Consider the following 71,525-nt stretch of genomic DNA (forward strand, 5'->3'; position numbering starts at 1 on the left):
GCCTTAATACTCTGTGGATACATCTTGTGATATGGGCAGGGCTTAGGGCTTTCAAGGACGCCTTGCAGATCTCTCCCTACGTGCAGTTCCCTAGTGCAGCACTGCAGGTGGCTAAGGAACTGCCAGGAACTTTCAGATGGATTTGCTGGCAGCCAGAAATGAGAATTCAGGACTCTGAAGCTGTAGCCCCAAAGAGCAGTGAGGTGCTCGCAGGCACCACCTTTGTTTTAGCAATGGAGAGCGAGTGAGCGCGTCCTTCTCTGAAAGGAACCGCTGCCCTCTGTGCCTTCCTTCCGGCAGCTGAGGAGGACAGAGTCCCAAATGTGTTCTGTGGGCTGGCACCAGTCTGTGCTTCTTGTGCCTTTTCAGCACAGCTCTGCCCAAAGCTCCAGCCACAGCTCACACCAGAGGGGAAAGCCCTCGAGTGCAGCAGAGCCTGCAGGGGTTGTTGACATTTACCTCTCCTCCTGTGGCACTGTCGAGTGCTCTGTAAACATGCCCAAAAGTCCTAGAAAAAAAACAGAAGCAGAGAAAGGAGAAGCTGTTTAGATCTTGCAGTGAAAGCCAGCCCACACAGGAGATCTCTGCTGCAAGTGTCAAAACCTGCAGGATGCAGGAGGGCTCTGCCAGAAGGGAGATGATGCATTTTCCTCTCAAGTGCATGGGCACTGGGCCTGTTCCTGAAGCACTGGGGTCCAATTTCTAAAGGGAGTTTAGTCTTTCCTCTTGGGTTTCACTGTCTAAACAGTGTGGTTCCTATCCTGACCATAGAGTGTTTCCCTCTTCAAACCAGGGGAAAGAATTGTTCCTGGGAACTGTTATCTCACAGCTTTGATAGGGCATAGGTTGCTCTTTCAAGCAAGCAAGTTTCTTCTCTTTTCATTAGTGTGCCAGTATGATTTTGAGACACACAAAAAATGCTAAAGAAATTAACACAGAGCTGTCCCACACTTGAGAGACAAGGAGACCTTCCAGGTCCTGTTGCTTGATGCAGGCAAGACCTCGGTAGCAAGGCATCTCTGACAATGCCTTCTGAGCCCACTCACAAATTCTGAGCAGCATTGAGAGATGGGACAACCTATCCCCAGTGTGTGATAATCTTTGTAGCTGGCCTGCCTTCACGCTGGATAGACATTCCACCCCAAAAACACCTGGCCCACGGTTGTGCAGGAGTAACTGCTGTTGGACTCACCCGCTGCCAATATAATTCAGATGTGTGTATTTCATCAGGGGATTTTCAGTGGTGTTCACCATTCTCCCTGAGGGAAACAAAATGCAAGATGCTGACTTTAAAGCAGAGATCCCAGCTTCCAGGAGATACAAAAGGCAGCCCCAGCGCCTGGAGCTCTGAGCCCTTTGTGGTCGACTGGGTAACAACAACCACAACCAGGCAGACAGCCCTGCAGCACAGGTGGCCAGCACAGAGACTGATTTGTACAGTCTTTTGAAGAGTTCTCTTGACAGGAAACAAAGCACAGGGACATACAATCCCAGGAGAGGAGGACATCTACCCCACCTTTCAGCAGTTTGCCAAAGGAATGCCTTCCCATTTGTAAACCAGAGCAGCTCCAGCTGTAACCGATCCTGACGGGGCTTTCAGCATCAGGACCCTGACCTGTTTGTGAGCAGGCTGAGCTCAAAGATGCCCCTCTCCCAGCTAAGGAAGGCTCCAGCCTCTGCAGTCCCTCCAGCCCTCAGGGACAGGGCAGCGACCACAACAAGGCTGGCAAAGCCCCAGCATGAGCACTGACAGGCACTGATGGGAAGAAGCCAGAGTGAGCCTGAGCCCCAGACAAGCTGTTGCCCCCATTCAGGACACAACAGGATGGGCTTTGAGATCAGCCACACCGAGGCACACATCAGTGCCCTTTTTGTCCCAACAGGTGATGGCAGACACAGAATCCACTGGGCTCTGGTCTCAGCCCCACCAGGTCTCTTATCTGAGAGCACAGCACTGGCAGCTGTTACGGGCAAGAAGCAGATTCATTGGGTTGTGCTGCAGAATCACAAAGGCCTTGATGTGTTTTCCTAGAGACTGATCTGAGCAGGGCCTGGGCCAATGGGTAGGATTCTAACAGTCATGGGAAAGAGTGGGAATCAGGTATGGAAAAGTGCCATGCATCTGAGGGATATACCATGGCTGGGCTGGAGGCTCTCTCCTGAGAAATGCCTGCAGTACAGTTTATCTGGTCACGCCACTTGGATGTGTCTCCTGGACACATCTTGATAAGCATAAAACTAGAAGATTAAATAAAGTTTGTTATCAAAGTCTCTGTTTTTTCTTTGGCGGCACATGGAAAATACCTTGTGCTCTCTATTTGTCCTGTAACCTGATGTTCTTTCAAAGTAGTTCTTATTGACAAAAAGATAGCATTCTCATGAAAATAAACTGCAGGTGTAGTAGTGGTAACAGTAACAGTCATAAAATGACATCATTAAAACGTGGGGTAGAAGGCCTCCTTCGGGATGGAGAAAAACACAACAAAAAACCCCCACCAAAAATGAACAACAGAAAAGCAATCCCACCACACCCCCCCCCCCCAAAAAAAAATGCCCAACCAAAAAGACAAAACTCCAAAGTCAGTCCATTTCTGTGAAGTTTTTTTGCTGTGATGACTGGTTGCAAGTCAGGAGTCTGAGGAGAATTTAGGAAGCTAAAAATTCTGTTCAGTTTGGCCACTAGCACACAGGACTTGCCTAGATCATTTGCTAGGTCACAGCCTTCTGCTGATCCAAGAACAATCCCTGCTTCAGCCTTTAGCAGAGAGGGAAGCTCAGGCAAACCCAAGCCAGTCCCAGGTGCCCTCAGAGGCAGCAGGAACACCCAGAGCTCTCTCGCTGCCTCGGAGCACAGCACTGCCTCTGGGGAGTCCTAAATGGCCCTGTGACACCGAGCTCAGGAGGAGCATTTGGTACAGCTCTGCTGACACCTGCACACAACACACTGTCCCTCAGATAAGAAACACCCCAGACGTACCCAGCAGCTCCAGGTACTCCTCCTCAATCTCCTGTTCCCAGGATGTGCCCCAGCCTGAGTTCCCAGGTTTCACAGAAGGGCTTCCTCGAGGTGATGCTGCTGCAGCAGCAGGTTCAGAGCCCATGATGTGCTGGACCTGGAGTATTTCTGGTGGGCACTGTTCCTGTGCCTCACTCCAAACTTGGGGTTCTTCATTGCCACACATTCCCTGCAAGTCTTCGCAGGCTGCCCGGTGAGATGTCAACACTTGCACCTCAAGTCAAACAGAACAAAGCAGTCAGACACTACAGCTTGTCCCTGTCAGCCAGGAGTCATCGACTGTGAGGAAAGGCAAAGAACAGATTGACAGGGGATACAACAGCTTGTTTCAATCCTCCATCTGGGTCACCAAGTTCCACTGTAAAAACACCTCAAGAAAAAAGGAGAGCAGGAACAGGCCAGCAGGAATCAATTTGGATGACTGCTGGCCAGAAGGCCAAAGGACAAGTTTCACTGTCCAGGGCAGATGTTGAGATTCAGCACACCGGGAAATGTCCTTCAGAGTGACTGTGATACACACACTACAGCAGCATGGCACTCAGAGGCATGGCCCCACTCCCTGCTGCTCTGCACTGGAAAGGCAAGAAGGGCAGAAACCACCAGACTGGTGACTGCAGTGGCTGCATGCCTCTTTCACTCACTTGGTTTTGCAGAGACTGACGGAAGCGATTAAGTTTCTCTCTGATGATTTTCATTTCTTCCTCCAGCTGCCTATGCCTTGCCTTGATCATACTGTGAGCTGTCTGAAGCTCTGCATCCAGCTGTTCCTTCATGTTCTCTAATAAACAAAAGAGAGGACATTTCATGAGTGGAGTGGCTGCCACTCTTTCATTCACCTGGTTTTGATGATCGCCCCTCTGCTGATGGAGATTCTCCTCTTGAATTCTTCCCATGTCTTCCTTGTTCTTTCTCTTCACTGCCATGATGTCACTCTGAGCTTCGGGCAGCTCTGCTTGTGGCTCTGCCTTGATGTTCTGTACACACAAAAGCAGAGCAAGGGACTGAGAGCTGCCATCAGGCTCAGCTTTTTTCCTCTTGCAGCCTCAAAATCACATTTATTCAGCCCCTTCTTTCTGCTTCCCTCCCCACATCTGCCTCCATTACAAACCTCCTGTCCCAGGGCTGATCTCTGCAGATTGCAAGGCTCTGTGCTTCCATTGCCTGTGGGACTCCTGGCCTCCTCAGTCCCAAGAGCTCTGGTTTATGCCCCTCTCCCTGCCCTTCCCTCTGTGGCCTGGCCAGTCAGGCTTACCTGGCCATTCTCCTGTGGCTCTTCCACCTGCTGCCTGAGCTGCTCTTCCTGCCCTCGGGCTGGGAACAGCTCTCCCTGAGTCTGGCATGGCAGCTCAGATGAGGCAGTGTGCTCCTGCTCTTTCTCTAGAAGCACCTGCACGGAAAGCAAGAGAAGATGGGTTTCAACTTCCCATACGCCCTTTGTGGGCCAAGACTCACAGACTGCTGGGCTCACACGTTCCCAAAGCACTGTGCTGCTGCTCTCCTGGGTCGTTCTCTGCCCGAGGGGAGGCACAGATTCCAAAGTGACCCTGGCCCTACAATCAGGGGCCATCTGGGACTGAAGCTCCAGCAGCCTCTCAGGCAGCTGACAGGGAAGGGGTGGCATTTCTCAAGGGTCTGGTGAGGGCCTCCCTCTGCTTCCGCCGTGTCCTGTTTGTCTTTCAGTAGTGACTGACTCCCCGCCCTGTCCCACAGCTCCATCCTGGCTCTGCAGGGACTTCCTGGGTGAGCTCACTCCTTGTGAGAGACACTTCTGGAGTTCACCTTCTCTTCAGGCCTGCACCAGCATTCCTCCTTCCTGACATCCACACTCTTGTTAGAAAACCGGGTCATTCAGGAGATAAGGATGCATGCAAAGGTCTCTGATGGAAGTCAGAGAACCTCTATGGCCACCTCAGTATATGGAGGAGGACCAAGGTGTTTCTTCTCCCTCTTTTGTCAACGGAGAATTCTGACCAGCAGTAACAGAGTTTCTCATAAGGCCCCATTAACGAATGCACTTACACAGCCCTGGGGATGCCAGTGAAGGAAACCATGTGTCATGTATGGCATGGCATGTATGACCAGAGTCACCAGACCCCAGCTACAGCATGGGATAGTTCCATTCCCTTAAGACATGCAAAAATTTAAAGGACAAATGAAGGCTTCAGGTCAGAAAAGGCTGGAGTAGGAAAACATGAGGGGAAAAAACAACCATCTCTGGAGGGGGAAACATCTCTGCCTGCTCAGGATCAGTCAATGGAACTTGTCTCTAATTCTCTCCTGAAGGGATGCCTTTGCATCTTCCACTGCTTTGGAGCAGAGCCAGGAAGATTAAAATCGATAGATAGACAGATCTCACTTTTATCATCTCTCTTTACTGTGCTGTAGAATTTACATTCTTTGAATGGAGAGAGATATAATTCTCTCTCCTAGGTTTTTTTTAAGGGAAGGTAGTGAGAAACTCATAGAAGGAGAGAAAACAATTATTATCCCTACTTGCTGTTCTTGTTTTTGAGTACATGAAGAATGTGTTATAGTGATTGTTTACAGAAAGTGATTTGTTAATTGGATTTTAGAGATAGTTGTTTAGACTGATTAGATAATTAGATAAAAGGCTGTGTGGAGACAGTCACGAGTTTTTCTTTCGTATGGTTTTAGTATAATATCTCTTTAGTATAGTTTTAATATAGTACTATGTAATATAACATAGCTTAATAAAGCATTTGTTTAAACTTCTGAATCATAGAGTGAAAGCACATTTTTTGCCACGTGGGGGTCACCCTGAATCAATCCTGTCCTTTCTGTCGCTACACACATCAGCACTTGGCAGCAGTGCCCCAACCAGCAGCCATCCTGAACTTGCTCTCCTGTTGCTTCAGTAACCCACACTCTTGGGGAATCTGGAGCATGTCGGTCCTTAAGGAATGCAATCAGACCCAGAGCATTGCACTGGGAACGGCTCTCTTTGTGCATCTGTGCTCGGGCAAGTTCTTTGCTTGGACTCGCCCACACTGATGGTGCTGAAGTGGCTGGAATCAGAAATGCAGCCCAGCCCCTCCCAGCTCCTCTAATCTCTGAGCACCAGCTGGAATGCAAGGGCATTGATTTCCTACTCAGTTCCCAAACACAACACACACTGATTCCCTGGGCAGCCAAAAGACACGGGAGCCGTTTACGTGAAAAGGATGGGCAAGCCCTACTGGCTGGTCTGGCACCAGAACAGCTCGTTCTGCACCAACATCCCTGCCCCAAACGATGTGTTCTTGTGCAAAAATACTGCATTGTCCAGAACTGCCCCCTTGAAAACTGAAATTCTAGCAGACTTTCTGCCAGTGCTGTAAAAGGGTAGGAAAGACTGAGAAAAAAGCTCCCTTGCTCCCTGGAGAAGGAGAAATTGCACAAGGCTTCTCCTTCTAGCAAACAAACAAATCAACAAAATATGAAAGCGTTACCCACACCAGTGTCTAAAGCACTTGGATGCAGTGAAGGGATGTTTGGCAGGGAAACAGCCCTCGTGCTGAGCATTGGCTCTATGGATCCAAGGCAGGGATCAATGGCAGTCTGCCTGAAGGTCCCTCATGAGCCCCCATTGTCCAGGCTAAAGCTCCCTCAGCACCTCCTGCCTGGCCTTGTGCTGCACCCCTTGCCCAGCTCCCCTGTCCCTCTGTGCCCACGCTGCAGCCCCTCCATGACTTTCTGCTTCCCAGGGCCCACAGCTGCACACAGCACTCCAGCTGTGGCCGCAGCGCTGCCCAGCACAGGGCCACGCTCCCTGCCCTGCTCCTGCTGCCCCACTGCTGCTGGCACAGCCACCGTGCCCTTGGCCTTCTGGGCCCCCTGGCCCCATGCTGCCTCATCTCCAGCTGCTCACGGCCGCCAGCCCTGCGTCCTTTGGGCCCACGCAGCTCCCCGGCCACAAAGGTGCCCATTGCACTTCAGATACAGCAGGCACCGTTGCAAGATGGCCTTCCTGTTCTACCACCTCATGTTCCAAGTAGATATCATCAAGTTTGATAGGAATAGCATTCTAAGTCCCTCTCTTTAAATTAAAATGATCTAATTCAACTGTACAGGAAATTGCTCTTCATTAAAATTATCCTATCTGCTGTCTGCAAGCATCATTCTCTTTTCAAAACTAGGTTTTTAGTTCTTCAAACTCTGAGAAGGAAATTTAAAAATATCTATCTCTGCCTTTATTATTTTTGTTACAGGCATGAATATGGTTTTTCTTTCGGCCTTCCTAGCTGGCCCTCTACAGTCTACTGCTACTGGCCAAGCTCTCAGCTTGCTCTACAAGTCTTAAACACCAGGAACATGAAATGTTCCTTTCTCACTCACCTCGGGATCTTCAGCGCTGCTGAATACACGCTTCAGGTGTCCTGTAGTGGGAAGGGAAAATGAACCAGATGCTGTCAGAAAACTGCCTGGGCTGCTGAATCCCACAGAACAAGTCAACCCAAGCAGAGATGATTTCCCATTTCACAACATCCCTCCAGGAGACACATCTCTTTCACACAGCCAGCAAGAGACCAGGACAATATTCTTGGTTGTGCCTACACTGCAGCCAGTTTAGCCAGGAAATGAATACAAATATGATCAAGCAAATGCAAAGTGTTTTTAGCACTCAATGCTCCTGTTCTACCAAACACATAAGACAGCTTCTGAAATCTTCTCCTTCAGGTACTCTTTTTTTTTCACTCAGTGTCATGCACTGATTCTGATTAACTTGCAGGAAACCGTTGCCCAGAAAAGCTTCCCCAAAATCCCCCAGAGGTGGCGCAGTTCTATTGTGGAAAAGCACAGCAGCACTTCCTTTCAAAGGGAACAACTATTTTAGCATTTTGTAAAAGGTCAAGTTAGTCAAATCCTTTCATGACAAAATTTAAAAAGAAAGAAGCTTTCTCGGAATTCTGGGAACAACTGCAGAGTTTTTGGAAAGCCTTAAAGAAGGTCTGCCAGTCTACATTTTCAAAGGTGTCTTGCTTCTCCCAGCAACCTGAGGAAATGACAGACTCTGCTGCCACAGACTCTCCCGTGCAGGGAACGCAAGCCCTGCAGGTTCCCCTGCAAATGCTGCCCCTGTGGCTACAGACACCCCCTTTTTAGCTGAACCTCTTGACAGGAGCTTTACCAAAGCAGAGGCATCCTAATGCTCTTTCTGTTTCAAAATCAGAAACTCAGCCCCCAAGAAAGAGCAGGAAGACATACAAAAGCCAGGTTAGGATACACCCTAAGCTAAGCAGAAGGGAAGCCTCTACTTACGTGCAAAATTTGTGAAATAATAAATGGAATAAGTAATGCCATATGCAGCAAAAGCTGCAGTGGCCAGATGGTTAATTATTGGCATATCTGCAATTTTTCTAAACGGTAAAAAACAAGCCTCTTGTCAGTGGGCAGCTGCCTACTGACAGATGCTTTGACCAGGAAGGTTCTCCTGATCTGAGCAAGGCCTAGGGCTGCTCTGACACTCAGGCCTTCTGTGCACCAAGGCAACCTTCTGATGCCACTATGACGACGTGGCAACCATGCCCTGACATCACAAAGGGACAGCTCTGTGTTGGTCTTTATGCAAAGCAATAACCAACCTTCCCTACAGAAAACACAAAAGAGCCTGGGAAATTCTCATCTGTCACAAAGCACCGAAAATTCCCCTCATGGGCCAAACCCTGTTGTTCAGGGGATCCAAGAGGAACTCCAGGAGTGCCCCAAGCACCTACAGCCTGTACCCCAACTGAGCACTCGGATGGGACACAAGCAAAGGAAACCAGACCAAGATAATGGCCCACAGCTTTGCACGTGTGAGAAATGACTCTCACTTTTAAAATTTTAAAGGTTTAGTAAACCTTACCAAAGGACTGAATAAGGAAAAGTCGCATCATTGGGAGTCTCTGTGACTAGCAGCCATGTGCTCATCTGCAAAAAGGATGCTCTGCCTTTTATACCCTCAGCCCCTCCAAAAGTTTTTCCAGTCAACTCTTTCTCTGCTGCCCATTGGTGGAGATTACTTTCCTGCATCCCGACTGGAGGTCAGGTGTTGTTACACCCTGCCTGCTGGTCACAAGCCAGCCCTCCCCAAATGCCCTGACTACCCAGGCTGTTACAAGGGAGACGGGAAAGAGGACTATGGGAGGATATATTACAATATAATCACTACTCATTTGAACATCCACATAACATCTGCTTCTTAATTGTCAGAGCCAACCATTGCATTCCTCGTCCAGAACACACAGAACCAGGAGAGAAGCCACTGTTGGCATCACAGCTGAAATGCTTCCTAACAAATCTCCCCACATATTTGCACCTTTATTGGACATGCCCAGGGCTCCGGTGCGTGTACATCTCTGCCTCTCTTCCCCTTTGGCAGCAGTGGAACTGGCAGCATCTGCCCGCCAGCAGCAGCTGCTCCCAGCTGGGAACGCCACTGGCGGCGCTGATTTCCAGAGGCTTCTGTGTGCCAGGGGAAGCCAAGGCAGGAGCGGGTTGAACGGCGCTGGCGCTGCTGCTGCTCTGTGCCAGAGAGCCCCGGCTGGGCAGGGCACGGTGCCCACTGCGCTGCGGGCTCCTTCTCCTGCCACAGCTGGGCACACCTGGCAACAAGGCATGACAACCTGTGGGCAAGCCAAGGGGTTTCTGGGGCTGCACTGCTCTGCACACACCCAGCACACCTGCAGCACACAATTTTAACCCTCAAACAGGTAAACCAAAGGAAAACAACTGGAAAAGATTACATTTTCACCATTCTTACCTGCTCAACAGAAGTCTTCAAAATGAACGTTACCAAGCAGGGCCCAATTCCTGCTGCCAGCTCAGGGTTAGAAGAGAGGCAATCCTTGATCTCAGCACTGGGTGTGTGGGGAATCACTTCCCTAACACGTGCACACCCAGCAATCTCACTTACTAGTTTGTATCCATGGATCTAAGATATATTCAATACTTTGCTGAAACTCACAGGCTAAATATTCCCCCAAATGATTTCATTTATTGATTGATACTTATTGACTTCTTGATACTTAAATCACTTCTCCAAAGTTACTGACAAGAGAACAGGAGTGTCCTGTAGGTCCCTACTGGTCATTGCTCCAGGTTCAGGACGAGACCCATGCAGAAAATAAGCCAGGACAAAACTGGGCTTGCAAAGCAAATTCTTTCTATTTGTTGCAGTAGCAAATAATACATACCAAGCCCTGCATTCCTAAAAATCTGCTGAGCAGGAGAAGGAGGTGGAGCGTGGTGCTCGGCAGCAGGGGCAGGTGGGCAGTGCACTTTCAGGACATCCCCTGGAGCAAAACCACGTGCATCTCATCCTTCTCACCCTTCCAGCTCAGAACCAGGCCTGGGATCTCCTGCTCAGGAGTGGAATTTCCCAGTTACAGCATCGGCTCACCCATGGCTGGTGTGTGAGATGAGGCCATGAATCCAGGATTTAAAAGAACTGGAAGATTTAAAATTTTAGCAAGATTTAGATAGGGGAAAAGAGTATAGCAAGAAGAGTAGAAATAAGAAGGGATAATTAATTTTTATCAGATAAGGTAGTTAAGGCTAGGGTAATATGTCACTTGCCTGTCTTTACTATGTTTAAAGAAGCAGGATGGGATGCGGATTTCTTTGTGACAAAGAAGAGGAGCGTAGCCTGCACCTGGGCCCCGAAACTACAACTATAGCCAAGGGGTGTGAAAGCCTGCCAACACATCATAAGGAAAGAGGTCAAATTGAGGAAGACGTCTTGGCCTTCATCAGAAGGAGACCATTTCCTACTTTAAAACCCACCAACCCATTTGAAGTGAAAGACTGCAGAAATGTGAAGGAACTTTGGACTCAATTATAATACATTTTAATTCAAAGGAGGGTAGGCAGTGTTATCTAATCAATATGTGTTAGGTTTTTTGGGATTTATATGAATGTGTAAGATATTTTAGATGAGTAGAGATGAGAGAGAGAGCCAGTGGTTCTTCACGCATGTCTTTAGGAGACAACTCCTCGTGTGCCTGGCTGTAATTAACACACCACCTCCTACCTTTAACTGTGGGAATTCTATTCCACACCTCATTTGCTGACCGCGGCAGGAACGCTTCCCTGCTCCAGCAAGAACATCCGGGCTCTGGACGTCTCTGGGCGCTGCCAGGACATTCCTTTCCTGGAGGCACCTCCGCTCTCGGCTGCTCCTCGTGGGGGACAGACAAGACTGCTGGCACTGTGGAGAAAGGAACCTTTAACTCTGTATAAAGTAACCCGTAAGGCGTATGCAGGGGAAGGGCTGTTCACAAGTCACACAGAGATGTCCTGTGCACGACGTACGCCTGTGCAGTTTGGGCTTGGGTCTGGCTGATGGCAGAAAGGATTTGCTGTGTCAGTAAGGACCTGCTAGGAATTCTGGGGGTGAATTGAGCAAATCCTGTTTTATTGCTGCTGTTTTTCCTTTGTGTTGTAGTTGTGGTTGTGTTTTCAGTGTGTGAATGTTTGAGGAAGATGATGTGGGTGGATGCCGATGTGGTGTATGGTGTGTGTTGTGTTGAGAAGAGTGAGCTCTCTGTCCCCTCATAAAGAGATATTCCCTTCCCGGTGAGCCTGTGTGTGTGGACTTTCTAGTTGCAGGGATTGGTACTCCCTGTGACACCTGGTGCTTGGGTATACAGGGGGGTTGAGTGGTTTTTCTCCCACACTGTGGTCATTTGGGACTGCACGGTTGTGTTTGGGGAGATTTCAGGATTTTGTTTTCAACAAGTGCAGCAATTTATGCAGAAAACTACAGTGTGGTGATTTATTATGCTGAACTATGGCAGTTCCTTTCTACTGCCCCCCTCTCCGAGCATTTACAGTCTCCTGCCACGAGGAGGACACTCTCTTGCCTCCCCTGGACATCCTCTTTCCTTTCCTGGACACTCCCTTTCTCTCCTGGAGCTGTTCTCCATTAAAGCTGTGGGACTTTGGTCCCGGGAAGAGAGAGCGCCTCTCGTCTTTTGCTTTTGTCCTTGTCAGTGTCACTGGGCCCAGAGCTCGCCAAACTGATCCCCCACCAGATGAAAACTGACAAATGGTCCCATATACACAGCTCAAAAATTGGCCACATTTTTGATGGACTGGGGTGTTCGCCACATTTTGGAATTCCCTATTCCTACACAGGTCAGGCAATTGTTGAAAGGACGCACCACACTCTAAAACCATTCTACAACAAGAAAATGGGGAGTGGCCCAAGCAACACCCCAGATGAGGTTGAGCAAAGCTTTATATGTCTTTATGTTTTTAATAGCTCATTTGCAGGAACTAATCCTCCAATTTTTAGGCACTTTTCAAACAGCACACAGGAAAAATTGAAAGAAAATCCTTCAGTTTTGATCAGAAACCTTGAGTTAGGACAAACTGAAGGACCATTTCCACTAATCACTTGGGGCAAAGGGTATGCTTGTATTTGCACAGGTGCCGGACCTAAGTGGGTCCTGGTGAAGGATGTGAAACCGTCTCATACACAAGAGCACACCGACAATTCCACCAGCAGGGAAACGAGCACGCAGACGTGAGCCGCACGGAGAAGCTACGGTGCATGCCAGACGTTCCCCGTTCAACCTGGGAAAGCTACAATTCTGGAGTTTGATGTTGATTTTTGGACTGGGAAAATGGTTTGTATCATAGAGCTCTTTCAGCAAAAGCGTGGTGTCCATTGTGTTCCAAAGAATTCTAAGATATCCAAATTTGTAAAAATTGAAGGTTAGAGGGACAGTTTAGTGCCCTATAGTTGGCCAGTCCCTGAACAAGCGCTAAAAGATTTGCTTGAGAACTGAAATAGATGGGGAAGCTTTTGCCAAAAAACAGCTGAACAGGAACATGGAGCTTGATCATATGATATACTGGAACTTGTTGGTTTTGCTTGCTTGCTTTTGCATGCATACATGCCTGTAGATCAACCAAAAACGAAGGTTTGCCTTGCTTTAGCCAAGTCAGCAGGCTCAGACACCGTGTGTTTGACCCATTTCAGCCCAGACAAATCCTTTGCAACACATCTGGTTGGTGTGCCTGTGCCAGCCAAGGAGCAGCCAATACCCAATCGTGACAAATATTGGTGTGAGGCTGCCAACGAGACCAATCCCATAACCAGCTGACATCACTGGGCCCCTGATCTTCTTAAAGCACTTTCTGAACCTCAAGAATTGGAATTCTTGGTTCATTGGTGATGGAATTTTGTTCTGAGTTTCAGTACCAGGGAGATCCACAGTTGAATGTTACTCCCCATCATCCTGAGGACAGATACTCCAGTTTGTGGTGCAATTGCAGTACCCCAGTGCCCCCTAAGGGTGAAACTGCTGACGAGTAGATGACCTAGATGAGTCCCCACATCAATTAGCAACAGAATATTGGCTCATTTGTGGAGACAGAGCCTGGCAGGACATTCCCTCAAAAATTAAAGGTGGCCCATGTAGCATCAGACAACTCACTGTGATAGCACCTAACGTTAAAAAAGCCATCAAGAGAAAACACAGAGAAAAAAGATTTGCCCATCATTATAAAGAAAACTGTAATAGCAATTTCAGACCCTAGGGCCCTGCAAAATGAGGTACATTGAATTTATTTCTACATCAACTTGCCTTGGGTGAGGCATTGAAACCATGACACCGATTGGGGTGTTGGCTGAAGAAAGAAGACAGTGCTACTTCCATTGCAATTAGTGACATGAGGACTGATGTTAGTGCTGTCAGACATGCAACCTTACAGAACAGAGCAGCAATTGATTTCCTTAGCAGCCATTCCATGTGTTCAGTGTCACCCCCATGTTCAACACTGTCACTGTCAGCTTTGACAGCTTTTGGACTGTGTTTGAGAAGTCAATTTTTTCTGACTGTTGAAGGGCTTTGGGGCCCAGAGTTCTTGTTAGGAACAAGGGATTAAGTGTGTGAGCCATGGAGTTGTTGGACCAGGTGTTTTGTCTAAGTGGTGAGAAGGGTTTCTTCCTTTCTGTTTCTCTTTCAAGGGGAATATTAATGTTGCCCCTGAGTCCTCAGGAGGGGAGCCTGTGGACAGAGCTGCAGCAGAGGGAGCTTTGCCTGGCACCGAGAGCTGTGGGAACAATCCCCAGGAGCCCGAGGAGCCTGGTAAGGACAGAGCCCCCACTGGTTTAGAGAGGGGTGAGATGGCTGCTCTGAGCCTGCCTCTGGCAGGGAGGGAGATGAGAAGGCTTGAGTTCCTGTCTGCAGCCTTGGTGCTTCCTGGTGCCTTGAGTTCAAATCCTGCACTGGCACAGCCTGCCTGAGCCCTGCCCTCCACGCTTCTCCAGAGGCTCTGACACTGAGTCCTCTGAGGGAATCCACAAAATTAGAGAGTTTTGGGAAAGCTGCAAAAGGCAGGTCTCAGATACAGCAGAACTGTGATTAGAGCCAAGCAGCAGCCATCAGATAGGTCAGCAGAAAAATTATTTAAACTGCAGAAAAGCAAGGACAAATAGAACAATGGTCTGTGTATTAACGCTGGTCTAGAATAAATCTCCAAGCTACAGAAAAGGTTATCTAGCAAGATATTGGGAAGGTTGAAGCTTAATAATGGAGCTCAGTGCATTGTGTTTTAAGGCTTACTGGTAGGTATTGTCTTCAAAATAAACAAGCACTGTTTTAACCAAAGGTACCTGTGCTTATAGTGATTGGATAGAACTACTGTCAATATGCTTTTGCTTTGTGTGATTGGTCAAAAAACTTTTAAAGTAAGTTTTAACATTAAGTTCTTGGTCTGCTGCCTGGGATGTGAGCTGCTGGCATCTTCCCATTGTCATAACCACGTAATGAGAGTGATGCTGGAAAACAAACAGCTCGAGGCGCGTTCCTCAGCAGCCCCGGCCCGCTCGGGATTTCTACATAGCCCCTGCCAGCGTCAAATGGCACAGCTTGATTTGCAGGGCAGACAGTCTTAAACATCTGCAATATCCTATCAGAGTCCTAGTTTGGCTTCATTCAAAGAAAGGGGAGAGTGCACCTAACACTGACCACTTGTTAGGCAATATCTTCCACCTTGCCCTTGTACCCCTACAGAGAGGCTGTCTGCAAAATGCCCAGAACACCCTCCAAATCTGCAGCAAGGCCAGGAAAAGCAGGCAGAGAATCTTTCTGTTCTCAAGGTCCCCCTTCCTAGGCGACTTGACCCTTTCGACCTGACTCTCACTTGAGATCTACCCATGATAGAGCATTGCAGGAAAACACTTTAAAGGGTCATTAACCAGAACCTGCTTGGAAAGCAAGGGTAGAAACTCTTTCCCTCCCTGATGGGATGCGGGCTGGCAACTGCTGCTCTGAAGATGTGCAGCTGCTCCTGTCTGGAGAGGCCATGGAAGGGCTGTGATGGTCTACGGGAACCAGAGGAATGATGAGCTCAGGTTGGCATTTGAGCTTCATGGGAACAAGCAGAATGAAGAGCTCACAGTGGAGATGAAATTTGCCTGTGCCTGGCTCCTCCAGTGAAACCCCAAGAAGTCCAGATGAAGCAAACACCTTCTCCCAAGAAGCTAGGAAACCTCAGAGTCCTGAGCACCTGCACTTAGCCTGGAAAGGCTGGGAGGCAGCTCTAAATCCTCAGGTGAGGCAGCACTGAGGTCCTGGTATGAGAGCGCTGTGTAGCAGTGCTGTCCAGAGCCACTGCCAGGAAGTTCTGGGAGCTCCAGTCTATGAGATTCAGTTCTACAATTTGAAAGAGCAATGCAGGTCACACCATGCTTGGCTAGAGAGCCCTGCCCTTCACCCGTGCTGCTGCAGCAGGTGTGGGTGCACATGTGCACACACACACGTGCAGGTGAGGGGCAGCCTTCTGAGTGTCACTATGCCCAGCTGCTGGGGCCAGGTACCCTGCTCCAAGGCATCTACACTGTGCCCTAGACCACTCTCCCGCTAAGGCCACACAGGGACACTCCAGAAGGGGTCTGTGCTAGCCTGGGTACACCAAATAATACAGATAGCCCAGTTACACTGTCCTAGGAACAGCAATCCAGTGCAGAATGTTCTGGATGCCCAGCATTCAACCCTGTAGCCGACTTACAGTAGTCGTTGAACATCTCTGGTGCATCCAAGACCCGTTCTGGCTTTGAGGGAATATTTCTGCTATTCTTCCTGCTGGATCCAGGTGCCATTTTCTGACTGTAGAGCACTTTCAGCTTATTCTGACAGCCTGTGTGCAGGGGAACAGATTTGTTAACCTGAGTTAGTTTCCTCCCAGCTGCTCACCCAACTAGGAATCCCTTGGAGTGAAAATGAAGTCCTAAGAGAAACACTCACAAGCCTGCAGTGCACTAAAAATCACTGGCAGTATGAACTGCTGAACAGGGGTGAGCTACAATTTCCTCATTCATGGAAACAAATTTGACAAACTGGTTTTTGAATCCCAATATATTTAGTTGCAGTTTAAGCTAGAAAGTGCACAGAAGAGGGTTTGATGCTCTTACAGACTTCATGAAGGTTTGGAACCTGCAGTATAGGTGAACGTTCACTGACATCTTTTCATAAAAATCCTTTCTTTAGGATTTTTCCCCTTCTGAGAAGCTGTGGCCTCAGCAACAAAAGGTAAACAATGGTTATCTGCTGCTGGGGAATGCAACAGGTGGATGTGTGATTGGTCTCGGGTGGATGTTTGGATTTACTGACCACTCAAGGCAGAGCTAGGTCTCGCTCTCTGCTGAGACACAGCCCTTTGTTTATTCATTCTTTCTCTATTCTTAGCTTAGCTAGCTTCTGAGAACTTTCCTTCTATTTCTTTTAGTATAGTAATAATGTAATATATATCATAAAATTATAAATCCAGCCTTCTGAACATGAGGTCAAGATTCTCGTCTCTCTCGCCACCCTGAAGACCCTTGCAAGCCCTGTAACAGGTGACCAACTGGCAGTCATAGCAACTCTCCTAAATAAATTCACTGTAACTGGTATGCCCTCCCTCGACCTCAGGAACCTTAAGAAAGGAGACTCCAGCCTGTACAGCTCTCAGAAACCAGTTGATTTCTCCTGTGACCACACACAGAGCCTCTGTGTTGCTGTTCCCCAGACCTGATCTCCCCTGCTGATTCAGCTCACACAGAGCCTGTATCACACCTTCTGGAGCATTCTGTGGTTTTCCTCTGAGGTGGAGGATTTTTGCCTCTTCTACATCAAAACCATTCAGATTCACTGCCCAGGCTTTCTGTTGCTCCTACAGAGACAAATCACCCTCAGTGCAATGCATTTAAAACAATTCCCACACTGCAATTTAAACAGACACCTAAGTCCCCTTCTCTTAGAATCTGAAGATGTTTGCCTGTGCTGCAAGGGTCAGTCACACAGAGGCAGGTCAAAGCATTTTTCCTCAGACTGTCATACATCGTCCTGGCTCACATTTTCACACAATGGCAAATTCAGTGTCATTGCCAGTGGGAAAAGCCACAGCCACAAAGCGACCAAATGCTTCACAAACAGATTTCAGAAGACAGTGTAAAACATTCCAGAAGTGTTCCCTGTGGAGACATTGTCCTAGAATAGCTACCACCAGCAGTTTCACTTTGCATAGGCTCACAGCTTTGTGTTTGTGTTGCCTGCTACATTTTAAAGCCTCATTAGTCAAAAGCCAAATTTTGCTACCAGAAGCAGCATAGGCTTCGAGTGCATGGCAGTCTCTACAGCTTCAGTCTCATCCTAGGCTCCTGAAGCCCAGAGCTGCAAGTAGTGATGGCTGGGACTTGTCAGTCCCGTCTGCCCACTTGATAGAACCTCTTGTTCACTGCTCTGTAAAGGGGCAGGAAGGAGTAGCGGTTGTTGAAGCAATTGTAACTTAGCAACATGCTCACCTTCTTGGTAGGGGAATCCTCAGCAGGGTCATTCTCTTTGGTTAGGAGGAAATTTGCCATCTCCATCTGCATGGTGCTGCGTTTGGGAATGTAGCGATCCCCCCCGGCCTTTGTGGGGTAGCTTTGAATTTTGGCTCCAGATTTACCTGCATTCACATATGAAAAGATTGTCTTACAGCTATTTAAAAGCCTGCATTAGAGCTTTCACGGGAGCAAACCCAACACTCTTCCACATCACACCCACCAGACAAGTAGGACTCTGAGGTCTCACGCCACACAGTCACAACTAACTTATATTTTCCTCCCTGCCACCAAGTTGGTTAGGGACAGTGTGGTGCAACTCCTTGGGTCTAGTGCAACAATTCCAGAGTCCAGAGATAAGGGGAAGATACAAAAGCGCTCACAGGATGTAAAGCTGTCAGCTGACAGTCCTGCCCACACTCGTCCTAGCATACAGCTGTGCCAGCAAGGCTCAGCTGGGCGAACAGCAGCTCGCCAGCCCCAGTGCTCAGAGCTCTGCCCCTCATGCTGGCAAGGAGGTGGGTGGCTGTCAGGAGCACAGCCCACCTCCTCCTGCCTGAGCAGCAGCCGGTAGGGCAGCGTGGCAGGGAGCCCAGAGCCCCATGGCTACGGACAAGCAGCCTGGGCGGGGCTCCCGCACTCAACCTCTGCCGCCGGTGGCCGGCGCTCACCGGCTGTCGTGGACGGCGTCTTGCTGGAGCTGTGGGAGCGACTGCCCGGCTTCACGGGCCACACGCCGACGGGGCTGGGCCCGGGGCCGCTCTCCTTGGCCTTGCGCTGCCATGGCGCAGGCGGCGCGGTCGGGATCAGCGTGTCCAGCTTCAGCAGCCCGTGCAGGTCCGCCTCCAACAGGAACTGCGCCGTGGTCCTGCGGGCGGGCGGGGTTAGCCGTGCCCAGCGGCCGGGCTGAGCCTGCTCCGACAGCCCCGCCGGCCTCCCCCCACCGGACCGTGCAAGCGCTGCGGCCGCTCCTGCCCGCCAACGCACACCCCCACTCTCCCCAGCCGCTCCTCGGGACACTCCGTCAGCCGATACGCCCTCCCTCCCTCCGCTCCTCGGGGGTCCTTGATCAGCCGGCACCTCTTCCAGCCGCTCTTTGGGGCTCCCTCCGATAAGCGACATTCTCCCTTCCCCTGCCCGCCTCACCACAGCCTCCCCGCTCGGGACTGCGCCTGCAGGCCGCCTCTCCGGCCCTGTGACACGCTCACCTCCGCGGCGCCGCCGCCGCTCGGCCGCCCCGCAGCATTTCAAACGGCGGGCGGATGGGGCCCCGCTGGGCCGCTTCACACCCACCGGCCGCGCACTGCCCGGCGACGGCCGCGCGACGCAACGCGATTGGCTGAGCCGCGGGACGGGGCGGAGCGCTCCGCGCGTGAAGTGAGGGGGCGGGACCGGAGGCGGGACCAGGTCTTGCTAAGGCGGGGCGATCCGCGCCGGGGGCGCGGCGCCGCAGGAGGGACCAGGCGGGGGCTCGGGGGGAACAGGAGTTTATAGCGGGGTGGGGGCGGTCGTGGCTGCCCGCGGCTCCCAGCCGCTCATGAGCAGGTAGGACTGGTTGGCCATGTCGGTGCTGGACAGGCGGCCCCCAGAGTGCTCCGGCGGCGGGCCGGGCAGCACCTCCAGCAGGCAGGGCAGGACGGTCTCCTCTGGCGGCTGCTTTTCGAAGGCATGGCCTGGGGCGATATGGAGTGGACGGGGTAGGGGCTGCCATTTTAGCTGCCCCCGGGAGCAGCTGAGTCGCCCTGCCCACCCACTGGCCTGGCCGTGCTTGCTGCTTTCCTGGAGGAAGCTGCCCAGAGCACGGTGCAGCTCAGGAATGGGCGGCCGGAGTTTCGGCTTCATGTTGCTGGGTACGCAGGAAGGGGCATCGAATTTACCCTCAGACTTGAGGTGCCCTAATGCCCCATGCAAGGTGCCCAGGCTTGGTGCTGGACCCCCCCGCCTGCCCCCGGCACAGCCCTTACCTGTAGAGGGAGGGGAAGGTGCAACACAGCCCCAGGAGCGTTGCTGAGAAGAGCAGCGGCACCACCGTAACACTGGGGCTGAGCCAGCCTGCATCGGCGGAGGAATGCCGGAACTGTAGCCTTTCCCAGAGCCACCATCTCTGAGCCCCTCGCAGCCCCCTGCCCCGTGCCCCCCTCCCCATTTCCAGCACTGTCTGCCTCTTGCCCTCAGCCGTGAGGCTTCTGCGGCCGCAGCCTCCAGCCCTGCCCCTTACCCGCATCGGCCACGGCATCAACCACAACGGGTTTGGTCCCGGCGCTCCAGCTGCCCGGTACCACGGCCCGCTGGGCTGGGCCCGCACCTGCGCGGGGTAGCGGGAGCCTGGCTGCAGGTCCAGGACCTCTTTCCTCGCTGCTCGCGGAACCTGCAGGACCTGCGGGGCAGAGCCGAGCCGGAGGCATGGCTGCTGTGGGCTGGCACCAAGGGGCGGATCCCGCTTGGCCCGAGCCCGCGCCTGCCGTGTGTCAGCAGCGGAGGGGGGCAGCGCTGCTCGGGCTTCCCTGGGCAGGCCTTGCCTTCCAGTCATGGCTTTTCTCCATGGCATAGCGGACCTGGTAGTCCAGCTGCTCTGCAGGCAGCTCCAGGGGCGGCAGCCACTGCACGCTCAGCCGGCCCTGCGACACTGTTGCCTGCACAAGCTGTGGGGCATCTGTGAGCATTGCTGGTGTTGGGGATAGGCATTCGTCGCTCCTGTGAAACGGGACATGGGACACTGTGTCCCCTGTGAGCCAAGCAGGGGCTGCGGTGGCACTGGGACTCACCAGCCTGGTGCAGCCAAAAGGGCTCCTTGAAGTAGCTGAGTGTGGGCAGCATGTGGGTCCTGGTGACATTCACCAGGACAGAGATGGCACTGCCAGCCTTGGGCTGGAAAGTGCAGGCATAGGTGCCCTGTGCCCCTCTGCTTACCTCCTCGCACTGTTGCCATGCATCTTCCCTGTGGGAGGAGTGGGGAGCCAGTCAGTCTCACCAAAGCAAACCCACAGCCAGCATTCCTCCTGCTCTTCCCCAGGAAAGCTACTGCTGCTTGTAGTTGGAGGTGCAATGTGGTGAGGGGGTATGAGATTGGTGGTGGAAGGGCAGGACAGAGCAGGGCATGGGCAAGGGGCCCAGTGTGGGATATTGGGACACAGCAGGACCAGTGGTCTCTGGGATGTGCCTGCATGGGTGCCACCTGCCTGCCATGCCCCTTACCTTGTGCCAGCCCCGCTCGGAGGTGGCCGGTAGAGGAGCTGGTGGGAGCTGTGGGGCTCTGCAGGGTCCCAGCTCCACTCGCAGCGCTTGTGCCGCAGGTAAGGGGTTCTGCAGCACAGCCCGATGTCTCCTGGGCAGGGAGAGCCAGGACAGGGAGGGGGCTGCTTCCCCTTGGCCCCCCAAAACTTGGGAGTCACACCTTGCTACAACAGGACCCTCACCCCTGTAGCCCCAGGCGTGGGTGCCTCCCTGCTGTTGCTGCCAGCACCCTGCAGAGGGGATGGCTGCTCACCGGAGGAGTGGGGGGTCTCTGCAGCCAGAGCCTGTGACCAGGGCCCCCAGACGCCGTCCATGGAGGTACCGTCGGGCTTGCTGCACAGCTGGATGTGGTGCCTCACCCCTGGCTCCAGGCCCCGGAGCACCACCCAAGTGTTGGCCTGGACCAGCCTCTGCAGGAGAGGGGCCAAGCTGAGGAGCAACTGCAGGCTCCAAAGGCCCCTGCCCATCCCTGACACCTCCAAGGACCTGTCCCAGTGCTGCTCATTTCAGAGGGTGCTGCCTTGGGGGAGAGAAAAATCAATCTTCTGCCTTTCAGGGAGCTGAACGAGAAGGGACTCTTCACCATCCAACACCTGGCTGGGTCCCATTCAGAGGTCCTGCTTTGAAGCCTCCGTCAGGTTTGCTTGGCAGTTACCAGCGAGGTGAGAACATTGTTCTGAATTGTCCCCTATACTTCATACACGGTGTGTAGAGTAGGTATGTGCTTGTGCTGGAAAAGAAATGAAATTTAGCAAAATATTTAATTATAGTGAGTTGTGTGTGAACTGGTTTGTTTAAAAGTAGTTTTGTAGTCGCTGAAAAGTGTGTTGAGTTTTGTGTGTGTAACCTAGCAGGTAGTCTTAGGGATTTAATAAATAATTAAACTAGTGCGGGAAAGTAAGAATGCTAACGTGTCTGGAGGCAGCATACAATGCTCTTAGAATAAGATAAGCAGAGGATTAATGATCTTGTTTGTGAACCAAGGAATGTATCACAAGGGGTCTGTGACCAGGCAAGGGGAACGGGGAAACTGTTTCTTGGAGACTTTGTTATGAACCGCATGTATAAGAGGGAAGCACCCACACGTGAATTTGGGGGCTCGGATTTTGGGACGTGAGTCCCCCAGTTCCCCGGGCCCTTAATAAAGCACCCACAAAACTTATCCGAGTTTTGTGTCATCTATCAATCGGGCAACAGTTTTCTGGCGACCGCGGCAGGACTCCAAGGGCTGCTGGGGCGGTTTGCGTCCCGATCCACTCCAAGCCAGCACCGAGCACTTCTCGGGGAGTAATCGGTCGTACCCGACACCCCGCGCCTGTTGGACAATTGCCAAGGTAAGCCCGAAGGTGCTTTATATTGGAAAAAGGTGATAATTTGATTTGGATTTGGTGGTTGGTAAAAAAGCCTAGGCTCCGGCCATAAGACGTCTAAGGACGCAGGACCGGAACTCACCTCCTGTTTGTTTTAGGGAAGGACGGCGAGAAGGTATATTGGTTTAAGGTATATTGGTTTATTGGGATTAATAGTGGAATTAAAGGTTGTCATATGATGTCTTTTAAAACTTTTAAAACCTTAGTGCAAGCCAATGGTAAAATACCTGGAAATACACCATTAGGTTGTATATTGAAACGGTGGAAAAGTGAGGGGTATTATCAAGAATTGGATAAAAGCAAAATGATAGATTATTGTAATCATTGGTGGCCTGAATATGAGATTGGGGAAGTGGGATGGCCGGTGAATGGTACACTGGAATTGGGGATAATGGAATCTTTGATGCAATTTTTAAGGAGAAATGAGAAATGGGATGAAATACCATATTTGGATTTGTTTTTCGTTTTATATCGGAAAGAGGAATGGCAAAAGGAATGCGGTATTTTTGTTTTAGAAGTGAATGATGAAAGGGAGTGTGTGGGATGTAAAGAAAGAAAGGAGCGTAATTTGTATCCTTCAGTCAAGGAAGATTTGTCTTATTGTATAGCACCTCCGAGGGTTCCGGTTGCTCCTAATGTGCCCCCTGCTCCCTCTGCGGATATAGCTATAAAAACGGGATCTAGTGAGAGTGATAGTGATGGTGGTGATTTAGAAAAGAATGAGAGTGTTAAAGGAACTCCGTTAGCAGGGCGGACTCACAAGGGAAGGAAGGGGCAGAAGGGGCCACAGTTAATTGCGCCGTTAAGGGAAGCTGTGGGACCACAGGGAGAAAGGATACTTATAAAGGTGCCTTTCTGCCCCGGGGATTTGGTAATAGGGAAGCAATCAGCGGGGAGTTATCGGGAGGATCCTGAAAGGGTGGCAAGGGTGGTTAAAATGGTAATAAAGACTCAGAATCCGGACTGGAATGATTTACAGGTATTATTAGATACTATAATGGATTCCACGGAAAAGGAAATGGTTATTAGAGCCACTAGAGAAAAGGCTCGTGAGGAGATTCGGTTGAGACAACTAAATGAGACAGTTGATGAATTGGTACCAAGTGAGGAACCTAAGTGGGACCCAAACTCTACGGGAGGAATAAGGGCTGTAAAACGATATCAGGAATTGTTGGTGGAAGGAATTAGGACAGGAATACCTAAGACTATGAACTGGTCTAAGTTGTATTCGGTCAAGCAGGACAAGAATGAGTCTCCTCTGCCTTTTTAGAACGATTAAAAGACATGGCTCGGAAGTTTACTAATTTAGATGTAGAGGATCAATCAGGAAACCTTCAATTGGCCTTGTTGTTTATGGGGCAATCACAAGAGGATATTAGGAAAAAGTTACTAAAGCTGGAAGGAGAAGATACTAGAAGTTTGGATAAAATGCTGGAGGTAGCGTGGAAGGTATATAACAACAGGGAAAAAGAAACTGCAAAAAGACAACAAGCTAGTATTCTGGCTGTAATGCAACAGACAGGGGCAGGAGGAAGACCCATTAGGGGTCGAGGTCGGGGAGGAACTAATCGTGGACAGAGGGGGGTTGCCAAGAGGTCGGGGAGGATTTGGGTTTGCACCTAACATGGGGAGGTTGGATCCAAACCAGTGTGCGTTTTGCCGACAATTGGGACACTGGAAAAATGAATGCCCGGTTAGAGGAGGTATGGGCATGGGAAACATGGGATTAAGGACAGGTCCAATGGGGAATGCTCCTGTGGGAGGATTCACAGGAGGACCAGCAGAAGTCGCTCAAGCACTAGTTTTGGGAAACTATCAGAATCAAAGCTGACTAGAAAAGGATTTAAGGGTAGTTTTAGAAATAGATGGAAAGGATCAAGAATTTATGGTAGACACTGGAGCTACTTATTCTGTACTCAATAGACAATTGGGACCTTTGAGTGACACAACGGTACAGGTGGTGGGGGCAACAGGGAAGCTAGAGGAACAACCATTTTTACAACCTTTAAATCTTAGGTTTGGGGGGAAGGAATTAGATCACCAATTTTTGTATATGCCAAACTGCCCCACACCCCTTCTTGGCAGAGACCTGTTGTCCCGACTTAATGCGAAAATAATATTTGAAGGGGGAAGGGTGAAATTGGAAATACCTGAGGAACAAATAGCAGGCATTTTTGTAATCAAGGAAGTGGATGCCTCTCCTATTCCAGAAGAAATTGAGCAGGCTGTAGTACCCTGGGTATGGGAGTCAGGGGTCCCCGGAAAATCTAAAGCTGTGCAGCCAGTAAAGGTGGAGCTAAAGGAAGGGGCCCGACCAGTGAGGATAAAGCAATACCCCTTGAAGCTTGAGGCAAGGAGGGGAGTAGCCCCGTTAATTAAACAATTTTTGGCTCAAGGAATATTACAGGAATGTGAATCAGAGTATAATACTCCAATTTTTCCAGTAAAGAAACCTAATGGTAAGTACCGTTTGGTACAGGACTTAAGGGCTATTAATGAAATAGTGAAAGACATACATCCAGTTGTTGCTAGTCCTTATACCTTGTTAACATCTGTATTGGAGGAGTTTAAATGGTTCTCAGTGATTGACCTTAAAGATGCCTTCTTCTGCATCCCACTGGCAGTAGAGAGTAGGAAATATTTTGCCTTCGAGTGGGAGAGTCCTGATTTTGGGAGAAAGAAGCAGCTTATGTGGACGAGACTCCCACAGGGATTTAAATGCTCCCCTACTATTTTTGGAAACCAACTGGCCAAGGAGCTGGAGGAATGGAAGATAACCCAGGTAACAATATCCCCATCCTTGTATGTAGTCCTGCAGTACGTGGACGACATTTTTCTGGCTACTAAGGAAAGGGAAATGTGCGTGGAATTAACAATTAAATTACTCAACATGCTTGGCCAAGCAGGGTATCAGGTTTCTAAGGAAAAAGCTCAATTGGTCAAAAATAGCGTTATTTACCTCGGTTGTGAGATCACACAAGGGCAGAGACATTTGGGAGTAAACCGAATAGAGGCAATATGTGCTATTCCTTTGCCTCGTAACCATCAGGAATTGAGATCTTGTCTAGGAATGGTGGGATGGTGTCGACTGTGGATCATGAATTTCGGTCTCCTAGCCAAGCCACTATATGAGGCCTTGAAGCAGCATCGGTTGGAGTGGACGACACAGCAAAAGAAGGCCTTCCAGGAATTGAAGCAGGCACTAAAGGAGGCCCCAGCCCTAGGACTCCCTGACCTGACCAAGGAATTCCAGTTGTACGTGAATGAGAGGCAAAAACTGGCATTGGGGGTCCTCACCCAGAAGGTGGGATCCTGGAAGAGGCCAGTGGGATACTTCTCTAAACAACTGGATTCGCAGACCCGACCTAAAGGATGAACCATTGGAAGAACCTGAATGGGAACTATACACTGATGGATCCAGTTTTGTTGAGAATGGGACTCGCTATGCCGGGTATGCAGTGGTAACATTGGATCAGGTAATAGAGGCAAGGGCTTTGTTACCTGGAACTTCGGCCCAGAAGGCAGAGGTGATTGGACTCACCAGAGCCCTGTATTTGAGCAAGGACAAAAGGGTTAATATCTGGACAGATTCTAAATATGCCTTTGGTGTGGTTCATGGACATGGGGCATTATGGAAGGAAAGGGGGCTTTTGAATTCACAGGGAACCAACATCAAGCACCGGGAAGAAGTGCTACAGCTACTGGATGCGATACACAGTCCCAAAGCAGTTGCAATAATGCATGTTAGAGGACATCAGACTGCGGAAGGAGACGTTTACAGAGGAAATCGATTTGCTGATGTTACAGCACGCAAGTGACACGGGAAGTATGGACTCAAATGGCATTGGTACCGGTAAGAACAAATCCGGCTACCCCATACCTGAATCAGGAGCCCAAATATTCAATAGAAGATGGAAAACTAATAAACTTGCTAGGGGCACAGAAGAATCAACTTGGGTGGTACATTACACCAATGGGACAAATAGTGGTACCTACCCGCATAATGAAATTTATTTTGGAATCAGAACATAATAAATGTCATTGAGGGGCAGAGGTATTGGTAAAATTTTTGAAGAATGAGATAATCTCTAATCAGATGTTAACAATGGCAAAAAGAGTTAATGCAATGTGCCCGGTATGTTTGAAAAATAATCCAGTAGTTAGGAGACAAATACAAATGGGAAAGTTGCAAGTCGGGCCACAACCAGGAGATTACTGGCAAGTTGATTTTTCTGAATTGCCTAGGGCACAGGGATACAGATACTTGTTAGTGTACGTATGTACATTCTCAGGGTGGCCGGAAGCTTTTCCATGTAGAACTAATCAGGCTAAGGAGGTGGTAAAAACCTTGTTAAAAGAAATAATACCAAGATTTGGAGTACCTTTAGGATTGTCATCAGATAGGGGTCCGCATTTTATAGCCGGGGTAGTGCAGGAATTAGCACGAATGTTAGATATAACCTGGACTTTGCATACCCCCTGGAGACCTCAGTCTAGTGGGCAGGTGGAAAGGATGAATCAAACCCTGAAAGGACAAATCAAAAAGATTTGCCAGGAAGCTAAACTGCACTGGCCTCAAGCTTTGCCTTTGGCCCTACTCAGGATTCGAATTAAACCAAGGGAAAAGGTAGGCGTAAGTCCATATGAGATATTATATGGCAAACCATATCATGCAACTGTATTAAAAGGGGAGGTACATGTGAGTGGGGACCAGGCGATTGCAGAGTATGTTATGTCACTTAATAGAATTCTTTAAGAAATATGTTACAGTGAAATAGACCGCTCACGCTGGAGAATTCTGTCCACGACATCCAGCCTGGGGACCAGGTGTACGTCAAGAAGTGGATCACGGATCCGCTACGGGAATCATGGAGCGGACCCCACCAGGTGATGATGACGACCTACACGGCGGTGAAGGTCCAGGGGATGGATGCTTGGATCCATTACACCAGGGTAAAGAAGGCACCGTTCCAGTGGGAAACCCAGATAGTGTCTCCAACCCGGATGATCTTCCGCGCAAAGCCGCCTTCTTAATTATATTACTGCTAGTGATCATGAGACTATTACCCGTTCAAGGGTCTACTCTAGTACAGGTTGAAGAAACAAAGGTTACAGTCATGGAAGGGATGGATGTTCAATTAACTTGTGTTATCTTTGACAGCCAGAAAGTTGAGGCCGGTGAAGTTATTGCAATATGGCAACGGGGGGCTGAAAGAAGCCGAGGCAAGATAGGAGTCGGTTGGGATCAGGATAAACAACAAGGAAACACGGTACTGAATCTTACCAAGGTAACCACAAACGATACGGGAGAATATACATGTTTGGTCAAAATACGGGATAGTTTTGATTACAAAAGAGTGAGTATGAGGGTTTTGCCATGGACAGGGGATCGTGCTGAAAACATAAAGGTTAATCCAGTATCAATGGCAGTGGACATGTGAGATGGGCCACCTCTCAGAATAAATTGTTCCTTCCTAGTAAGATCAAGATATCAAAGGAACCTTTGGGTCAAATGGTAGAAGCAAAATAGGGAACTGACCTGGGACAGAATAGAGGACGGGACCAGTTGGTGGGAGAAGGAAGGCAAAGGTTGTGGGTGGTCGAGTGTCACTAATCCTAGAATAGGAAATGCATGGTGGAGGCATGACAGAATGATGTTATCCTTACAGAGACACGGTAGAAGGAGTAGACGAGAGGTTAATGATACAATAGAATGCAATACTGAGCAGGAAAACTTAGTGGTAGGATTAATCAGAGATTTTGGGATCATGCAGAATGTGACTAAAATAACAGCTTGCCTGCCCTTACCACAGGCTGCAGGTGAACCAATTCCCTGGGGAATAATACCAGTAACCAAAATGCCTGAAACATTCAAGAATGTTTCATGGTCCTGCCAGTCAGTTCCCAAACCAGTAGATGTATGGAGAGATTTGTGTATGACCATTCGGGCTATGACTAGAGAGGAATGTGAAAAGAATTCCAATCATTATGGTTGGATTCAAAATACCAGGAGGTGTTTAATTGCAACCCCAATAGATGAGCCATGCAATACAGTACGAATAAGAACGAAATCCCAACGAAATGAGATGAGTTGTCAGAATGTCACACAGAATTTTGACACCTGGAATAGTTGGAAGACATTATGGGGACCTAGTGTTTTGGAACACTATAATTACCTTGGGGAAGTACAATGGTGCATCCAATGGTCAGGACTAAAGAATCAGTCACATTATAGGGCCCTTCTCACGTCTACATCTTCCCCAGAGTTCAGACCGCAGAAAGAGGATTGGAATTGTACTGAGGTTTTTACATGTGATACACCGGAAGACCGAATTGGATTGGTACCGGTGAAAATGGCATTAAAGTGGGGATGCGAGTGTAGGGGGTATGATCACACGGTTAGCAGAGAGTCCATGGATGGACCTATAGATTGCAGATCTACTACTGTGCATAGCCCTGGAAATTTAGTCTGGGTGTTGGGACACGGACAGTGGACCACATATTTACCTCTAGATGGATCAGTAACACAAATCACCCTAGGGGTTCCCACATTGTGTCCATACTGGAAACAGAATAGATTGATCCAAAGGAAAGGACTCAGAAAGAGGGAAGAATCCCTAGAGGAGCAGTGGCATGAACCTGGCTCAGGAGTGCAATTTGGATGGATATTGGAGTCATTATTCCCTCCGGTAGCGACATATCGAAACAGGGAAATGCTCAACAATTTGTTAGGACAGACAGAAAGGTTGGCAGCAGCTACTAAGAAGGGATTTAAAGATCTAAATTTGCAATTGCAAGCTACATCAAGAATGACACTACAAAACAGAATGGCATTGGATTTGCTACTGTTAAAAGAGCATGGAGTTTGTGGTTACCTGAGTAGGAGAATAGATCATTGCTGTGTACACATTCCAAATGTTACACTTGAAGTTGAGAAAGATATTTCTCAACTGGCAGAACTGGAAACAAAACCCAAGGAAATTGAAAAGGAAGCACAGCATAATTGGATAGGAGCAGTATTTGATTCTTTGGGGCTTCACCTGTCTGGCTGGATTACGTCTGCTATAAAATATGTACTAATGTTTTTAGTATTTCTAGTGACTATATGGATTGTATATAGATGCCTCTTAGGTGTGATCGAAAAGGAAAAGAGGCGATCTCTCCGGTTGCTGAAGGCGATGACCCGCGGGCGGCAGAATGAGGAACACTCCCCACCTCGTTATGAAGATGTTACTGTTGATTGAGCATCCTTGCAGCAGGACTGAAGGATGCTCAAAAGGGGGGAAATGTTGGAAAAGAAATGAAATTTAGCAAAATATTAATTATAGTGAGTTGTGTGTGAACTGGTTTGTTAAAAAGTAGTTTTGTAGCCGTTGAAAAGTGTGTTGAGTTTTGTGTGTGTAACCTAGCAGGTAGTCTTAGGGATTAAACTAGTGCAGGAAAGTAAGAATGCTAACGTGTCTGGAGGCAGCATACAATGCTCTTAGAATAAGATAAGCAGAGGATTAATGATCTTGTTTGTGAACCAAAGAATGTATCACAAGGGGTCTGTGACCAGGCAAGGGGAACGGAGAAACTGTTTCTTGGAGACTTTGTTATGAATCGCATGTATAAGAGGGAAGCACCCACACGTGACTTTGGGGGCTCGGATTTTGGGACGTGAGACCCCAGATCCCCGGGCCCTTATTAAAGCACCCACAAAACTTATCCGAGTTTTGTGTCATCTATAAATCGGGCAACACTTTTTCATCTCCATGTGTGCTCAGGGTCTGCCTTCATTTCTGGTTTTAGACCTGAGATTTCTAATTTCTGTCAGCTATCTGTAGGATCTGTGGGCACATGCAGCTGTATTTACTGCCAGGTCGGGTATCTGACACTCATCTTTGAGTGCAAATGCAGAAACTGAAACGCTAATGATGTTATTTCCCAGAGTCCCAGTCTCTGCCCAAGCTGTAATTCAACACTGCAAATTATTCTGTAGACCTGAGCCTGTGTTTTCTGTTTCCTGGCTGAGTGCTTCAACTGCTGGTGTTGCTTTTTGGAACAGGAGCACCTGACTCTTTTATCTTTATGACTTGTGCCTTGATGATTTGAAAGCAGCCCTTGCTTTAATTTTCTAGTAAAAGGGCCTAAAATGAAAGCTGTGGACATTTTAGAAGTGTTAAGTAGAACACTGAGTGGAATTTTTATTTTAGGCCCACAGTGAGCAGGTCTGAGGCCAGAAATTGGTGCCAGAGTAAGTGCCTTTCTGTGCTTGTGCTCTCCAGCTCTTCCTGTACTTGTATGTTCCCCTGGACACAGTGGGATGTGTTGTCATTTCCTGGGACTTCTCCTGAAGGCAACTGGTTTTCTTTCCAAGATGATTCTTATGTTTCCCCTCATGGCTTCCCCAGGTGACCAACCTCCGTTCCAAGGTGTCCTGCTCTGCCATTGTCACTCTGGGAGAGCTCTCTGTGACCTTGAAGAAGGACATGGACTCTGAGGTGGATGAGGGTGCTTGGGTCCTTCTCCAGATGGTGTCCATCTCCCCAGAATTTGTTCAGAAAGCAACTAGTCAGACCCTGGGGATCCTGGTGGAGAATGTGACTCCTGCACGAGCAATGACTGCTCTCATGGGCATGGGAGTCAAGTAGGTTCTTCTTCTTTTAGTGATATTCTTCACCTTTGTGTGTGTGGCAGGGAGAAGGGATGAGACAGAGAATGGGAATGGTTGGAGGGAAGGGTCCTGTATCCTGCATCTTCTATGAACTCAGTGACTTGATTCTCCAACCAACCTCACTTCTGTCCTCTCGTCACCTATTTCTGCCCTCCTGCAGCCCATCAGTTCTCAGAATCACAGAAGTGTAGAATATGGGGAGCTGGAAGGGGCCCATCAGGACCATGGAGTCCAGCTCCTGGCCTTGCCCAGAACAGCCCAAGGGTCACACCAAGTGCCTGAGATTGCTGTCCAAATGCTCCTTCAGCCCTGTCAGGCTTGGTGCTGTGACCACTGCCCTGGGGAGCCTGTTCCAGTGCTCAACCACCCTCTGGGTGAAAAACCCTTTTTCCTGATATCCAAACTAAAGCTCCTCTGACTCAGCTTCCTGCTGCTTCCTGGACTTCTCCCAGTCTGTCAGATTTTCCTAGATGTGGTGACTGATGGGGAAGGGAAAGTGCCTGCAAAGGCCAAGGATAGAGCCTTGTGCTTTTGTGGGCAGAGGGGCAATTGCAATTGCAGCTGTGAGCAGTGTTTGGTATTTCACAGCAGGTGCAGCTCCTGCCAAAGGAGTCTTGTATGACTGTCCTGGCCTTAGAGCTCTACTTTCTATGCAAACTGATGTTTCATGTTAGCCTTGAGAAGATGAATCACTTTACAGGCACCTCCACAGGCTGACAGCCATGGCACAGTTGAAGCAAATGCTGCCTTGAATGTTGGTGCTGGGCCTGATAGTTCCCAAGAGACACTCTCTAGAACAGGACAGCCTGGCTAAACTGCCTGCCACCCTTTCCTCAGCTTTGCAATAGGGTAAAACATTCAGATGGATCCATTGCCAAGCCCCACAGAAGAAACAGGCTGCATTGCTGGATATTCTGCAACTTCACAGCCCACCACGTGTTTTCCCTGCATTTGTTATTTTCCAAAGGTCTGCAGATTTGGGGATAAATGGGTGGAAAGAGCTTCAGTCCTGCTGTAGCTCTGTGTACTGGGTGCCCTCTGATGGGTCAGCATCAATTGTCCTTAATTGCTAAATTATTCATATGTCATCTATTACTTTAATCTTTCTCCGAGTAAATACTGTGAAAGAAACTGAGTATCAGACAGTGCAGGGAGACTGAATTCCTCCCTCTTCCGTGCAGGCAGGCCTAGTGTGCAATGCTACCTTTGTGTTTAGCTGAGGACAGAGCCTTGTGCAGGTGTCTGAAGGTGCAGGGAGAGCCCAGGCTCCTTCCCCCAGCAAGGGCAGGGAGCAGCTCTGGCCAAGGCCGGCGCTGCCGCTGCTCCTTGTCCCTGTGCCCAGGGTTTGCTCTCTCCTCCCCAGCAGCCGCCCCGCCCCGGTGCGCGAGTGTGCGGCCCAACTCCTCCTGTCCCTGGTGGAGAGAATTGGAGTCACCCAGCTCGCAGGCACCCCCAGGGCTGAGAGGCTGCCACACGTGGCAGGGAAGCTTGCTCAGGACTGCCACAAGGACACAAGTAATGATCTTCATTTCACCTCCCAAAACAGGAAAACCGTTTTGTGTCTGGCTGTAAAGGTGAAACCACGCAAGAGTGGAAACTAAAGGGAATATGAAGTTACCTCACGGTGTGAATAAGGGTCATAGAATCATGGAATATGCTGAGTTGGAAGGGCCCATCAGGGTCATCGACTCCATCTCCTGGCCATGTGCAGTGACCCCAAGAGTCACTCCATGTGCTTGAGAGCATTGTCCAAACTCTTCTTGAGCTCTGTCAGCCTTGGCACTGTGACCACTGCTCTGGGCTGCCTGGGCAAATGGCTGTACTGGGAAACCTTGGGTTGGCCAGCAAAAAGGAGCATTGCCACCTTTTTCCTGTGGCTTGAAGGATTCTTTACTGAGATCAAAAGAGCTCAGATCAGCCAGTCCAACACTTTTGTTTGGCCTCAGGTGCACAACACAAAGCCAAAGTGTTGGCTAATGTTCATCACTGAAGGATACCAACATCCATTTTTCATTAATTTCAGACTTTCTAGAAATATTTCAGGGGTCTTTAGCCAAAATATTCAGTCTTTCTAAACCTGTTCTGCAGATTTCTAGAATGCTGTTATCTGTGGCTCAGTGAGTTCCAAACTTCTTCTTGAAGAAAACTGTGGTTTCCTACTGGCAAAATCGAAAAGGAATCTTACGATTTCAATGGGGACCAATAGAGGAATCTTTGGTGCATATCCCTGCCCTTGATGGCATGCTATGCCATTTGATGGCTTTGACTGTGGGAAAGATTTTTTTTCTTTTTTTGGTTGCTTTCTGAAGTGTCCATGCTATGTCCCTCATATCTTGCCCCCTAAGTTGTGTCTTCCTCCTTGACTTTTTCCCCTGCTTTTGCAACATCTGTGAGCTTAGTTTTGGCATGTTTTGGTCCTTTGCAATGCATCTGATTTCCTCACAGCCTATTTTTTGAAGACACTAAATTTCCCGTGTTTCTGCTTTTTGCAATTGCATTTCATTTGAACCTATCTCCTTTCCGGAGTGTTTGTTAGCCTTTCTTTTGGGATTCGCAAGATTCCGTTTCCCTTCCCGAAAGGAAATGAAATTTCCTTACGGGAATGGAAAAGGAATCTTGCGATTTCAATGGGAACCAATAGAGGAAATCTTTGGTGCATGTCGCTGCCCTTGATGGCATGCCATTCCATTTGATGGCTTTGACTTTGGGAAAGATTTTTTTCTGTTTTTGGTTTTTTTCTGAAGTGTCCGTGCCATGTCCCTCATATCTTGCCCCCTAAGTTGTGTCTTCCTTCTTGACTTTTTCCCCTGCTTTTGCAACATCTGTGAGCTTAGTTTTGTCATGTCGGCCCCTGCCAGGCGTCTGAGCAGGGACGAGGAGGCAATGAGGCCCCAGGCCTGCAAGGGTCACTTGTCCCATCGTGGCCTCAGGCCCAGGCCCAGCAGCCATGGCCAAAGTGCTGCCCATGTTGGCTCTGGCAGGGCTGTCTCGCAGCTGCTGCCCATCCCTGTGCCCTGTGCAGCCCCGGCTGTCCCACGGTGTCCCTGCCCTGCGCCTCTGTCCCTGCAGGCTGTCGGCATCCCCCGGCTGCCCCACCTGGCTGGGCCCTTCCTTTGCTGACAGCTCTGCCTCCTGCCTGCCCCTGCCTGCCCACACAGAGCCTTGGGCTGCTCCAGGCTCCTGCTGGGGACGTGCTGCACCACAGCCCTGCCCTGCCAGGGAAATTCCTTTCTGCTGCTGCCCGGGCTGGGCCTCCCCAGCTGCCCTTGTGCGGGGTGCGGAGGTTCAGGGATATCACACCACAACCAATATGATCCAGTGAGGCCAAATTTATTATCCCTAAAAAGACTATATTTATAATAAATCTCTACTGTCCACGTGTCTCTAGCTAATACATGATTGGTTAATCCTAGTTGTTTACACATCTAAAAGAGAATGCTGATTGGGTCACCTAATTTTTCACGCGTCTTGCTGTCGTCTTCTGGCCCACTCATGGTTCAATTTTTTCCTTCTTTCCCAAGCTTGCTGTCAAACTTGCTGAGTCCTGATGACTCTTCTTGTATTTTTCTCAAGGATATACCAACCCCATTTCTGAATATGTCCATTATCCATTGTTTGTGAATGTGTCCATTGTCCATTAGTACAAGCAGGTTGGATTGTGCATCGGCTGAATATGGCCCTTGTCTAGCAAGAACTCCTCAATCTGCAAAAAACTCTCAGCAGTTCCCCGGTTTTGTTTTTGCACAAGCCAGACTGATTTAAAAGCACGCTCAATTATTTTCTTCACAGCAAGGCACTACAAGCAGAATTGAAAATGAAGACAAAGTATCATTATGCCAAAGGGTACTAAATCCTTGAGCCAGCCTGTTATTCCCTAGGATTTTAGCCACTCATTAAAAGAATTCTCAACCACTGTGAGCTTTTTCATATTCTCCTTAAGCAATGACAATTTCTTGCCAATAGATCCAGAGTGGTCAGAGAGATTCATGCAACACATCCCTTCAAAATCTTCACGCTCATCTCCTTGTGCTAGCAACAAAAAATTTATAGCAGTCCTATCCTGTAACACAGCGTGGTGTATGCTACCTACATCAGTGGTAAGCTCGTTCCGGATTGCAGATGTAATGTTAATTTGTTTTCCTGTCCAACAAGCCAATCGTTTGAATGATGTAAGGGCCTGTGATGAAGCTAATCCTGGTGTAAAAAGTGATGCCAGGATAACCGAAGGCCAATTCCACAATTCTACATTATCCTTGCAGACTGAGCCTAATAGATGCTCACTACATTTTGGCCGTTGGAATTTGTGCCTGATGTCAAGCATCTGTTGAAATGCTAGGGGCAAACAGTGTCAATTTCCCAAACTAGCATGGTCCTCCTAATCCTTTCTGAGGAATTGCAGGCCAAGTTTTATCTCCACCAAAGAGAAACAAAAGTAGAAAAATGTTATTGCAGAAGCTATTGTAGAAGGGACTCTTCTCTCCAATGATGTAGAAGCTTTTCTTGTAGTAACTAATGCTGCAAGTAGAGTTTGAGAACCTTTTGATTGGAAGATTTTAGAAAAGATGAGAGCTGCATTTTCACAATTTGGTTGAAAATGCCAACTTGCACAGTCACTTCTGCAGTATATTTTTCCATCTAACGCATTAATTCCAGCTGATGTGCATACCCTAATAAGACTTAGAATGCCACCCTATCAGCAGGTGATGTTTCATAAAAGCTGGGAGGAAAAGTGTGCTCAAGAAGCTGCAAGAGCTAGAGTGCAGGGTGATCCTCTGTATGGTTTAACAGCACAACAGTTACTTGGCAAAGGGCCCGGGGCTACTGCCACTGCCCAGGCTAGGAGCATTGATCAAGTCTTACAGATGAGCCAACAACTAGCATGTAATGCATTTCTTGCACTTCCAGATAAGTTACACACTATGTCTTTTACACAGATTTGTCAAAGAAAGAATGAAGACTTTGATAAATTTGTAGACAAATTACATGAAGCTATCTATAATCATTCTGATTTCAATTCAGACACAAAGATACAATTGGATGGACTTTGGGATCATTTCTCCATTCCAAATGGCTTTACCCTCTTTCCCAGTCAAAAGAGCCTTCCATCTCTTCCAAAAATTGCCTGCTGAAACTCTTCTGCTCCCATCCAAATCAGTTCACTACTCCAGCATAACCCTTGAAGCACGGACAGATGACTCTTCAACTAATTATAGTAGAAAAGAAGGGTATTTATTGCAGCCCTGGTCACATGTGAACTAGTTTCCAGAGACATGTGCAAGGAGTTGCAGACTCCTGCTCTCTATTTCTACAGAAAAGGATTTACATTAGGTTTCTAAGGACCCAAAATACATAATTATTACCTGCCTGCTTCGCATTTTTATCAGCTGAATATCTATTACAGCTGCGCAATTGTATTCCCTTAAGTGGATTGGTGGGATTTTGAAATGAGGGAGTGGTTGTATGGGAGGAAGAAAGCAGTCTTCCTCATGGTGAACTCTCCTCCCATGGCCAGTTGGCAAGACCTTTTGACCTGCTGCTCATGGTCCAAGCCTCTCCTAACTGTTCAATTATTCTTAAGGCAAGGTCTTTCTATGGTCTCAGCTTCTTCACAATTGCTTCCTCTATCCCTGTCACTCCTAGCTTTATGTTCCTAATATATTTGGTACTCTTTAACTAAGGCACGTGATTTGTGCTTCCTGTATTACTAACTTAGCTTCTTACCTCATTTTAAAATCTTAACTAAAATATGCAATCTTCTACTATCCCAATTCTCTTCCCAGCTGGGCCCTCGACCCATCTGCACTTTTCAATTATCCTCATTACATTTTCAGCTAAGCCCTTGACTCACCTCAGGCACATCCCCGACTGCCTCTCTCCCAGCAGCTCAGAGCTGCATTGCACAGCGCTTGCTGTGCACCACAGAGCACAAAGCAGGCTGGCCTGCTGGGCCTGAATATTTCTGCCAAACACTCTGCATCTCACACCTTTGCTCTGGCTCAGTGCAGAACTGCAGGGTTGCAGGCGCTTCCTCCCAGAGCTGCGTGAGGCGCTGGCTCCTGCAGATGGGCCCTGCCAAGCTGTCCCTGCCTCACGCTGGCCTCGCTTGCCTGGCACAAGTGCCGGGCCTGAAGGAGCTGCCCTGTGCTCCAGCCTGCCGAGCAGCCCGGCTCCCTGCCCCGGTGCCCAGAGTGCTGCACACACTGCTGGCCTTTGCCAGGAGTTGCAGGGCAGCCGGCAGAAGAGGAGGAATCCTCAGGCAGCCCAGCGGCCCGCGGCTGCCCTTGGCCTTTCTCTGCTCCTGGGCACACTCCAGACGGCCATGGCCCCCAGGCCGGGTTGTGCCCAGCACGGCTGCGCTTCCCCTCGGCAGCAGCCAGCTGCCACCTGGGCTCTGAGAGCGGAGGATTCGCCCGCTCCCAGCAAGAGGCACCCAGGGCCCGGCTGCTGTCTCTTGCAGCTCCAAGGGCCTCCTTCCAGCCTGCCTCTGCCGGGGCTCAGGCTGCTCCAGCCTCTGCCGGGGCTCTGCTGGGGCTCCAGCCCGGGCAAGGCCGGGCCCGCTCTCACCTCACAGGCGCTGACAGCTCTGCGCCACAGGAGACCTTCCCGAGCACCCTCTCTGATCTTTCTGCTTTCTCACTTGAGCAAGGCTCTCCTCCAGCCAAAGAGATTATTGCATTTAGGGATACAAATGCAAGGGCAGGAACCCCATTGCTCTCCAGTCACAGCTGGAGGCCTGCATCTGCACAAGATGTTTGGGCTGCCTCATTCTTCCTTTGGTTTTGCCTTCAAATGCCATTGCCCTTTCTGCCTCAACTAGAAATACCACAGCTGTGCCATAACCAGCCAGTGGGTCATATTCCAAAGGCAGTGCGGTCTGGAGAGGATGAATGAAGAAGAGCCCTCCTCACTTATGAAACCATACAAAAAAAGCCATATGTGTGACTTAGTACCAATAAAAAACAATTGGTAATTCAGAAGGAAATGTTGAATTTTCTGTAGGGGTCAGAAGGAGGAGAATCTTCCAAGTGAGTTGATGTTTCAGAAACTTTATTAATTACAACTCTAATCTATAATTCTATGCTACAAGTCTCTTTAGCAACCCTACTCTACAATCCTACTCTAAATTGGTAACAGAGATAACATCTTGACATAATTGCTATGTTCTCATCTCCTAGGGTTAGGGTTAGGTTTAGCCTTAGGCTTAGTCTTAGTCTTAGGCTTAGGCTTAGACTTAGGTTAAGGTTTGGGTTTAGGTTTAGGCTTTGGCTTAGGCTTAGGTTTGGGGATAGGGAAAGGGTAAGGGAAAGGGTAAGGGATAGAGATAGGGATAGGGTTAGGGTTTGGGTTAACATTTAAGGTTAGGGTTAGGTTTTAGGTTTAGAGTTTAGGGTTAGGGTTATTCGTCTTCTTCACTGAGTTGATGACTTGTGCCAGGATGAATGGTGGCTTGGCTGAAGTTACAAATGGATGCTGTCCACCGGAAAAAAAAAACAAAAAAAAACAAAACAAAGAACAGTGAACCATTACTTTCCAAGCTCATTGCTTCAGGGACTCAATCAGGATACATCAAGTTCCTGGAAAGACCCAGAAAGAGGAGCAATGGGACCATCTGCTCCCCAGTCATCCCCAATGTGCAAGACCTTGCCATCACAGGCAAACCTGGCCCAGAATCCCACTCATCTGTTTATTGTGATGTCTTCATCATGCTGGGATTTTTGCCCTGCCAGCGCTCTAGAAATGGTGCTTTCTGTCCCTGGGTTTTCTTCCTTTCAGAAAACTCCAATGACTCACATAGGTCCGTGCCTTTGAAAGACAGGCACTGTGCTGATTCCCACAGGGACAGAAAGCAGTGTCTGCCTTTCCATGCCCTGCCCCTCGTGTGCTGGATGGCACCTTCCTTCCCAGCAGGGCCAGCCCAGTGGCACTGGGCCCTGCAGTTCCCTCTCTGCCACACAACCTGCCAGTAACCCTAGCACAGTTCCCGTCTGCTTGAGCGCGCCAGGCAGCAGATGGGGCTGGGACAAGTCCCTCCCAGCTGTCCCTGTTTGCATGGCAGAAACCTCTGAGGGTGGGCTGGGGGGCACCAACCAGGGCCCCTCAGAGGCTCACAGGGAGTCCCCCACAGCCCCTCCTGCCCACAGCCAAATCTCTGACCCCTAGGCTGGGACTGGCTTCCTTGGGTTCCTCCACCACCATTTCATGTCTCTGTACGCTGCATTGCTCTACTTCAATTCTTTTGCCATTAGATAAAGCTGAACACTCCACAAAATCACAAAAGAGGGCAACAGACACAGTCAGAGGACAGAGCACCTCTCCTCACAGGAAATGCAGAGGGAGCTGGAGTTATTCAGTTTTGTGAAGGACAGGCCCCGGGGAGACTTTATTGCCACTTTCCAAGACTTCACAGTGGCTTTGAAGAAAGTGGGGGACATCTTTTTTAACAGGGCCAGTTACAATAGGATATGGACAAATATTTTTAAACACTAAGGGCATCAAATCAGAGTAGGTCTAAGGAAGAACTTGTGTACTCGGAGCATGGTGCCACACTGGCACAGCTTGCCCCAAGAGCTTGTAGGTGCCCCATTCCTGCAACCATTCCGGCTCCGGTGGCAACGGGCTCTGAGCAACCTGATCTCTTTAAAGATGTCCCTGCTCATTGCAGGACACTTGCACCAGAGGACATTTACAGGGCCCTGCCAGCCCAGCCCAGTCTAGGATTCCTCACCATTTTCATTTGAAGAGCAGCAAGAGTGGAGGTGAGGAGGAAGGGGGCTCATCTGCTGCCTTGGGCTTGAGTGGAGGAGGAGCCCATCCCTCAGAGCCTGTTTCACCTGCAGCCCCTTCACATTTTACCTGCAGGAGCTCCTTGGCAGACCAGCGCTGCTCCTCGTCTGTCTGCAGGCAGCAGCTCAGGAAGTCACGCAGCAAAGCCGAGAGGAGCTTGGGCTGCCGCAGCTGTGGAGTCCCTACTGTGGCTATCAGGTATGTAGCCTGGAGAGAAAGGAGACACCAGGCTCCACCTCCCGCTTTCACATCTCTAAGGCTCTCCCAGATCCCTTTGTTTAACCTCTGTTCTTCAGTGGCAGTTTCTGCCCTGGCACAGACCCAGAGATGACTTTCCTTTACCAACCAAAAACCCAAACCCCGATGCAGCCACAGCTTTTCCACCATCCTGCAGATCTTGCCTTGGCAGCTGATTTCATTGCCTGACCTAGTTAGTGGGAACTACATCAGCAAAAGGACATTTGCTTCTCTGAGGATTCATGCCAGCTTGAGATGGTTTTTGGAAGAGGGACTTTGCTACACTAACTAATTTCAAGGGTTAGTACATGAAAGGCATCTCTGCAGTGCTTGTTGGTCTTTTAAGCGCATGTGCCCTAGAACAAAACTCATCAAGCTTTTTGTGCTGTTCTTGAAAACAATGGGAATTGGAAGAAAAGAAAGGAAATCCATCAGTTAATACCCAGGTAGGGAAACAAACATTTACAATCTCCTCTTCAACACAGACACATTAAGATGCCTGCACAAACGTATTGGGATGAAAATGCCTGCTTGGGCACACAGGAGCCACTTGCAGCTCTGTCTCTCAGCAGTCTGAAAATTTCAGCTTCCCATTTTTGCAGCCAAAGAAAAATTGTCTAGGTCAGAAGAAGGAGAGGTTCCATCCCTATGGACACCCTCTAGTCATTTGGCTGCTCAAGTCAATGCATTAATGCTAGGCCCATGCCAGAAAGTGCCAGGAAACAAACAGGAGGTTTTGGCAGGCTCTCCACATCACCAGGCTCTGGCTTGGTGACGTGCAGAATGTTGCTTGGGCTAGGAGAGAAACACGGTCACTGAGTGTTTCAGCAGCACTGCACAAGAAGCAGAAGAGACTCTGTGCATTACACCCTCATGCCCATGCTTTCCAGTGAGAAGAAACTGCACACAGGGTTAGGTTCCTCTCTAAAGACCACGGTTTTAGAAACTTTGTTGGGTTTGGGTTTCCTTCCTTCATTTCTGGAAAGATAACAACACTTTTAAGATGCTTTTCCCCTGTTATTAAGGCCATCTACACAGACAAAAGAACTGGAACCACTAACCCAAAGGAAAGTGTTGAGTGAGAATGGAGTTTGTTTGGAGTTTGTTTGCAGGTGGTAAGGCTTGAGTTCCCCCACTGATGCAAGCAAAAGTACAGCAGATGCTGATGTGTTGCAGGGACATTTGTAGGAGGGGACCTTGGTGGAAGTAGTTGCAGCAGATGGCAATGGGATTTTGTCCAGTGGCACACAGGACATGGGACAGGTGAGAAAGACAGTGAGATCAGTATTTGCTCCTTACCGTGCCAGAACTTTCGCCCAAGTAAGGAGGTTCTTGTTCTATCATTTCAATTCCCACAATTCCAAAAGACCATATGTCCACTTTGGGGCCATATGGTTGACCTGTCACCACTTCAGGCGCCATCCACCAAGGAGTCCCGGTTACCGAGCACCGTCTGCTCTGCTCAGGGCTGAGCTGAGTAGCGAGGCCAAAATCAGCTGAGGAGAAAACAAAATACTGGTTTTATCTGAATTCTGTGCAATTAGGAAAGCAAGCAAAAGAATTCCCCAGTAGAAGTTTGAAATTGCTCTGTTGAATCTCCTGGCATTGGCGACTTTAAAAATCCCCCCATGTTTTACACTGTCTCTAGCAGTGGCTTTTGTTCTTTGGAAACTTTAGACTCATAACTCCCTCCCTCTGGAAGGGACCCACACAGAGCAAGGCCACTCTTGACTGCTTGTGGCTCCTTCTACCTCTGTGCACGTTGCAACTGTGCCCTCAGCTCGCAGCAGGGGTCCCTGCACTGCCACCAGCACCATTTTTGGGGAGCTGGCAGTCACGCCAAGCAGCCCCACACCCACATCCCTGGAACGCTGCACCTGACCAAGAATATTCTGACCCAGTTTGACAGAACCGTCCGTTCTGAGAAGGATGTTGTCACTCTTCACGTCTCGATGGATCACATCGTTTGCATGAAGAAAATCCAGTCCTTGCAGGCACTGAGCGAGAAAACAGAAACAGAAGGGCAAAAATGAGTGGTGTGATTTCATCACACAAGAAAGGAAACAAAGAATCTAAAAGATTCCCTCTCCAGGGGAATGGGGAGTAATGGCACAACAGTCATGGCCACTGAGAGGAAGAGCTTGCTGCTCCAACACTTGGAGAGCAGGACCTTTCTGAGGAAAGGCACGTCAGCTTTTGAAAGAGCAACAGCACCTGCTGTTGTAGGCTGTCCCCTGCCAACCAGCCAGGATGACTCCTGCTGCAGCGCATGTGCTCAGAAGCAAAGAGCATTCTGGCTGCACTCCTATCCTTTTTAGCTGAGCACTGAGAGAAACGAGTCTCTCTCTTCTTTCTTTGCTCTTTGTTTCAAATCCTGCCACCAGCACCTATGCTTTTACAGGCAAGGAATGCAGTGAAGACAGACTCCAGGCAAACATTTAGAGAGGCAAGGAGGAGAACAGCAACTACAAATACAAGAGACAGAGCGAGAATACAACAGCAGGAGATAAGAGTACTGGCACTGAGTACAGGGAGTGCAGGGGCACTGGCAGGCCTTTCACTTGAGATGCTTTTACTTGCCCATAGCATAGCAGCGACACAGAAACAAAGCTCGGCACAGGAAACCTCTCCTGTTCTGAGCCCCTGTTTCCCAGACAATCCTGCCCAAGCCCTTGGAAACACAGCTGGGATTGCTGACCTCCCGACTGATGGCTGCCATCTCATCTTCAGACAGGCAGGTCTGGCTGACGATGTCGCTCAGGACACCTCCATCCATGTACTCTAAAACCAGCAAGAGTTCCTCGCCCAGAAGGTAGCTGAAAGAAGGAAACAAGGGGGTAGAGATGAACATGCATGGCTACGTTGATTTTTTGCTTCCAGGTTTATTATTTCCAGATGCCTTTGTGACAAGGACAGAATCAAAGGAATAGACATTCCCTCTTGGCTGTGCATTATTTGCAATCTGTGCAGTCTCATAGAGAAAGACACATCTGTGAAAAAGAAGATGTCTTAGATGGGCAGCAAATGAAAAGTGCAGTTTAGAAACAGCCCAGATAAAAAACATGCCAGGCATGGTGTTTCTGGAAATAAGCACCTAGCCTTCCTGGCATGCATAGCAATGGCAAAGAGGGGCAACAATCCAAGGGAAATCCACTTTAGGATGGTTCATCTGCACTTAAGAAACTTTAAAAAATCAATCCCAAATAAATGTGGAGGCAGTGAACTTTGAGGCTATTGAGTTAGGAAGATACAGCTGATCCAGGTTTTGAATAATTTTGGAGTAATTATCAAACTAGGTGTGCCAGGGAAGACTCATGCAGACAAGATGCACTCTCTTCTCATCCATTGGAGATGAGTAGAGAAATATGAATAAATAAAAATTAACAGCTTTACTTGCTGCCACTGACCAAAGTGGGTTTTTAACCTCTCATGTTTGCTTTATGTAAACACACATCCATGGGATAAGACCATGACCTCTCACCTGTCTAAATAATTCACAACATTGGGACTCCTATACGTCTTCATGATCGTTATTTCATTAAAGGTTAGCTCCTTCCTCCTCACTCCTTGAAGATTTATTTTTTTTATTGCCACCTAAAATGACATTGAAAATCAGGAACTTGAGGGGTTGGTGGCACGAGACCACAAGGCACGTGGAGCGAGTGATTTTGCAATGACACAGCTGAGCTGTGCCAAACTGCCTTGTGATTAGGCACTGCAGTAATCAGGAACTGACATTCCAACAGCCCATTTCTCTGCTCCCTTGGGAGCCAGTTACAGGACACGTGGGGCCACTGACATTTTGCCTTGACCACTTGGTAACAACGGTGTCTCAGTTATCACCCACAAACCTCTGACCGCACTCTCTGCTGCTTTGTTTGGGACTAAGAAGAAGGAATCCATGCCTTAATACTCTGTGGATACATCTTGTGATATGGGCAGGGCTTAGGGCTTTCAAGGACGCCTTGCAGATCTCTCCCTACGTGCAGTTCCCTAGTGCAGCACTGCAGGTGGCTAAGGAACTGCCAGGAACTTTCAGATGGATTTGCTGGCAGCCAGAAATGAGAATTCAGGACTCTGAAGCTGTAGCCCCAAAGAGCAGTGAGGTGCTCGCAGGCACCACCTTTGTTTTAGCAATGGAGAGCGAGTGAGCGCGTCCTTCTCTGAAAGGAACCGCTGCCCTCCGTGCCTTCCTTCCAGCAGCTGAGGAGGACAGAGTCCCAAATGTGTTCTGTGGGCTGGCACCAGTCTGTGCTTCTTGTGCCTTTTCAGCACAGCTCTGCCCAAAGCTCCAGCCACAGCTCACACCAGAGGGGAAAGCCCTCAAGTGCAGCAGAGCCTGCAGGGGCTGTTGACATTTACCTCTCCTCCTGTGGCACTGTCGAGTGCTCTGTAAACATGCCCAAAAGTCCTAGAAAAAAAACAGAAGCAGAGAAAGGAGAAGCTGTTTAGATCTTGCAGTGAAAGCCAGCCCACACAGGAGATCTCTGCTGCAAGTGTCAAAACCTGCAGGATGCAGGAGGGCTCTGCCAGAAGGGAGATGATGCATTTTCCTCTCAAGTGCATGGGCACTGGGCCTTTTCCTGAAGCACTGGGGTCCAATTTCTAAAGGGAGTTTAGTCTTTCCTCTTGGGTTTCACTGTCTAAACAGTGTGGTTCCTATCCTGACCACAGAGTGTTTCCCTCTTCAAACCAGGGGAAAGAATTGTTCCTGGCAACTGTGGGAACTGTTATCTCACAGCTTTGATAGGGCATAAGTTGCTTTTTCAGGCAAGCAAGTTACTTCTCTTTTCATTAGTGTGCCAGTATGATTTTGAGACACACAAAAAATGCTAAAGAAATTAACACAGAGCTGTCCCACACTTGAGAGACAAGGAGACCTTCCAGGTCCTGTTGCTTGATGCAGGCAAGACCTCGGTAGCAAGGCATCTCTGACAATGCCTTCTGAGCCCACTCACAAATTCTGAGCAGCATTGAGAGACGGGACGATCTATCCCCAGTGTGTGATCATCTTTGCAGCTGTCCTGACTTCACGCTGGATAGACATTCCACCCCAAACACACCTGGCCCACGGTTGTGCAGGAGTAACTGCTGTTGGACTCACCCGCTGCCAATATAATTCAGATGTGTGTATTTCATCAGGGGATTTTCAGTGGTGTTCACCATTCTCCCTGAGGGAAACAAAATGCAAGATGCTGACTTTAAAGCAGAGATCCCAGCTTCCAGGAGATACAAAAGGCAGCCCCAGCGCCTGGAGCTCTGAGCCCTTTGTGGTCAGCTGGGTAACAACAACCACAACCAGGCAGACAGCCCTGCAGCACAGGTGGCCAGCACAGAGACTGATTTGTACAGTCTTTTGAAGAGTTCTCTTGACAGGAAACAAAGCACAGGGACATACAATCCCAGGAGAGGAGGACATCTACCCCACCTTTCAGCAGTTTTCCAAAGGAATGCCTTCCCATTTGTAAACCAGAGCAGCTCCAGCTGTAACCGATCCTGACGGGGCTTTCAGCATCAGGACCCTGACCTGTTTGTGAGCAGGTGAGCTCAAAGATGCCCCTCTCCCAGCTAAGGAAGGCTCCAGCCTCTGCAGTCCCTCCAGCCCTCAGGGACAGGGCAGCGACCACAACAAGGCTGGCAAAGCCCCAGCATGAGCACTGACAGGCACTGATGGGAAGAAGCCAGAGTGAGCCTGAGCCCCAGACAAGCTGTTGCCCCCATTCAGGACACAACAGGATGGGCTTTGAGATCAGCCACACCGAGGCACAGATCAGTGCCCTTTTTGTCCCAACAGGTGATGGCAGACACAGAATCCACTGGGCTCTGGTCTCAGCCCCACCAGGTCTCTTATCTGAGAGCACAGCACTGGCAGCTGTTACGGGCAAGAAGCAGATTCATTGGGTTGTGCTGCAGAATCACAAAGGGCTTGATGTGTTTTCCTAGAGACTGATCTGAGCAGGGCCTGGGCCAATGGGTAGGATTCTAACAGTCATGGGAAAGAGTGGGAATCAGGTATGGAAAAGTGCCATGCATCTGAGGGATATACCATGGCTGGGCTGGAGGCTCTCTCCTGAGAAATGCCTGCAGTACAGTTTTATCTGATCACGCCACTTGGATGTGTCTCCTGGACACATCTTGATAAGCATAAAACTAGAAGATTAAAAAAAAGTTTGTTATCAAAGTCTCTGTTTTTTATTTGGTGGCACATGGAAAATACCTTGTGCTCTCTATTTGTCCTGTAACCTGATGTTCTTTCAAAGTAGTTCTTATTGACAAAAAGATAGCATTCTCTTCTTGACAAAAATATAGCATTCTCATGAAAATAAACTGCAGATGTAGTAGTGGTAACAGCAACAGTCATAAAAATGACATCAGTAAAACTGAGGGTAGAAGGGCGCCTTCAGGATGGAGAAAAACACAACAAAAAAGCCCCACCAAAAATGAACAACAGAAAAGCAATCCCACCACACCCCCCCAAAAAAAATGCCCAACTAAAAAGACAAAACTCCAAAGTCAGTCCATTTCTGTGAAGTTTTTTTGCTTTGATGACTGGTTGCAAGTCAGGAGTCTGAGGAGAATTTAGGAAGCTAAAAATTCTGTTCAGTTTGGCCACTAGCACACAGGACTTGCCTAGATCATTTGCTAGGTCACAGCCTTCTGCTGATCCAAGAACAATCCCTGCTTCAGCCTTTAGCAGAGAGGGAAGCTCAGGCAAACCCAAGCCAGTCCCAGGTGCCCTCAGAGGCAGCAGGAACACCCAGAGCTCTCTCGCTGCCTCGGAGCACAGCACTGCCTCTGGGGAGTCCTAAATGGCCCTGTGACACCGAGCTCAGGAGGAGCATTTGGTACAGCTCTGCTGACACCTGCACACAACACACTGTCCCTCAGATAAGAAACACCCCAGACGTACCCAGCAGCTCCAGGTACTCCTCCTCAATCTCCTGTTCCCAGGATGTGCCCCAGCCTGAGTTCCCAGGTTTCACAGAAGGGCTTCCTCGAGGTGATGCTGCTGCAGCAGCAGGTTCAGAGCCCATGATGTGCTGGACCTGGAGCATTTCTGGTGGGCACTGTTCCTGTGCCTCACTCCTAACTTGGGGTTCTTCATTGCCACACATTCCCTGCAAGTCTTCGCAGGCTGCCCGGTGAGATGTCAACACTTGCACCTCAAGTCAAACAGAACAAAGCAGTCAGACACTACAGCTTGTCCCTGTCAGCCAGGAGTCATCGACTGTGAGGAAAGGCAAAGAACAGATTGACAGGGGATACAACAGCTTGTTTCAATCCTCCATCTGGGTCACCAAGTTCCACTGTAAAAACACCTCAAGAAAAAAGGAGAGCAGGAACAGGCCAGCAGGAATCAATTTGGATGACTGCTGGCCAAAAGGCCAAAGGACAAGTTTCACTGTCCAGGGCAGATGTTGAGATTCAGCACACCGGGAAATGTCCTTCAGAGTGACTGTGATACACACACACTACAGCAGCATGGCACTCAGAGGCATGGCCCCACTCCCTGCTGCTCTGCACTGGAAAGGCAAGAAGGGCAGAAACCACCAGATTGGTGACTGCAGTGGCTGCATCCCTCTTTCACTCACTTGGTTTTGCAGAGACTGACGGAAGTGATTAAGTTTCTCTCTGATGATTTTCATTTCTTCCTCCAGCTGCCTATGCCTTGCCTTGATCATACTGTGAGCTGTCTGAAGCTCTGCATCCAGCTGTTCCTTCATGTTCTCTAATAAACAAAAGAGAGGACATTTCATGAGTGGAGTGGCTGCCACTCTTTCACTCACCTGGTTTTGATGATCGCCCCTCTGCTGATGGAGATTCTCCTCTTGAATTCTTCCCATGTTTTCCTTGTTCTTTCTCTTCACTGCCATGATGTCACTCTGAGCTTCGGGCAGCTCTGCTTGTGGCTCTGCCTTGATGTTCTGTACACACAAAAGCAGAGCAAGGGACTGAGAGCTGCCATCAGGCTCAGCTTTTTTCCTCTTGCAGCCTCAAAATCACATTTATTCAGCCCCTTCTTTCTGCTTCCCTCCCCACATCTGCCTCCATTGCAAACCTCCTGTCCCAGGGCTGATCTCTGCAGATTGCAAGGCTCTGTGCTTCCATTGCCTGTGGGACTCCTGGCCTCCTCAGTCCCAAGAGCTCTGGTTTATGCCCCTCTCCCTGCCCTTCCCTCTGTGGCCTGGCCAGTCAGGCTTACCTGGCCATTCTCCTGTGGCTCTTCCACCTGCTGCCTGAGCTGCTCTTCCTGCCCTCGGGCTGGGAACAGCTCTCCCTGAGTCTGGCATGGCAGCTCAGATGAGGCAGTGTGCTCCTGCTCTTTCTCTAGAAGCACCTGCACGGAAAGCAAGAGAAGATGGGTTTCAACTTCCCATACGCCCTTTGTGGGCCAAGACTCACAGACTGCTGGGCTCACACGTTCCCAAAGCACTGTGCTGCTGCTCTCCTGGGTCGTTCTCTGCCTGAGGGGAGGCACAGATTCCAAAGTGACCCTGGCCCTACAATCAGGGGCCATCTGGGACTGAAGCTCCAGCAGCCTCTCAGGCAGCTGACAGGGAAGGGGTGGCATTTCTCAAGGGTCTGGTGAGGGCCTCCCTCTGCTTCCGCCGTGTCCTGTTTGTCTTTCAGTAGTGACTGACTCCCCGCCCTGTGCCACAGCTCCATCCTGGCTCTGCAGGGACTTCCTGGGTGAGCTCACTCCTTGTGAGAGACACTTCTGGAGTTCACCTTCTCTTCAGGCCTGCACCAGCATTCCTCCTTCCTGACATCCACACTCTTGTTAGAAAACCGGGTCATTCAGGAGATAAGGATGCATGCAAAGGTCTCTGATGGAAGTCAGAGAACCTCTATGGCCACCTCAGTATATGGAGGAGGACCAAGGTGTTTCTTCTCCCTCTTTTGTCAACGGAGAATTCTGACCAGCAGTAACAGAGTTTCTCATAAGGCCCCGTTAACGAATGCACTTACACAGCCCTGGGGATGCCAGTGAAGGAAACCATGTGCCATGTATGGCATGGCATGTATGACCAGAGTCACCAGACCCCAGCTACAGCATGGGATAGTTCCATTCCCTTAAGACATGCAAAAATTTAAAGGACAAATGAAGGCTTCAGGTCAGAAAAGGCTGGAGTAGGAAAACATGAGGGGAAAAAACAACCATCTCTGGAGGGGGAAACATCTCTGCCTGCTCAGGATCAGTCAATGGAACTTGTCTCTAATTCTCTCCTGAAGGGATGCCTTTGCATCTTCCACTGCTTTGGAGCAGAGCCAGGAAGATTAAAATCGATAGATAGACAGATCTCACTTTTATCATCTCTCTTTACTGTGCTGTAGTATTTACATTCTTTGAATGGAGAGAGATATAATTCTCTCTCCTAGGTTTTTTTTAAGGGAAGGTAGTGAGAAACTCATAGAAGGAGAGAAAACAATTATTATCTCTACTTGCTGTTCTTGTTTTTTAGTACATGAAGAATGTGTTATAGTGATTGTTTACTGAAAGTGATTTGTTAATTGGATTTTAGTGATAGTTGTTTAGACTGATTAGATAATTAGATAAAAGGCTGTGTGGAGACAGTCACGAGTTTTTCTTTTGTATGCTTTTAGTATAATATCTCTTACTTATAGTTTTAATATAGTACTAGTGTAATATAACATTGCTTAATAAAGCATTTGTTTAAACTTCTAAATCATAGAGTGAAAGCACATTTTTCGCCACGTGGGGGTCACCCTGAATCAATCCTGTCCTTTCTGTCGCTACACACATCAGCACTCGGCAGCAGTGCCCCAACCAGCAGCCATCCTGAACTTGCTCTCCTGTTGCTTCAGTAACCCACACTCTTGGGGAATCTGGAGCATGTAGGTCCTTATGGAATGCAATCAGACCCAGAGCATTGCACTGGGAACGGCTCTCTTTGTGCATCTGTGCTCGGGCAAGTTCTTCGCTTGGACTTGCCCACACTGATGGTGCTGAAGTGGCTGGAATCAGAAATGCAGCCCAGCCCCTCCCAGCTCCTCTAATCTCTGAGCACCAGCTGGAATGCAAGGGCATTGATTTCCTACTCAGTTCCCAAACACAACACACACTGATTCCCTGGGCAGCCAAAAGACACGGGAGCCGTTTACGTGAAAAGGATGGGCAAGCCCTACTTGCTGGTCTGGCACCAGAACAGCTCGTTCTGCACCAACATCCCTGCCCCAAACGATGTGTTCTTGTGCAAAAATACTGCATTGTCCAGAACTGCCCCCTTGAAAACTGAAATTCTAGCAGACTTTCTGCCAGTGCTGTAAAAGGGTAGGAAAGACTGAGAGAAAAGCTCCCTTGCTCCCTGGAGAAGGAGAAATTGCACAAGGCTTCTCCTTCTAGCAAACAAACAAATCAACAAAATATGAAAGCGTTACCCACACCAGTGTCTAAAAGCACTTGGATGCAGTGAAGGGATGTTTGGCAGGGAAACAGCCCTCGTGCTGAGCATTGGCTCTATGGATCCAAGGCAGGGATCAATGGCAGTCTGCCTGAAGGTCCCTCATGAGCCCCCATTGTCCAGGCTAAAGCTCCCTCAGCACCTCCTGCCTGGCCTTGTGCTGCACCCCTTGCCCAGCTCCCCTGTCCCTCTGTGCCCACGCTGCAGCCCCTCCATGACTTTCTGCTTCCCAGGGCCCACAGCTGCACACAGCACTCCAGCTGTGGCCGCAGCGCTGCCCAGCACAGGGCCACGCTCCCTGCCCTGCTCCTGCTGCCCCACTGCTGCTGGCACAGCCACCGTGCCCTTGGCCTTCTGGGCCCCCTGGCCCCACGCTGCCTCATCTCCAGCTGCTCACGGCCGCCAGCCCTGCGTCCTTTGGGCCCACGCAGCTCCCCAGCCACAAAGGTGCCCATTGCACTTCAGATACAGCAGGCACCGTTGCAAGATGGCCTTCCTGTTCTACCACCTCATGTTCCAAGTAGATATCATCAAGTTTGATAGGAATAGCATTCTAAGTCCCTCTCTTTAAATTAAAATTATCTAATTCAACTGTACAGGAAATTGCTCTTCATTAAATTTTCCCTATCTGCTGTCGGCAAGCATCGTTCTCTTTTCAAAACTAGGTTTTTAGTTCTTCAAACTCTGAGAAGGAAATTTAAAAATATCTATCTCTGCCTTTATTATTTTTGTTACAGGCATGAATATGGTTTATCTTTCGGCCTTCCTAGCTGGCCCTCTTCAGTCTACTGCTACTGGCCAAGCTCTCAGCTTGCTCTACAAGTCTTAAACACCAGGAACATGAAATGTTCCTTTCTCACTCACCTCGGGATCTTCAGCGCTGCTGAATACACGCTTCAGGTGTCCTGTAGTGGGAAGGGAATATGAACCAGATGCTGTCAGAAAACTGCCTGGGCTGCTGAATCCCACAGAACAAGTCAACCCAAACAGAGATGATTTCCCATTTCACAACATCCCTCCAGGAGACACATCTCATTCACACAGCCAGCAAGAGATCAGGACAATATTCATGGTTGTGCCAACACTTTGGCCTGTTTAGCTAGTAAATGAACACAAATATGATCAAGAAAATGCAAATTGTTCTTCAACACTCAATGCTCCTGTTCTACCAAACACATAAAACAGCTTCTGAAATCCTCTCCTTCCGGTAGTCTTTTTTTTCCCCAATCAGTTACATGCACTAATTCTCATTAACTTGCAGGAAATAATTGCCCAGAAAAGCTTCCCAAAATTCCCCTCAGCTGTGACAGTTCTATTGTGGAAGAGCACAGCAGCACCTCTAGGGTTCAGGAGCAGACACTCACTGCTTTAGAGTTTGCATTTTCTTTCATAGGTAATAACTATTTTAGCACACAGTAAAATGTTATTAAATTAGACAGCCAAATCTTTTCATGACAAAATTTAAAAAGAAAATAAGTTTTCTCTGAATCCTGGGAACAACTGAAGAGTTTTTAGAAGGCCTTCCAAGAAGCTCTGCCAGTCTACATTTTCAAAGGTGTCCTGCTTGTCCCAAAAACCTGAGGAAATGACAGACTCTGCTGCCACAGACTCTCCCGTGCAGGGAACGCAAGCCCTGCAGGTTCCCCTGCAAATGCTGCCCCTGTGGCTACAGACACCCTCCTTTTAGCTGGACCTCTTGACAGGGGCTTTAGCAAACCACTGGCATTCTAATGCTCTTTCTGTTTCAAAATCAGAAACTCAGCCCCCAAGAAAGAGCAGGAAGACATACAAAAGCCAGGTTAGGATACATCCTAATCTAAGTAGAATGGAAACCTCTACTTACGTGCAAAATGTGTAATGTAATACACAGAAAAAGAAATGCCATAGGCAGCAAATGCTGCTTTAGCCAGATGATGAAACATTGTAGCAGTGTTGTATGAGTTTTTCCTAAACTAGGAAAAACAAGGCTCGTGTCAGTGGGCAGCTGCCTACTGACAGATGCTTTGACCAGGAAGGTTCTCCTGATCTGAGCAAGGCCTAGGGCTGCTCTGACACTCAGGCCTTCCGTGCACCAAGGCAACCTTCTGATGCCACTATGACAAGGTGGCAACCATGCCCTGACATCACAAAGCAAACGCTCCATGTTGGTCTGTGAATTTATGCAAAGCAATAACCAACCTTCCCTACAGAAAACACAAAAGAGCCTGGGAAGTTCTTCTCTGTCACAAAGCAGCACAAATTGCCTTCATGGGCCAAACCCTGTTGTTCAGGGATCCAAGAGGAACTCCAAGGGTGCCCCAAGCACCTACAGCCTGTAGCCCAACTGAGCACTCGGATGGGACACAAGCAAAAGAAACCAGACCAAGATAATGGCCCACAGCTTTGCACGTGTGAGAAATGACTCTCACTTTTAAAATTTTAAAGGTTTAGTAAACCTTACCAAAGGACTGAATAAGGAAAAGTCGCATCATTGGGAGTCTCTGTGATTAGCAGCCATGTGCTCATCTGCAAAAAGGATGCTCTGCCTTTTATACCCTCAGCCCCTCCAAAAGTTTTTCCAGTCAACTCTTTCTCTGCTGCCCATGGGTGGAGATTACTTTCCTGCATCCCGACTGGAGGTCAGGCGTTGTTACACCCTGCCTGCTGGTCACAAGCCAGCCCTCCCCAAATGCCCTGACTGCCCAGGCTGTTACAAGGGGGACGGGAAAGAGGACTATGGGAGGATATATTACAATATAATCACTACTCATTTGAACATCCACATAACATCTGCTTCTTAATTGTCAGAGCCAACCATTGCATTCCTCATCCAGAACACACAGAACCAGAAGAGAAGCCACTGTTGGCATCACAGCTGAAATGTTTCCTAACAAATCTCCCCACATATTTGCACCTTTATTGGACATGCCCAGGGCTCCGGTGCGTGTACATCTCTGCCTCTCTTCCCCTTTGGCAGCAGTGGAACTGGCAGCATCTGCCCGCCAGCAGCAGCTGCTCCCAGCTGGGAACGCCACTGGCGGCGCTGATTTCCAGAGGCTTCTGTGTGCCAGGGGAAGCCAAGGCAGGAGCGGGTTGAACGGTGCTGGCGCTGCTGCTGCTCTGTGCCAGAGAGCCCCGGCTGGGCAGGGCACGGTGCCCACTGCGCTGCGGGCTCCTTCTCCTGCCACAGCTGGGCACACCTGGCAACAAGGCATGACAACCTGTGGGCAAGCCTGTGGAGAAATGGCTGCATGACAGAGGTCACATGGACATTCGCTTGTTAGCCGACCAGGAGCTGGGAAAGTGCCGAACACAGCTAGTTTGAGCTTTTGCACCTGCAAGATAGCGTGTCCTTGGGCCTAGCTGGGTATGATAACAAGTAGACAGAGAGAAATGGGAAATAGAGAATGTAGGCCCAAAGGAATGAGGAAAAGTTGACGGTATAGTTTAACCAATAGATCGCTTGGCTAACAGAATATTCATAAGCTTATTACTTGCTGTATAAGTGTCTGATGATCTCTTCAATAAACGGAACTTGCTGTTGACTCATATTGAGCCCTGAGTTTTCCCAGCACCCGACAAATGGCTCATGCCTGACAAAGGCCTCATTCTGCAACACAAGCCAAGGGGTGTCTGGGGCTGCACTGCTCTGCACACACCCAGCACACCTGCAGCACAGAATTTTAACCCTCAAACAGGTAAACCAAAGGGAAACAGTTGGAAAAGATTTCATTTCAACCATTCTTTATGCTTCAATAGGAATGACCAAAACGAAAGTTACCAAGCAGGGCCTGATCCACCCTGCCAGCTCAGTGTAAGAAAAGAGGCATTACTTTATTTCAGTGCTGGGTGCCTGAGAATCACTCCCCTGAAACCTGCACACCCACGTGTTAAGTATCCATGGAACTAAGACATTACTTTCATTACTTTTATTCATTACTTTGCTCAAACTCACAGGCTAAACATTCTCCCAAAGTATTTGACGTGTTTAAATCATTTCCCCAAAATTACTGACATTTAGAGTAGGGGTCTCTTGCGGGTCTCTGGTGGTCATGTGGTGAACATCCCATTCCTCAAATTCTCCTTCCATGGTTAAGAGCCTTCTTCCCCTTGAATGCATTGCAGCTACCTCCTCAGTAGGCCCACTGTCTTTATTCTCAAGGCTAAGACATCCACTTGCACACAATAACCACTGGTGTGAGGGAAGGTACGACTAAGCACTGCCTGTTAAAGCTTAACAAATTCACAATTTGTTGCATGTCAACACTTCCCCAACATCTCTCATTCCTTCTCTGGGAATCAAACACAAGCATTTTGTGATCACTGAGCCCAAGCCCTCCTGTCACCCAGCAGCCCTTCTCTCCTCACAAACAGCAGGGCCAGCAGTGCCTTCCCTCACTGGCTCAGTCCCCAGCTGTGTCAGGAGTTCTCTGTCACACACTCCAGGACCATCCTGGACTGTTTGCTCTCCGCTGCACTCTGTTGCCAGCAGACACCCCCACCCTGTTCCATGCCCCGTGCAGAACCCTGCACCTGCTGTCCATGGGCACCTGGAAGGGGAGGCGCTCACGGCAGAGATGCACCAGCTGCCCTGGGCAGGAACCAAAACCCTCTGGGGCACAGCTGCTGGCCTGGGTCTGGCACAGCTCTGCACGCCCCACTCCTCACGGGCTCTGGGCTGGAAATGCAATTGCACTTTCTGCCCCATGGAGAAACAGCAGGGCTGCACAAACAACGGCCAGCAGGCCACATCCCAAAGGCACTGCAGCATGGAGCTGAGAAGGAAGAAGACCCTTCCCCAATTCCTAAGCATACCAAAACCACCATATTTGGGATTTTTAATCTTCTGAATGTAGAGTTCATTCACAGGGTGACAAGGGAATCTTCCAATGGAGTTGAAGTTTGGTAGAGTTTTTATTCTGAGTCCTACTCAGACTGTTGATTTGAAAATTCATTTTAAAATATTTTTTAAAAGGCTGTGCAGTCATATGGTTTTGTTCTAATACCAAAATGGCTAGATGAAATGTACTGGCATTTTAATTACATGCAAACTGATTATTCTGTGAAAGCTTTCCTGCAGAATAGCCACTAAACAAGAAATGAAAATCTGTGGACTGTTGACTTTGCAAATTTCTAATAAACTTATCAGACAATGAGGCATTTTTAGTTAGATCATAGAGCAAATTAATTCCTATAGATAACTTGATTTGGATAAACCTGTTGATTTCAAATTAAAACTGCCAGCACATACTAAGTGGAAATCTGAATACTCACTTCTATGAGCTCTGAATTATTAGATAGTCATATCTAATTAACACCATATTAACAAAAATTAACATTCTGGCATTTTTTTTACTTACAGCCAGCTCTTCAACAACACTCTTTGTAACACCAGAAAGAGAATTTGTAGCAATGTGAACCATGGGTTGGTGGAGCATTGCAGAAGGCTCCTATGCCAGCACTAAACATTCACATTTACCATGGCATCCCTTCTTGCCTTTAATTCCAAGCTATAGCTCAGTTCCTGCAGTATAGATTCACACTTGTAGTCTGTATTTGCAGCTGGTTCTTACTTCCCTGTCCAGAAAAAATCATGCTTGGATTTCAAATGAAAATAAAATGAGGAGAGAGTCAGGTTCTGGATAGGTATAGCAAGAACAAAGAAATTTTTTCACAAATATGTTGAAAATTTCTTTGTACCAGCTGCAAAAACGGCAGATTAAAGACTTGCACCCTAACTTGCAAGCTGAGGTTTGCCTGTTCTTTCTGGACTGATTTCTTGAGGCCAGACACTGACCTAATCAGTAAGAAAATCAAAACCATAGGAGTAGTTTGGAGAATATTGTAAATTATTCTGTCATGATGCTTTTTGCCTGAAAGTTCTGGCCATCATCCAATTGGAGTAATTAGAGGAGATTGAAGCCATCACACTGTGCCTGTGCACACAATTCCTTCTCAGGAGTAATCCATGAAGCAACGCTGACAAATCCACACCAGCAGCTGCTGCCACACAGTCATGAAGCAGAGAATATGTATTTCTGCTGCACTGGGAAAGCTGAAGATGCCTCTGCTGAGCTAATTTTAGTGACTGCCCACCACAGATGAGACCTTGTGGTCAGTCTCCAACAAGTCAGGGCAGTTCATATTCTGCCTAAATGAAGTAAGTCTAGCAATACATAGACCATGGAGCCTGAGGAAAGCCAGTAGCTGTGGGAGATTTGTTCCGTATCTTTCTTTTTACTAATTTATTGCAGTCAATTATTTCAAGAATGGAAACTTTTGGCATACCATTGGCTGGAAGGTTGGTCAGTCTGCCATTCATGACTCCTCTGAAAGCATCACCCCAGTGTTTTTATCAGTAGCTCTTCCATCATCATGGCTCACACAGCATTTCCTGCAGCTCTTGTTGGAGTCAGGGAAAGGCACCAGGAGAAGGGGCAGAAAGCTGTGTGCAGAGACTGTGTCAGCTGAAGAGACATTTGTTTCCTCTGATTTGGCTGAATGGCTGCAGGAACCTTGCTGGCACTGCTGGCGGGGTGGCCTTTGGCAGGGCTGGGCAGAGTCTGGGCCCAGGATCCCTCCTCTCGGTGGGACACCGGGGTGAGCAGCCCCTGTCCCAGGCAGGAGCAGAGGTTCTGTGGCTCTGCCCTGGGCACAGGGACCTGCCACTGCCACGAGCTCCTGCCGCGGCTCCTCTGGGGCAGCTCCTGCTCTGCAGTGATGATGGGCGCAGCTGGGGGGGGCTGCAATGGAGGGGGGCTTCCAGTGGGCTCTGCTGGTCTGCCACACTGAGCCAGCAGAGCTTCTGGAAGGAGTCTGCTCTTGTGAGCTGCTGGAGCTGGAGCTGGCACTGGCCACAGAGCCGCTGTGTTCATCCCTGACAGGCCCAGAGCACAGCAGCCTCTGGGCCTCCTTGCTGCACGATGGCACTGAGGAGGCCATGGACCAGAGGTTCAGTATGTGTGACTCAGTTTCCTGATAAACTGTGCTGAGAAAACCCTGCATCCCTCCTGCCAGATCTAAGGCACTCCAAGAAATCTGTTGGCACTTTGGGAACTCAGAATTGTTTGCATTTTGAACAATTGTCTTATGAGTGCTTTTGATTTCTTTTGTCATTTTGTATTGATTCATTTGATCCTTCAGAGAAGCTTTCCTTATAATATAAAACATGGGGAATCATGGAGACCCTGGGGGGCATTCCCTGGTCCATGGAGACACAAGAAGCTTCCCTCAAAAAGCTGTTAGACCCCATTGGCTCCTTCCCCTGTTCCTGTGTCTGTTCCTGTGTTCCTGAGCCACACCTTCCCTATTCCCTGATCGGCCCCCTTACCTTTGTACTGCCCCGAGATCAGGGTCAGCCCCCAGGCCCCTGTGGAGACAAAGTGAGACCCTCTGTGTGTGGGTGCTGGGAGCTGAACATCTCCCTGCACAGCTGAATGAAACATCTGTGGAGATTATGCAAAGGTCCTTTTTGCTTCTTTACAATGGACTATGCTAGCAGCAATTCAGACTGCTACAGAGGAGAAGCTGCAGTACTGGCACCAAGATTTTGGCAACTTGACCATAGGCACAGAGGGCGTGCAGGATGCTGTTCTATGAATTCCTTAACCAGCCATCTCTGGTGCTGGCATATTCCCTCCAGCTTCTGCTGCAGCCAGGGCCACCGTTGGTCCAGTAGATGACATTGTTATTTGAAAAATTCAGCCCACACCTTGGGCAGGAGGCCATCCATAGGCTCTGGTCCTGCAGCCCCTGCTCAGCTGGGGACAGTGTTCCCTGTGGGGAAGATGGAGCAGCCATCACAGGGTCTGGGGGGCTGCTTTCAACAAGGTGGCCAGGCTCTCTCCCTGCTGGACTCTAGCAATTGTTTGGGGGAGCTGATGGCAAATTGTATGTAGTCCTGTTCATCCTACTCAGAAAACCTTACAGCTTCTATCATTCTTCTGCAGAGTGGGCACGCTGGATTTCTCTTTGCCCACTGCAGGATGCAGCCCAGGCAGAACTGGTGGTGACAGGGCAGAGAAAAATTCACATCCTTCTTAGTGACCTGGCAGATGGGGCAGCTCCGTTCTGTCCCCATGGCCATGTCTGTCTGTCACAGCAGCAGGGAAGAGATGAGGACCATGAGCTGCTCTCATTGGCAATCTTGCATGGCCAGAGCCCAAGCTCCAGCCAGAGTGGCCCAGTGCCCAAATGGAAGCAGAAAGGGATGTTGTATCACAATGCATTCCTTGGTGAAGGAGGTCCAGAGCAGCCTCAAGAGGCGCCTCAGACACTCAACAGTCAAGGCAGTAACATATGGACAGGACACAGATGGCAGTTCATGGCTGGGAGAGCATTTGTAGACATATCCAAGGACCAATTTCCCAGGAACTCTCCACAGCTCTGGGATCTGCCCATCAGCTCTGTCAGAAGCTTCAGCAGAACAACCAAAGTCCTAAAAAGCAGCTCCCAGACACTTTTCCTACCACCCTGCCTGAGTAGCCGGGTTGCTTGCTGCAAAACACTCTTTTTCTCCTCTTCCCCAATGCCCTGTGGACACTTGCAGCCAAAATAAAAAGCTCCTGGCCCTCTGTGTGATGTGATAATACAGTTTTTATATTTCCATGCTGGGATGAAAAAAGCTGTGCTGTGGGTCAGGAGAGGCCAGGACCCACTTGGCCTTCCTGCAGGCTGAGGTGGTCCCAGCAGACATCCTGATGTTTTTTGGGGAATGTGGGAGGGGGGGTGGAGGGGGTGAAAGAGAGGCCGAGATCATAGAGTGGAAACTCAGCTCCAGAGAGCCAGTGCAGACTCTCCCTGGTGAATGCCTGCTGGGGCTGGCAAAGAAGGAAATTGCCCCAATAACAGCCCGGTGGCACTGTGTCTTAGGGACAGGTACAGGGAGGTGACAACAAACAGCAGCATGGCCCGGTCTCACAGCTCCTAGGAAGCAGTGACAGAGGGGCTCATGTGCCAGAGATTTCAGAAACGCTGTCTTCTCAAAAGGCCACTCTGAAACCCCTCTCTTTGCCTCTTGGGTTTGTGTGTGCTTTTGACAGCCACAGCATCCTGGGGCAACGTATTCCACGATTTCATTAAGCACTCCTTGAAAAGCACCTCCCATTGTTCACTGAGCTGCCAGCCTGGTCATTTCAGAGGGTGCTGCCTTGGTGGAGAGAAAAATCAATCTTCTGCCTTTCAGGGAGCTGAACGAGAAGGGACTCTTCACCATCCAACACCTGGCTGGGTCCCATTCAGAGGTCCTGCTTTGAAGCCTCTGTCAGGTTTGCTTGGCAGTTGCCAGTGAGGTGAGAACATTGTTCTGAATTGTGCCCCATACCTCATACACGGTGTGTAGAGTAGGTATGTGCTTGTTCATCTCCATGTGTGCTCAGGGTCTGCCTTCATTTCTGGTTTTAGACCTGAGATTTCTAATGTCTGTCAGCTATCTGTAGGATCTGTGGGCACATGCAGCTGTATTTACTGCCAGGTCGGGTATCTGACACTCATCTTTGAGTGCAAATGCAGAAACTGAGACGCTACTGATGTTATTTCCCAGAGTCCCAGTCTCTGCCCAAGCTGTAATTCAACACTGCAAATTATTCTGTAGACCTGAGCCTGTGTTTTCTGTTTCCTGGCTGAGTGCTTCAACTGCTGGTGTTGCTTTTTGGAACAGGAGCACCTGACTCTTTTATCTTTATGACTTGTGCCTTGATGATTTGAATGCAGCCCTTGCTTTAATTTTCTAGTAAAAGGGCCTAAAATGAAAGCTGTGGACATTTTAGAAGTGTTAAGTAGAACACTGAATGAAATTTTTATTTTAGGCCCACAGTGAGCAGGTCTGAGGCCAGAAATTGGTGCCAGAGTAAGTGCCTTTCTGTGCTTGTGCTCTCCAGCTCTTCCTGTACTTGTATGTTCCCCTGGACACAGTGGGATGTGTTGTCATTTCCTGGGACTTCTCCTGAAGGCAACTGGTTTTCTTTCCAAGATGATTCTTATGTTTCCCCTCATGGCTTCCCCAGGTGACCAACCTCCGTTCCAAGGTGTCCTGCTCTGCCATTGTCACTCTGGGAGAGCTCTCTGTGACCTTGAAGAAGGACATGGACTCTGAGGTGGATGAGGGTGCTCGGGTCCTTCTCCAGATGGTGTCCATCTCCCCAGAATTTGTTCAGAAAGCAACCAGTCAGACCCTGGGGATCCTGGTGGAGAATGTGACTCCTGCACGAGCAATGACTGCTCTCATGGACATGGGAGTCAAGTAGGTTCTTCTTCTTTTAGTGATATTCTTCACCTTTGTGTGTGTGGCAGGGAGAAGGGATGAGACAGAGAATGGGAATGGTTGGAGGGAAGGGTCCTGTATCCTGCATCTTCTATGAACTCAGTGACTTGATTCTCCAACCAACCTCACTTCTGTCCTCTCGTCACCTATTTCTGCCCTCCTGCAGCCCATCAGTTCTCAGAATCACAGAAGTGTAGAATATGGGGAGCTGGAAGGGGCCCATCAGGACCATGGAGTCCAGCTCCTGGCCTTGCCCAGAACAGCCCAAGGGTCACACCAAGTGCCTGAGATTGCTGTCCAAATGCTCCTTCAGCCCTGTCAGGCTTGGTGCTGTGACCACTGCCCTGGGGAGCCTGTTCCAGTGCTCAACCACCCTCTGGGTGAAAAACCCTTTTTCCTGATATCCAAACTAAAGCTCCTCTGACTCAGCTTCCTGCTGCTTCCTGGACTTCTCCCAGTCTGTCAGATTTTCCTAGATGTGGTGACTGATGGGGAAGGGAAAGTGCCTGCAAAGGCCAAGGATAGAGCCTTGTGCTTTTGTGGGCAGAGGGGCAATTGCAATTGCAGCTGTGAGCAGTGTTTGGTATTTCACAGCAGGTGCAGCTCCTGCCAAAGGAGTCTTGTATGACTGTCCTGGCCTTAGAACTCTACTTTCTATGCAAACTGATGTTTCATGTTAGCCTTGAGAAGATGAATCACTTTACAGCCACCTCCACAGGCTGACAGCCATGGCACAGTTGAAGCAAATGCTGCCTTGAATGTTGGTGCTGGGCCTGATAGTTCCCAAGAGACACTCTCTAGAACAGGACAGCCTGGCTAAACTGCCTGCCACCCTTTCCTCAGCTTTGCAATAGGGTAAAACATTCAGATGGATCCATTGCCAAGCCCCACAGAAGAAACAGGCTGCATTGCTGGATATTCTGCAACTTCACAGCCCACCACGTGTTTTCCCTGCATTTGTTATTTTCCAAAGGTCTGCAGATTTGGGGATAAATGGGTGGAAAGAGCTTCAGTCCTGCTGTAGCTCTGTGTACTGGGTGCCCTCTGATGGGTCAGCATCAATTGTCCTTAATTGCTAAATTATTCATATGTCATCTATTACTTTAATCTTTCTCCGAATAAATACTGTGAAAGAAACTGAGTATCAGACAGTGCAGGGAGACTGAATTCCTCCCTCTTCCGTGCAGGCAGGCCTAGTGTGCAATGCTACCTTTGTGTTTAGCTGAGGACAGAGCCTTGTGCAGGTGTCTGAAGGTGCAGGGAGAGCCCAGGCTCCTTCCCCCAGCAAGGGCAGGGAGCAGCTCTGGCCAAGGCCGGCGCTGCCGCTGCTCCTTGTCCCTGTGCCCAGGGTTTGCTCTCTCCTCCCCAGCAGCCGCCCCGCCCCGGTGCGCGAGTGTGCGGCCCAACTCCTCCTGTCCCTGGTGGAGAGAATTGGAGTCACCCAGCTCGCAGGCACCCCCAGGGCTGAGAGGCTGCCACACGTGGCAGGGAAGCTTGCTCAGGACTGTCACAAGGACACAAGTAATGATCTTCATTTCACCTCCCAAAACAGGAAAACCGTTTTGTGTCTGGCTGTAAAGGTGAAACCACGCAAGAGTGGAAACTAAAGGGAACATGAAGTTACCTCACGGTGTGACTAAGGGTCATAGAATCATGGAATATGCTGAGTTGGAAGGGCCCATCAGGGTCATCGAGTCCATCTCCTGGCCATGTGCAGTGACCCCAAGAGTCACTCCATGTGCTTGAGAGCATTGTCCAAACTCTTCTTGAGCTCTGTCAGCCTTGGCACTGTGACCACTGCTCTGGGCTGCCTGGGCAAATGGCTGTGCTGGGAAACCTTGGGTTGGCCAGCAAAAAGGAGCATTGCCACCTTTTTCCTGTGGCTTGAAGGATTCTTTACTGAGATCAAAAGAGCTCAGATCAGCCAGTCCAACACTTTTGTTTGGCCTCAGGTGCACAACACAAAGCCAGAGTGTTGGCTAATGTTCATCACTGAAGGATACCAACATCCATTTTTCATTAATTTCAGACTTTCTAGAAATATTTCAGGGGTCTTTAGCCAAAATATTCAGTCTTTCTAAACCTGTTCTGCAGATTTCTAGAATGCTGTTATCTGTGGCTCAGTGAGTTCCAAACTTCTTCTTGAAGAAAACTGTGGTTTCCTACTGGCAAAATCGAAAAGGAATCTTACGATTTCAATGGGGACCAATAGAGGAATCTTTGGTGCATATCCCTGCCCTTGATGGCATGCTATGCCATTTGATGGCTTTGACTGTGGGAAAGATTTTTTTTCTTTTTTTGGTTGCTTTCTGAAGTGTCCATGCCATGTCCCTCATATCTTGCCCCCTAAGTTGTGTCTTCCTCCTTGACTTTTTCCCCTGCTTTTGCAACATCTGTGAGCTTAGTTTTGGCATGTTTTGGTCCTTTGCAATGCATCTGATTTCCTCACAGCCTATTTTTTGAAGACACTAAATTTCCCGTGTTTCTGCTTTTTGCAATTGCATTTCATTTGAACCTATCTCCTTTCCGGAGTGTTTGTTAGCCTTTCTTTTGGGATTCGCAAGATTCCGTTTCCCTTCCCGAAAGGAAATGAAATTTCCTTACGGGAATGGAAAAGGAATCTTGCGATTTCAATGGGAACCAATAGAGGAAATCTTTGGTGCATGTCGCTGCCCTTGATGGCATGCCATTCCATTTGATGGCTTTGACTTTGGGAAAGATTTTTTTCTGTTTTTGGTTTTTTTCTGAAGTGTCCGTGCCATGTCCCTCATATCTTGCCCCCTAAGTTGTGTCTTCCTTCTTGACTTTTTCCCCTGCTTTTGCAACATCTGTGAGCTTAGTTTTGTCATGTCGGCCCCTGCCAGGCGTCTGAGCAGGGACGAGGAGGCAATGAGGCCCCAGGCCTGCAAGGGTCACTTGTCCCATCGTGGCCTCAGGCCCAGGCCCAGCAGCCATGGCCAAAGTGCTGCCCATGTTGGCTCTGGCAGGGCTGTCTCGCAGCTGCTGCCCATCCCTGTGCCCTGTGCAGCCCCGGCTGTCCCACGGTGTCCCTGCCCTGCGCCTCTGTCCCTGCAGGCTGTCGGCATCCCCCGGCTGCCCCACCTGGCTGGGCCCTTCCTTTGCTGACAGCTCTGCCTCCTGCCTGCCCCTGCCTGCCCACACAGAGCCTTGGGCTGCTCCAGGCTCCTGCTGGGGACGTGCTGCACCACAGCCCTGCCCTGCCAGGGAAATTCCTTTCTGCTGCTGCCCGGGCTGGGCCTCCCCAGCTGCCCTTGTGCGGGGTGCGGAGGTTCAGGGATATCACACCACAACCAATATGATCCAGTGAGGCCAAATTTATTATCCCTAAAAAGACTATATTTATAATAAATCTCTACTGTCCACGTGTCTCTAGCTAATACATGATTGGTTAATCCTAGTTGTTTACACATCTAAAAGAGAATGCTGATTGGGTCACCTAATTTTTCACGCGTCTTGCTGTCGTCTTCTGGCCCACTCATGGTTCAATTTTTTCCTTCTTTCCCAAGCTTGCTGTCAAACTTGCTGAGTCCTGATGACTCTTCTTGTATTTTTCTCAAGGATATACCAACCCCATTTCTGAATATGTCCATTATCCATTGTTTGTGAATGTGTCCATTGTCCATTAGTACAAGCAGGTTGGATTGTGCATTGGCTGAATATGGCCCTTGTCTAGCAAGAACTCCTCAATCTGCAAAAAACTCTCAGCAGTTCCCCGGTTTTGTTTTTGCACAAGCCAGACTGATTTAAAAGCACGCTCAATTATTTTCTTCACAGCAAGGCACTACAAGCAGAATTGAAAATGAAGACAAAGTATCATTATGCCAAAGGGTACTAAATCCTTGAGCCAGCCTGTTATTCCCTAGGATTTTAGCCACTCATTAAAAGAATTCTCAACCACTGTGAGCTTTTTCATATTCTCCTTAAGCAATGACAATTTCTTGCCAATAGATCCAGAGTGGTCAGAGAGATTCATGCAACACATCCCTTCAAAATCTTCACGCTCATCTCCTTGTGCTAGCAACAAAAAATTTATAGCAGTCCTATCCTGTAACACAGCGTGGTGTATGCTACCTACATCAGTGGTAAGCTCGTTCCGGATTGCAGATGTAATGTTAATTTGTTTTCCTGTCCAACAAGCCAATCGTTTGAATGATGTAAGGGCCTGTGATGAAGCTAATCCTGGTGTAAAAAGTGATGCCAGGATAACCGAAGGCCAATTCCACAATTCTACATTATCCTTGCAGTCTGAGCCTAATAGATGCTCACTACATTTTGGCCGTTGGAATTTGTGCCTGATGTCAAGCATCTGTTGAAATGCTAGGGGCAAACAGTGTCAATTTCCCAAACTAGCATGGTCCTCCTAATCCTTTCTGAGGAATTGCAGGCCAAGTTTTATCTCCACCAAAGAGAAACAAAAGTAGAAAAATGTTATTGCAGAAGCTATTGTAGAAGGGACTCTTCTCTCCAATGATGTAGAAGCTTTTCTTGTAGTAACTAATGCTGCAAGTAGAGTTTGAGAACCTTTTGATTGGAAGATTTTAGAAAAGATGAGAGCTGCATTTTCACAATTTGGTTGAAAATGCCAACTTGCACAGTCACTTCTGCAGTATATTTTTCCATCTAACGCATTAATTCCAGCTGATGTGCATACCCTAATAAGACTTAGAATGCCACCCTATCAGCAGGTGATGTTTCATAAAAGCTGGGAGGAAAAGTGTGCTCAAGAAGCTGCAAGAGCTAGAGTGCAGGGTGATCCTCTGTATGGTTTAACAGCACAACAGTTACTTGGCAAAGGGCCCGGGGCTACTGCCACTGCCCAGGCTAGGAGCATTGATCAAGTCTTACAGATGAGCCAACAACTAGCATGTAATGCATTTCTTGCACTTCCAGATAAGTTACACACTATGTCTTTTACACAGATTTGTCAAAGAAAGAATGAAGACTTTGATAAATTTGTAGACAAATTACATGAAGCTATCTATAATCATTCTGATTTCAATTCAGACACAAAGATACAATTGGATGGACTTTGGGATCATTTCTCCATTCCAAATGGCTTTACCCTCTTTCCCAGTCAAAAGAGCCTTCCATCTCTTCCAAAAATTGCCTGCTGAAACTCTTCTGCTCCCATCCAAATCAGTTCACTACTCCAGCATAACCCTTGAAGCACGGACAGATGACTCTTCAACTAATTATAGTAGAAAAGAAGGGTATTTATTGCAGCCCTGGTCACATGTGAACTAGTTTCCAGAGACATGTGCAAGGAGTTGCAGACTCCTGCTCTCTATTTCTACAGAAAAGGATTTACATTAGGTTTCTAAGGACCCAAAATACATAATTATTACCTGCCTGCTTCGCATTTTTATCAGCTGAATATCTATTACAGCTGCGCAATTGTATTCCCTTAAGTGGATTGGTGGGATTTTGAAATGAGGGAGTGGTTGTATGGGAGGAAGAAAGCAGTCTTCCTCATGGTGAACTCTCCTCCCATGGCCAGTTGGCAAGACCTTTTGACCTGCTGCTCATGGTCCAAGCCTCTCCTAACTGTTCAATTATTCTTAAGGCAAGGTCTTTCTATGGTCTCAGCTTCTTCACAATTGCTTCCTCTATCCCTGTCACTCCTAGCTTTATGTTCCTAATATATTTGGTACTCTTTAACTAAGGCACATGATTTCTGCTACCTGTATTACTAACTTAGCTTCTTACCTCATTTTAAAATCTTAACTAAAATATGCAATCTTCTACTATCCCAATTCTCTTCCCAGCTGGGCCCTCGACCCATCTGCACTTTTCAATTTTCCTCATTACATTTTCAGCTAAGCCCTTGACTCACCTCAGGCACATCCCCGACTGCCTCTCTCCCAGCAGCTCAGAGCTGCATTGCACAGCGCTTGCTGTGCACCACAGAGCACAAAGCAGGCTGGCCTGCTGGGCCTGAATATTTCTGCCAAACACTCTGCATCTCACACCTTTGCTCTGGCTCAGTGCAGAACTGCAGGGTTGCAGGCGCTTCCTCCCAGAGCTGCGTGAGGCGCTGGCTCCTGCAGATGGGCCCTGCCAAGCTGTCCCTGCCTCACGCTGGCCTCGCTTGCCTGGCACAAGTGCCGGGCCTGAAGGAGCTGCCCTGTGCTCCAGCCTGCCGAGCAGCCCGGCTCCCTGCCCCGGTGCCCAGAGTGCTGCACACACTGCTGGCCTTTGCCAGGAGTCGCAGGGCAGCCGGCAGAAGAGGAGGAATCCTCAGGCAGCCCAGCGGCCCGCGGCTGCCCTTGGCCTTTCTCTGCTCTTGGGCACGCTCCAGACGGCCATGGCCCCCAGGCCGGACTGTGCCCAGCACGGCTGCGCTTCCCCTCGGCAGCAGCCAGCTGCCACCTGGGCACTGAGAGCGGAGGATTCGCCTGCTCCCAGCAAGAGGCACCCAGGGCCCGGCTGCTGCCTCTTGCAGCTCCAAGGGCCTCCTTCCAGCCTGCCTCTGCCGGGGCTCAGGCTGCTCCGGCCTCTGCCGGGGCTCTGCTGGGGCTCCAGCCCGGGCAAGGCCGGGCCCGCTCTCACCTCACAGGCGCTGACAGCTCTGCGCCACAGGAGACCTTCCCGAGCACCCTCTCTGATCTTTCTGCTTTCTCACTTGAGCAAGGCTCTCCTCCAGCCAAAGAGATTATTGCATTTAGGGATACAAATCCAAGTGGCAGGAACCCCATTGCTCTCCAGTCACAGCTGAAGGCCTGCATCTGCACAAGATGTTTGGGCTGCCTCATTCTTCCTTTGGTTTTGCCTTCAAATGCCATTGCCCTTTCTGCCTCAACTAGAAATACCACAGCTGTGCCATAACCAGCCAGTGGGTCATATTCCAAAGGCAGTGCGGTCTGGAGAGGATGAATGAAGAAGAGCCCTCCTCACTTATGAAACCATACAAAAAAAGCCATATGTGTGACTTAGTACCAATAAAAAACAATTGGTAATTCAGAAGGAAATGTTGAATTTTCTGTAGGGGTCAGAAGGAGGAGAATCTTCCAAGTGAGTTGATGTTTCAGAAACTTTATTAATTACAACTCTAATCTATAATTCTATGCTACAAGTCTCTTTAGCAACCCTACTCTACAATCCTACTCTAAATTGGTAACAGAGATAACATCTTGACATAATTGCTATGTTCTCGTCTCCTAGGGTTAGGGTTAGGTTTAGGCTTAGGCTTAGGCTTAGTCTTAGGCTTAGGCTTAGACTTAGGTTTGGGTTTGGGTTTAGGTTTAGGCTTTGGCTTAGGCTTAGGTTTGGGGATAGGGAAAGGGTAAGGGAAAGGGTAAGGGATAGAGATAGGGATAGGGTTAGGGTTTGGGTTAGCATTTAAGGTTAGGGTTAGGTTTTAGGTTTAGAGTTTAGGGTTAGGGTTATTCGTCTTCTTCACTGAGTTGATGACTTGTGCCAGGATGAATGGTGGCTTGGCTGAAGTTACAAATGGATGCTGTCCACCGGAAAAAAAAAAAAAAAAAAAAAAACAAAACAAAGAACAGTGAACCATTACTTTCCAAGCTCATTGCTTCAGGGACTCAATCAGGATACATCAAGTTCCTGGAAAGACCCAGAAAGAGGAGCAATGGGACCATCTGCTCCCCAGCCATCCCCAATGTGCAAGACCTTGCCATCACAGGCAAACCTGGCCCAGAATCCCACTCATCTGTTTATTGTGATGTCTTCATCATGCTGGGATTTTTGCCCTGCCAGCGCTCTAGAAATGGCGCTTTCTGTCCCTGGGTTTTCTTCCTTTCAGGAAACTCCAATGACTCACATAGGTCCCTGCCTTTGAAAGACAGGCACTGTGCTGATTCCCACAGGGACAGAAAGCAGTGTCTGCCTTTCCATGCCCTGCCCCTTGTGTGCTGGATGGCACCTTCCTTCCCAGCAGGGCCAGCCCAGTGGCACTGGGCCCTGCAGTTCCCTCTCTGCCACACAACCTGCCAGTAACCCTGGCACAGTTCCCGTCTGCTTGAGCGCGCCAGGCAGCAGATGGGGCTGGGACAAGTCCCTCCCAGCTGTCCCTGTTTGCATGGCAGAAACCTCTGAGGGTGGGCTGGGGGGCACCAACCAGGGCCCCTCAGAGGCTCACAGGGAGTCCCCCACAGCCCCTCCTGCCCACAGCCAAATCTCTGACCCCTAGGCTGGGACTGGCTTCCTTGGGTTCCTCCACCACCATTTCATGTCTCTGTAACCTGCATTGCTCTACTTCAATTATTTTGCCCTTAGATAAAGCTGAACACTCCACAAAATCACAAAAGAGGGCAACAGACACAGTCAGAGGACAGAGCACCTCTCCTCACAGGAAATGCAGAGGGAGCTGGAGTTATTCAGTTTTGTGAAGAACAGGCCCCGGGGAGACTTTATTGCCACTTTCCAAAACTTCACAGTGGCTTTGAAGAAAGTGCGGGACATCTTTTTTAACAGGGCCAGTTACAATAGGATATGGACAACTATTTTTAAACACTAAGGGCATCTAATGAGAGTAGGTCTAAGGAAGAACTTGTGTACTCAGAGCATGGTGCCACACTGGCACAGCTTGCCCCAAGAGCTTGTAGGTGCCCCATCCCTGCAACCATTCCGGCTCCGGTGGCAACGGGCTCTGAGCAACCTGATCTCTTTAAAGATGTCCCTGCTCATTGCAGGACACTTGCACCAGAGGACATTTACAGGGCCCTGCCAGCCCAGCCCAGTCTAGGATTCCTCACCATTTTCATTTGAAGAGCAGCAAGAGTGGAGGTGAGGAGGAAGGGGGCTCATCTGCTGCCTTGGGCTTGAGTGGAGGAGGAGCCCATCCCTCAGAGCCTGTTTCACCTGCAGCCCCTTCACATTTTACCTGCAGGAGCTCCTTGGCAGACCAGCGCTGCTCCTTGTCTGTCTGCAGGCAGCAGCTCAGGAAGTCACGCAGCAAAGCCGAGAGGAGCTTGGGCTGCCGCAGCTGTGGAGTCCCTACTGTGGCTATCAGGTATGTAGCCTGGAGAGAAAGGAGACACCAGGCTCCACCTCCTGCTTTCACATCTCTAAGGCTCTCCCAGATCCCTTTGTTTAACCTCTGTTCTTCAGTGGCAGTTTCTGCCCTGGCACAGACCCAGAGATGACTTTCCTTTACCAACCAAAAACCCAAACCCCGATGCAGCCACAGCTTTTCCACCATCCTGCAGATCTTGCCTTGGCAGCTGATTTCATTGCCTGACCTAGTTAGTGGGAACTACATCAGCAAAAGGACATTTGCTTCTCTGAGGATTCATGCCAGCTTGAGATGGTTTTTGGAAGAGGGACTTTGCTACACTAACTAATTTCAAGGGTTAGTACATGAAAGGCATCTCTGCAGTGCTTGTTGGTCCTTTAAGCGCACGTGCCCTAGAACAAAACTCATCAAGCTTTTTGTGCTGTTCTTGAAAACAATGGGAATTGGAAGAAAAGAAAGGAAATCCATCAGTTAATACCCAGGTAGGGAAACAAACATTTACAATCTCCTCTTCAACACAGACACATTAAGATGCCTGCACAAATGTATTGGGATGAAAATGCCTGCTTGGGCACACAGGAGCCACTTGCAGCTCCGTCTCTCAGCAGTCTGAAAATTTCAGCTTCCCATTTTTGCAGCCAAAGAAAAATTGTCTAGGTCAGAAGAAGGAGAGGTTCCATCCCTATGGACACCCTCTAGTCATTTGGCTGCTCAAGTCAATGCATTAATGGTAGGCCCATGCCAGAAAGTGCCAGGAAACAAACAGGAGGTTTTGGCAGGCTCTCCACATCACCAGGCTCTGGCTTGGTGACGTGCAGAATGTTGCTTGGGCTAGGAGAGAAACACGGTCACTGAGTGTTTCAGCAGCACTGCACAAGAAGCAAAAGAGACTCTGTGCATTACACCCTCATGCCCATGTTTTCCAGTAAGAAGAAACTGCACACAGGGTTAGGTTCCTCTCTAAAGACCACGGTTTTAGAAACTTTGTTGGGTTTGGGTTTCCTTCCTTCATTTCTGGAAAGATAACAACACTTTTAAGATGCTTTTCCCCTGTTATTAAGGCCATCTACACAGACAAAAGAACTGGAACCACTAACCCAAAGGAAAGTGTTGAGTGAGAATGGAGTTTGTTTGGAGTTTGTTTGCAGGTGGTAAGGCTTGAGTTCCCCCACTGATGCAAGCAAAAGTACAGCAGATGCTGATGTGTTGCAGGGACATTTGTAGGAGGGGACCTTGGTGGAAGTAGTTGCAGCAGATGGCAATGGGATTTTGTCCAGTGGCACACAGGACATGGGACAGGTGAGAAAGACAGTGGGATCAGTGAGTATTTGCTCCTTACCGTGCCAGAACTTTCGCCCAAGTAAGGAGGTTCTTGTTCTATCATTTCAATTCCCACAATTCCAAAAGACCATATGTCCACTTTGGGGCCATATGGTTGACCTGTCACCACTTCAGGCGCCATCCACCAAGGAGTCCCGGTTACCGAGCACCGTCTGCTCTGCTCAGGGCTGAGCTGAGTAGCGAGGCCAAAATCAGCTGAGGAGAAAACAAAATACTGGTTTTATCTGAATTCTGTGCAATTAGGAAAGCAAGCAAAAGAATTCCCCGGTAGAAGTTTGAAATTGCTCTGTTGAATCTCCTGGCATTGGCGACTTTAAAAATCCCCCCATGTTTTACACTGTCTCTAGCAGTGGCTTTTGTTCTTTGGAAACTTTAGACTCGTAACTCCCTCCCTCTGGAAGGGACCCACACAGAGCAAGGCCACTCTTGAC

General features: G+C 48.9%; 1 protein-coding gene across 1 annotated transcript; it reads right to left on the reverse strand.

Annotated features, from left to right (window-relative positions):
• Positions 1-19,301: 19,301 nt before the first annotated feature.
• On the reverse strand, positions 19,302-25,249 carry LOC132082863 (thrombopoietin receptor-like). The gene is given in 10 exon segments (XM_059487276.1): positions 19,302-19,486; positions 19,568-19,659; positions 19,778-19,865; positions 20,032-20,088; positions 20,091-20,190; positions 20,333-20,478; positions 20,579-20,751; positions 21,009-21,138; positions 21,301-21,457; positions 25,196-25,249. Coding segments are annotated over 10 exon segments (1,182 nt in total).
• Between the last annotated feature and the right edge of the window lie 46,276 nt (positions 25,250-71,525).

Source organism: Ammospiza nelsoni, chromosome 22, assembly GCF_027579445.1.
Source record: "Ammospiza nelsoni isolate bAmmNel1 chromosome 22, bAmmNel1.pri, whole genome shotgun sequence".
NCBI classification, from domain to species: Eukaryota; Metazoa; Chordata; class Aves; order Passeriformes; family Passerellidae; genus Ammospiza; species Ammospiza nelsoni.